This window comes from Sarcophilus harrisii, chromosome 1 (genome assembly GCF_902635505.1).
Source record: "Sarcophilus harrisii chromosome 1, mSarHar1.11, whole genome shotgun sequence".
NCBI classification, from domain to species: Eukaryota; Metazoa; Chordata; class Mammalia; order Dasyuromorphia; family Dasyuridae; genus Sarcophilus; species Sarcophilus harrisii.
In genome coordinates, this window is record NC_045426.1 from 661,952,059 (window position 1) to 662,007,357 (window position 55,299).

The following is a 55,299-nucleotide window of genomic DNA, read 5'->3' on the forward strand; positions in this document are numbered from 1 at the left end:
AAATTTCCATCAAGGGGAGATCCTGGCACCAGTCACCCCAGCCTTTGACAGGTTCTAGGGGCCCTGTCATAAAAACTGGCACTTAACCGTTTCCTGGTTCACAAAAGAGAAATGGTTTGTGTGAATTAGAAAAAAAACCAAATGGCAATTCAGTTTGTCTGGAATATTAATTGGAATTTAGGGAATCTCATAAATTAAAATTAAGTCAATTTTAAAATAATTTTAGAAGTGGTATATATGTTAAAATTGGAAACTTGAGTGTAAATTATGAGATTCCTATTCATTTTTTAAAATATTCTGTTCTATCTGAATTTTGTGAATTATCTTGTATTCTCCCTAAAACAAAAGGGCTTAAGCCCCCCCTAAGCTTGACTCCCTATTTAGGGAAAGGGGGAAGCTTTAACCTTTCTTAACAACTTCCAAAGCTGCAACAGTTTGGGGATAGAATAAACTGAACAACTAAAAGAAGGAAGAAAGTTTACTTAGCCTTGCTAACCCTGTTTTATAATGCGCTGTAAATATAATTTAGGGAATTACGTATTCCCATCTTTGCTAGGAAATTAAGAGGGAATTACAGCTAAGACTGTTTGGCTATTGTTAACTAAATTATTTGGAATTATTGTCATCATGTTAAACCTGAAATTTGTAATTACTGTGTGAGGAACAAGAGGAAGGAGGTAAAAGCCTGACCAGTACACCTTCAAGTACCCTTTAACCCCTTCACAGAGTAGGGGAAGATATCAAACAGCACAGCCCACAGAAGCTGATAGGTGGGGTGAGCAATAGCAACTCAGCCCCTTCTCTGGGGTCTCTGTCAACTCCCTTTAATTTATAAGCTTACTAGTTTTCTTGAAATCGTCAGGGTAAGCAAGGTCATCAGCCCTGAGAAATGAGCTTGTATGGGATGTATAGTTCCCAAACAAGGAATGTGTTTACTAAAAATCTATAAGTTTGTTTAATGATTGGTCTTTGCACCAGGATGAGTTTAAACTTAAGAAGAAGAAAAACATGTTAAACAAAATCTCCTATGTGTGTGTCCTGATAATCTTTTAAAAATAATATATCTAGCTCTAAGCTGTGATTAGTAGAATTTGCTATGTAACTAATCTTTTGCGCTTTGAATTTAGGTATGACTGCCTGATGGATCATTAAGTTAGTAACCCATCATTAGAGAGAAATGCCATAAATTACTCAGAGGGATGCCTTCCTGAACTATCACAGGTGGACATCTTATCTGGGCAAGAGCTGGGAGGGCAGTCTTAACCTCAGCTCAAGGTCAGATCCTTCTGACTCACTTTCCCAGCTTTGTTTCCCACCTGATTATTCCCAAGTCTGGCTATGAGGTGGAATTGTTCCTGCATGATTGGTTGTCAGACAGATCTAAAGATGTTTAATCTTGTCATGTATAATCATGTCTTTCTTTTTCCTCATAGTAAATTTCTGTAATCAGATCAAGTAGTCAGTAGAAACTATGATCACAATACAAATATCTAAGGTCTTGCTGTTTTCAATCTGAAAATATGTAGTTGTTACATCCTAAATAATTAGGTAAATGACTAGATATATACCTGTATGAGATTAGGTCCCTAAATTGATACAGTCTATGGGACTTGTTATTCGATTGATTATTGAAATAAAATCTGAAACATCTTCAGTACGGCTCAGATCTTGTCACTTCTTGAACCTGCCTCAAAGAACCTTGGAGACCAAGCCACTCCACCCTAGGACCTTTGCTCAGAGAGCCAAACCCATTGCTCTCATCAGAGCTTTAGAATTGGGGAAAGGCCCTCCATTCCTTTGTGAAAAATGCTTAAGCCCCCCACCCATCCTGAAGCTCAGGACCTCCACGGAGGGTATGTCTCAAAGGTTTGACATAACTTGGATTTCTGACTAGACCTCCCCAGAAGGTGGGCCTTTGGAGCTACACTGATCTCTACCAGTGCTGTCTTCCTGCTTTGCCTGCCTCAGGGGTGAGTTTTTATCAATTCCTCTATTAACTACACTCAACATTGAAAGCTTCATCAACCCCAATCAGAATCCCCCACACTTTCCTGATGGGGGGCTGGCACAGGATTGAAAGGGAGAACATTGTTGTATAGAATTAATTGACTCTCAGACAAAAACCGGGTAAGGATCTATAGGAGTCCCCCATTCCTGGAAGGGTGAATTGATTTATAGATGTCTCCTCATGGATAATAGACAGGAAAAGAAGGAATGGGTATGCACTTGTTGATGGGAATAGGACCTTTCCTTTACTGGGAAAGCTTCCAAATAATTGGTCTGCACAGACCTGTCTATTACATGCATTAAATCAGGCCTTGAAATTATTAAAGAACCAGGAAAGAAATATCTATACAGAGTCAAGTTTTGCCTGAGGGGTAGCTCGTGTGCTTGGAGAGATATGGGAGGAAAGGGGTATGGTGAATAGTGAAGGAAAAGGGCTGGCTCACTATACCTCCTTACAGCAGGTATTGGAAAATCTGCACTTGCCTAAAGCTATAGTCTGGGTCAACGGACATAAAAGGGGGAACTTCTTTGAGGGTAGGGATAATGTCTGGCTGAGGGAGGTGAAAAGGGCTGGAAAACTTGAGCAAGAGATGATTGAACCAGTATTGGTTCTGGCTGCCATGTTCCCTCCTAACTTGAAGCCCTCCCTTCTGATGGAGAAGGAGGGAAAGAGAGCTTGGGAATTGGGAGGTCAGCAGGATGAGTGAGGGATGTGATTTCTCCCAGAGGGGAGGGAGATCATAAATGAGCCCATTTCGAGGCAGATACTGCAGCAGGTAGCCATTGGGATGTTCAGAATCTGTGTAACATGGGTTTGGCCAAGTATATCTGTCCTTGCCAGCAGGTAACTAACTGATGGCTGTGTTATTTGTCAAACGACAAATGACAATAGTCAGAGGCACCATGCAAAAGGAGGCTGGCCTCCAGGAATTGGACCATTTCAGAGCATACAGTTGGATTTCCAAGGTACCCCTGTAGGGAGACTGAGGTTTCTGTTGGTGATAGTGAACCATTTCATTTCCTAGGTGGAAAGTTTTCCTCTGGCTTAGACCACCACATCCCTGGTAAGCAAGGTTCTGCTGGAACAAATTATCCCTCTATACAGGTTGGTTGAACAGATTGATTCCAGCCAAGGTACTCATTTCACCCCTCGAGTCCTCCAATCCTTAATAAAAGCCTAGAGATTTCTTAGGAGTTACATACTCCTTCCTTGGGCAGAACAGAAAGGATGAATCGGGAGGTTGAGACATTCACAAAACTTGTGATGGAGACATAACTCCCTTGGACTAAGTGTTTACCACTAGCCCTCCTCCACAGCAGAACCAAACCTGTAGGGATATAGATCTATCTCCCTATGAACGCTTGTGTGGTCACTCTTATCCAGCAGGATTGTCCCAGCCTTTCCGGTGGGACATGAGGGAAAAATTCCTTAGAGAGTATGGATAGTCTTTGTCAAGTTATTTTATTTTCTCTATAGAAAAAAGGACTTATTGCCTAAATCCCTTCACTGGGGTTCCCAGTGCATAAATACCAATCTGGTGACTGGGTGCTCATCCCAAGGCAGACAAGCTGTCACCTGCTTGGGAGGGGCCGTTCCAGGTGTACCTTATGATAGACACTGCACTGAGAATCAAGGAGAAAAGTTAGACACCCCCCAAAGGTCAAAGAACCTGCTGACCAACCATTTGAATAGATCGTTGTCTCTGGTGATCCAGAGAATTTCAAGTTAACCATAAGGAAACAAAAGGTATTGATTATAACCCTTGATGAAAGAAAGAACAATTGTGATCTTGATTTCTTTCTTTGTAGGGGTTCTACTTCTCATTACGGCCCCTGGTATCTGACTTTGCTTACTTCCACAAGGATACAATCATTTCTTACTCTGCCAGAGAATCTAAAACAATAGGAATAGGAGCAGAGACCCCATGGCTCCCTAGCTCAAGCTTATTCTCTTCATTATCTCTTGTTTGACCCACTCCTCTTCTTCTAGGAATTCCTGGCAGGAGGAGGACATTAAGTTTGTTAGATTGGTGGAAACAATAGCACATGGCTTTAATTTAACAAAACTATTGGATCTGTAGAGGACCATGACAATCGGGAGGTGGCTTTGGGTGCCGATACCTTTAAGTCCAGCCTGGATCCTCAGGAATCGCTGAGGTACATAATGATATGGGATTCTGGACATAGGAGGAAAAACATCAGTGGCAGTTAAGAGTCAGTGAAGAGCAAATATTTCCTGAATCAAACTGGAGAGGGTACATGGCTGGGGAAAAGTGAGTATGATTGGACATATTTTTGTGAGAAGGATATGTCAAAGGAAGCAGGGGAAGATAACCATATATGGGGTTGGACAGACTCTTCTGGGAATTGGGACTTTTTATAGTTTGGACCCCCCAGAATGAGACAGCGGGCCCTGAAATGGACTGATATGAATGGGAAATAGATAGTGAACTACAGAACTGTACCTACAAAGAATTGTTGTGATACTCTTAGGGGGAACCTTTGAGACTGACTAGAGGACAATCTCTACTATTAAGCAACTATTTCCCCTGAAGAACAATCAGCTTTAAAAAAGACATTTTTGGATATGAGGATTGGCTACCTATACCCATTTACCCAAAAATTGGTCAGGAAGTTATTGTATTAGACTTGCGTGTCGGGAATTTTTCTTCTTGTCAAGGCAAGGAGGCTATTTAGGAGTAAGACTATATGATGATCTGAGTAGAGTCAAAAGGAGCATTGATACTTCCCTAACAAGCATGAAAGATGCAAATGGAGGGAGATACCTGGCCCTCGGAGAAGATAATGCAGATTTATGGCCCAGTCACATGGGCCCAAGATGGCAGTTGGAGCTACAGGACCCTGATTTATATGTTTAACAGGCTGATCAGACTTTAATCTATAGTAGATAGTATCACCAATCAGAACATGAGGGCCCTAGACCTATTAGCTGCTCATGCTACTCAGATCAGGGAAGTGGTGATCCAACACCAACTGGTCTTAGATTACCTCCTGGCAGAAGAAAGAGTGCTGTATGAAAATTGATGATAATGGGCAAGTAATACAAGATATAACTCAGAACATAAGAAAAATCACTCATGAGCCAGTCCAGATATGGAACCTTCCTTTTAACTTCTCCTGTATGTTCTGGTTTAGGGGTTCCTGGTGCAAACAAATACTGTAGTTCCTACTTATTGCTAATAGAGTAGAAATACTCCTTCCTGTATGCTCATCTTGCATGATGCAAATGCTCACCAGAATAGTACAAAGCTCAGTGCAAAAGATATTATATGTGTGTCTGGTAGTGGGGAAATCAAGATTATGATGATGAAAACTCAGAGACGGACTCCTCTAGAGACTGGATAGGACTGAACCTGAAGGTCATAAGGGCACTGGATGAGATGTATTAACAATGGTATGAGGAAACTCCAAAGACATGTTAATAGAATAGGGGGGATTGTGAGAGATGACTGGTGGTGCAGCTTCCTCAGGCCTGTTTCATTTCTAAAATGAAGTGGGATAGTAAGTGTCCATTATTTCTCTAAATCCACATCAGTAGAGGCAGTTCCTATTCACCCTTGTTTCCTGATACTATATGCATTAAGCTTCTAAATATAGGTATACATGTTTCTATTGGGTATTGCCACATTTAGATTCTTTGCCCTAAGTACCGAGTCAACAGGGAAATGGGTAAAAGTGTGGAAGGGGGTATTGGCTAAGGCTATAAAATTCTATTCTCCCACCCAGGGGGGTGCATACCCTGGCTGCCGCTGCTTGAGCAACAAGGGTTTGTGCCCTTTCTCATGAGAAAGAATAAAGACCTTTTCTGATTTCTGATTCAGACTGGATTTTCAATTTCGGTGGTCGCTGTCCCACACAGATGTGAAAGAGCATAAAGTGGTGCCCAGGGAAGCATGGGGAACATGGGGGGAAGTTATTTTTGAGCTCCCTGTTCTGTGTGTCTATTGAATATTCTCTTTTTGTAGAGTTCTGGAGGACAAGAGCTGGGGATCCACTCAAGGGCCCCCAGGCAGAGGCCTTGATAATGTTCCCTGGGTTGATGCATCTCATGATTACTTGAAGCAACTTTGGGTGAATCTGCTCAGAAATCTGGACTGGTATCTAGATTAATTGGATTGGGCATCTACTATGTTAATCATTCTTGATTTGGGTGGATTTGGGCTGAGTTGATCTAGGTAGGACCTGGAGTCCCCTGGACCATGGGCTGGGCTAATCTAGTCTGTTTCTTCTTTCATCTCCTGACCTGTGTTCTACCTTTTGTCAGACAGAAGCTGCTCTTCTTCCCATATCAACCCCTTGACCTTCTTCCATCCCTCCAATCCCTTCTGGAACCCTGGGGTCCAACGTCTGAGACCCCAAAGCGCCCAGCTAGGGAAGTGGACGTGGAAAGATGCCAGGCTAGGAGGCTGGGCTCACATTAGGTATCAATAAACCTTCCATAGCCAGTATTGCACCTGCCACAGCCCCGACATTGCAAAAAGTCTGTGATCTCCCGCTGGGCACCCCAACCCATCAATCTCTGCCCCGAAGTCAATACTCTATGCCAGAGGATTAGGTTCCCCAATCCGGACACCACCAGTCCTCTACACACCCCTCCTTCTTTACCTTCTGTCCCCTCAGGAGACCTCACTCCACCACAAATTCTCTTCCCGGTGGCTAGGATTTGGGGGAGAGGGTCCCTACTTGTCCTCTACCTTATTGCTTAAAAAAAAAGAGTTATTGCTGTGTGGGACTCGAAGACCCTTACCAATAATTCCAGAGCCTCAGAATGACTGTAGTAAAAAGGAAAGATTAGAAAATAAAAAGCTTTTAATTAAAAAAAAAGGAAAGTTTATTAACTTTATCAAGAAAGGACACTCTGAACACCAAAGGTATTGTCAACAGAGAAGCGCGCTTGTGTATGCAGCAAAGCAGATTATATAGACTCTAAGGCAAATAAATTCCTCCCCCGCACTTCTTCAACCCATCTGCAGGATCCTGGGAGATACAATGTATTTGCAGAAATCTACCTCGGCACAAAAACATGCTTCTCACAACGTGCCGCCCCGCCGGCGGCCAGGGGACGAGCCTTCCCTTTTGGTTCGGAGCCTAGAGGGAACGGGGCTTCATGGTCAGGGGGCTCCCGTGGCTATCAAAAACAGTTGATTTAGGGGGCTAGATACGAGGTATTTGGGCCTTGTGGAAAAAGAGGATTTTCCCAGCGAACACGTCACCCTGAGAGGACTCCGCCGTCTCGCTCACTGGCCGCTTGTGGCAGTACCGCCCATCCCCCCTGACCTCGGCGGCCCGAGCTCTGGTCCGAGAAGGTTCGGGAACGAGCATTTATTAAGCGACTACTGTGTGCCGGCACGAGGCTGAGGGCTTTGCACAACGGTCTCCCCCATGTGCCACGTGAGAGAGTATGTGACGCCCACAGCCCGGCCTTCCTCTCCAGAAGAGGGAACAGGATTTGGTCATCTGTTCTCCGGGAGGTCACCACAATTACACAAATTCCCGGATGTGTCCGCGTTCTTCGGGCCCCGCCTCTGCGTCATTTCCTGTTGCCCAGGCAGGTTCCTTTACATTTCTCGGCCTCACCTCCCCTCGCCCCACCCCCGAGTCCTGAAGCACGGAGGACGGCTTCTGCTGAGGCGGGTTCCCCCAACACCCGGGAGGACAGGGTGTGGGCGGAGCGCCCAAGGAGGGGCTCCGAGGCCGTAGACCTCGCACAGAACGCCCTCGTTTCACCAATCACAAAAGGGCACTGTTGAGCCCCGCGCGGGACTTCTGCGAGACGACCAATTAACTTTCAGGGAAGATCGGGCCGTTCTCATTGGTGGTAAAGCACACTCCAACGTGAGTGATGTCCGGTTCTTATCGACTCAATAAGATCTTGCGGTAGGAGGGAGGGACTACTATGGCGTAGACCAATCACAGCTCAGAAAAGGACATTTCTTAGAGATAATAGCCAACCAAGCAACAGAAAGGCCGGTGCCGTCGAGAAAAACCAATAAAGCCTCAAGCGCAGGGGGAGCCTCCTTGATTCTAACCAATGGGGAGCGGGAGGAGGGGCTCTTGCGGGAAGTGGCTGCGGAGTGAGTCGAGGCTTGCGGGAGGAGCCACGGATACGCGTCGACGTCGGGTGGCGTGGCTCCGTAGTCGGGAGGGCGTCCTGGCTCCCTCCCACGCCATGTGGCGGTGCCTGGGAGCCCTAGTGTCCGGGCTGGCCCAGAACGCCCGTCTGCGCACCAGGTGCGTCCCGGTCCAGGGTGGGCGGGGTGGTGGTGCCGGCTCGGCAATCCAGGGGTGAACTACGGGGCGGAGCGTGGGCCAAACCGCGAACCCGGGAGACGTTCTGCAGCCTTGACAGGCTGAGCTCTTGGGTCAGTGCTGCCCCCCTCCGGACTTCAGTGTTGTCACTAAAACGTCAGCCTGCATTTATTAAGCGCCTACTGTAAACTAAGCCCGATTATTCGGCACTACGAAGAGGCAAAGTGTCAATAAGGACGGTCCCTGCCCTCAAGGAGGCGGGACTGAGCCTGTGAGCGCCATACCTAAAAGGCGGCCCGCTGTCCTGGCCCGTTCCGGTTTGGAGGTAGAGGGCCGGCTTCTGCCCACGTGACCCTTGGCTAGGGACTTAACCTCCGGGCCTAAGTCTCCGTGTCTGTGAAATGGGCAAACTGAACCCTCCCCCCTCCTCCGGGACGGGAGCCAAGTGAGAGCTCTTAGAAGAACGCTCTGGAGCGGACAATCAGGGAGGGCTTCCGGGAGGAGCGGGCGCTGGAATCAGGAAGGCCTCAGCTGGAGGAAGTGAATTCCAGGCATGCCCCGGGGCTGGGCGGAGAATTTCCTGGAGGTGGAAGGAATGTCATTAACTGCCTAAACTGGCTGGAATGTGCAGTAGGAAGCGCAGGGGAGTCTGGGAATGAAGTCGGCCCGTGCGGGCGGCGGTGCGGGGGGAAGGACCGGGCTCTGAATTCTCTGCATTCTCCCGCCGGAGGCCTCGGCCCCTGGGGTGTCCCGGACCCCTCCCGCGGTGAAGTCCGTGCACCCCCCTCAGAAGCAGGTTTTTAAATAAATGTGATAACCTGAAGACGAAGGAAAGTCTAAATATATCGTTTTTAAAAGTTCACAGACCCCAAATTAAGAACCTAGACTAGATTGACGTCACTAGATGGAAAAGTCAGTAGAAATCATGTTAGAAAATCATGTTTTTGTGGAGGGGACTGAAATTTATCAGACCTGTGCCCTCAGGGTTTGGACCGATAGCAAGTGTTTAAAAAGCTCTTAGTGTGTGCTAAGGGCAGCGAGGAGATAGAGCGCTGGGCCTCGAGTTAGGGAGACTCGTCTTCCCGAGTTCAGACACTTGCTAACTGTGTGACCCTGGGCAAGCCCCTTCACCCTGTTTGCCTCAGTTATCTTATTTGGAGCTGGAGAAGGAAATGGCAAATCATCCCAGTGTCTAAAATGGATGAGGTTGGACTCCCCTCGATTCCGGGTCAGGGAGCCAAAAATGATGAGGTTCAGCACAAGGGCAGGGAGTTGTGGGAACCCCTTTCTGGCAGCGCAGGTCCTTCATAAATGAATTTATGAACCCGAAAAGTTAAACTGGCAAAAGAAGTTTATTATTAAAGATCTAGCAGAGAAAGTTTCTAACAGAGAAATCTTGAGAGAGGTGAATAAGGTCTTGTTAGGGAAATAGGTGAGAGAGATAAGAGGGAATAACGCTGAAAAGAGAATGTCTTTGGGATTGAGCTGAGGGAGGCTTGTTTTATGGGCAGTTCCGGGTGGGGGCTGGGAGCGGTTTGAGCTGGAATCAGAATAGAGAATCTTGGAATTCAGCGAGTGTCCCTGGACTCAACTCAATAGAATTAGATAGAAATCTCCATCTCCAGCTCAGACTAAGTAGGAGTGGTCCTGGACTCAACTAGTCCCACCCAGAAAACAGAATGAAACCACTTTATCTTGATTCCCTGGGGCAGGTCTCTCAGGGGAGAGCTTCTCTGAGGGAATTCCCAAACATTTCCCCCAAAGTCTGAGAGAGTGACAGTTTCAGGGCTCCCCTCGGCAAAATGGGGTCACAAAGAATTGGCCATGACTGAACAACCTACCAAAAAACCTGTCGAACACAGTAATAAGAACTGAAAATTACAAAGGAAGACAAGGAACTACAATATAGCAACTGTGTAGGAATAAACTAGATACATTGTAACCTCAGAGGGAAGGGACTAGCTCTGGAGGGGACAGAAGGTGGCATTTGAGCTGAGGCTTGAGGAAAGTCAGGAGACAGAAGTCCAGGTGAGGGGAGAGAGCATTCCAGACCCAGGGGTCACCGAAGCCAAAGGCTGAGAGCTGGGAAATGGAGTATTGGGTATAAGAAACAGCAAACACACAGTTTGACTTTTATGGAAATGTTTTGCATAATTTTGATGAGGTTTAGATTTAGGAACCAAAATGAAAATAGGATTTCTGGTGGTCAGGGAGTTAAATGATAAGGTCTAGTGGCATGTTCAGGGTTCAGGGTAGGTTTAGCTCCCCTGCAACCCCTAGGGATTTGGAGCAAGGGTAGGGAGTTTGGGGGACTCCCTTCTGGCAGCGCAGAGGTTCTCTGTAAAGAAATTTACAGACCCCAAAACCTAGATTGATAAGAGAAGTTTATTATAGGAACTGGAAGTAAAGTTAGAAATCCTGACAGAGAGGCATAAAGTCTGGTTAGGGAAATAGGTGAGGATAAGGAGAGGATAACACTGGAAAAGAATATTAGTCCTGTGGACAGATCTATGGAAAATGGAGTTTTGCCCTGAGAATGCAGTTGTCAGTGGACAGAAGGTCCTGGCAGAAAAGGGAGCTGCCAAGGTCCATCTGCAAAGACCTTAGTTGATGGAAGCTCATTATATTGCTTGCCTTGGTGGGGATTGGGAAACTTGAGCAGATCAGAACCAGTAGGGACTGGAAGAGCCCAAGCAAGTCAGAATGGGGACTGGGACAACCGGAGCAGATCAGAATCAGTCGGGGCTGGGACAAGCCCAGATCTCCTATTGGAATTCAAAGGGATGCTATTGACCAGGATTTGTGAATCAAAGATCCTGGCATCCGGGACTGATAATGTGTGAGCTAGGAGGGGCTGAGAATCTGAAAGGAATCACAGATCAATAGGAAATATAGTTTCTTAAAGGGACCACAACCCGCTTCAATTTCACATGTGCCTTCTTGATGGGGGATGAAGGTAGGGAGCAAAGGAGAGAATTTAGAACTCAAGGTTTTAAAAACATGTAGAAAAAAGTTGGTTTACTTGTAACCAAGGAAAATAAAAACATTAAATAAAATTTTAAAATAGGAGGAAAAAAAAGAAAAAGCAAATAAAGCCAGTGGGACAGTAAAGATAAGAAAACTGGAAAAGTAGAAAGGGAGCAGGCTGTGAAGAGCTTTAAAGGTCAAACAGAGCTAAGTGTCTTTGTGTTATTGCTATCTTAATTGAGCCTCCCTTGTACAGCAGGTGCTGTTATCCCTTCTTCGGATGATCCTCAGGCTAAGAAAAGTTATGTTCCTCAGGCTTTCACTGGGAGGAAGAGCTCCTTCTGGAGCCTCTAAGCCTTTACCACACTGCCACCCAGTGGCTTGAGGTAGAATCACAGAATTTGAGAGTTGGAAGGGACTGGAGCAGCCATCTGGGGAATCGGGTCAGCCAGTATTTTTCAACATCTGTTGCGTGTCAGGTGCAACTGGTAGCACAGTGGGTAGTGCGTTGGGCTCAGCATCAGGAAAGCTCATCTTCCTGAATTCAAATCTGGCCTCAGACACTAGCTGTGTGATCCTGGGGGAGTCACTTCCTCCTGTCTACCTCAGTTTCCTTATCTGTAAAATGAAGTGAAGAAGGAAATGGTCAACACTGTAGTACCTCTGCCAAGAAAACCCCAGATGGGGTCGTGAGGAGCCAGACATAGCTGGAAACAATGAACATCATCAGACTTGTGCTTTCGGGAGATCCCTTTGGACTGAATGAAGGATGGACTGGCGTGGGGAGAGCCTTGAGGCAGTGATCCAGACATGGGGCAATAAGGCTCCCAGGGTGTCTGTGTCAGAGGAGGAAGAGGGTGCACTCAGAAGATATTACAGCGAGATGGCTGGGAAACACCTCAGCCCACCACACTCCCAACTGTGACCTAAACTGGGTAGGAATGTAATTGAGAAGTATTTATAAAAATAAGTACAAATAACATAAAACGTAGATGCTGGGGTTTTCTAAGTCAGTACTACGTGGCCTGCAGGGATCTTTCGTTTCTGTTTGGCGAGCCCACCCATCGTCCTCCCGCCGCGCTCCTCCCTGACCCCTCTTCTCTCTTCCCTGCCCAGCTTGTCAAAGCGCTATTTGTGCAGACCTGCCTCTGGCGGCCGAGCCACCATCTTTGCCTTGTCTTCTGGCCAGGGCAAGTGTGGTGTGGCGGTCATCCGCATCAGTGGTCCGGCCAGCGGCCCCGCTCTTCTGGGACTCATGGCCTCGAAGGCCCTTCCACAGCCCCGCGTGGCGACGCTTCGTCTGCTGCAGGACCCTGGCTCTTGTGAGCCCTTGGACAGGGGCCTCATTCTCTGGTTCCCAGGTAAGGGGGGGGGCACCTCCCTGCCAGCCCTTCATCTTCTCTAGCCTTTTGGGACAACACCCTCAGGAGTCACGATTCTCCAAACAAGTTCACAGCTCCAGGACTCTGGCTCCAAGTCTGTCACAGCCGAGGAGCACGTGGTTCTGAGGCCCGAAGGGGGCCGGGCTCCAGGCCAGGGTGTCTGAGCCTGTGGGGGAAGGGGTGGCAGTGCTCAGAGACCCCAAGCTCGGGCTCCAGCAGCTCCTGACTCTGATTCCAGCTTGTCTGCGGCAAAGCTCTTCCTTTCCTTCTCCCCAGCAGCGGGAATTGGTCCTGAGGTATCCTCAGCAGTCCCCCTTCAGGGAAGTGAGGCGAGGGTGCAGCTAAGGCTGGGATACTTGGGGGGGGGCGGTGGAAGGAGGGCTCCCTTCCCCCGTACAGAGTCAGCATGGTGAAGAGGTCGCCCTCATTTCGTCTGTGGTCAGGGCTCTGCTTGGGCAGCATTCCCCTCCCAGCCATGGCTTCCTCGCCTCCTTTCCAGGACCCCACAGCTTTACTGGAGAGGACTGTGCCGAGTTCCATGTCCACGGCGGGCCAGCTGTTGTGAGTGCTGTGCTGGGGGCACTGGGTGAGTTTTCCCCCTTTCCTGGGATGCTCTGGGGGCTTCCAGGTCTCTTGGGGGGAGCCAGGCTCTGAGCAGATGTTCCCTGGCAGGCAGGCAGCATCCCAGACCTGCGGCCAGCTGAGGCCGGAGAGTTCACCAAGCGAGCTTTCCAGAATGGGAAACTGAGCTTGACGGAAGTAGAGGGGCTGGGGGACCTGATCCACGCCGAGACCGAGGCCCAGCGACGCCAGGCCCTCCGGCAGCTCCAGGGGGAGCTGGGACAGCTCTGCCAAGGCTGGGGAGAGACCCTGACCACGGCAAGTGAGACTCCAGGGCCCTTGTCCCCATCCTTCCTTGTTTCTTCCCCTTTGTCTCCTCCTCCCCCCTCCCTCCTTCTTGCTGTCTCTTCTTCCCTTCCCTCTCCCTTCTCCCCCTCGTCTCCTCTAGTGGACACCATGTGGTTCTGAGGCCCTTGGTGTCTAGGGGTCCCCAGTGTGTGTCGAGGGGCCTGGGGTCTCTGCAGCCTGAGCTCTCCTGACCGTTTCCGGTGACCCGGACTGGGTGGCCGTCTCAGCTGGAAGGCGAGGAGTCTCATGTTCCCTCCCCACCTGCGCAGGCCCTGGCCCACCTGGAGGCTTACATTGATTTCAGTGAGGATGACAACATTGAAGAAGGCGCGCTGCAGAGGGGTGAGGCCATGGTTCATTCTCCCCTCCCTGACCCGCCCTGGCCCCACCGGGTACTCCCCGCTCCCTCCTCGTTCCCTCCCCACCCCGCTTGACCCCTGCCCTCCCTGGCCAGCCCCGGCCCCTTTCATTTAGCTGGAGTATTTGTGGCTCTTCTCCCTGTCCCTGCAGTGGACGGTGCTGTGCGGGGCCTCCGGGAAGCCCTCCTGGCCCACCTGCAAGACGCCCGAAGGGGACAGCGGCTCCGCTCGGGGGCCCACGTGGTCATTGCTGGCCCAGCCAATGCAGGCAAGAGCAGCCTCATCAACCTGCTGAGTGAGTGGGTGGCGGGAGGCCTGTGGGGGTCAGGGCGCTGTGGGGGGAGGTTCTGGGGGAGGAGGGAGGAGACTGGGGGAGGAGGGAGGTATGGGGGAGAAGCTCTGGGGGGGATATTCCCAGACCAAGATCCAGCAGGGCCCGACCGTGGCCTGGACGTCCAGGGTCACCGATGGTGCAGAGGTGGACCCCCGGCTTCTGGGAGGGGCTGTTTTCTTCAGGCTGCTCCTAGTCTTATGAGGAGGGGGAGAGCGGGGACCCGCCTGGGGGAGGGAGAGGTTTCAGGAGGATCCGGCTTCTTGAGGGGGCCACCAGGGGGCAGCAGGGCCCAGCCTCGGACCAGGGGGCTCTCTTGTGATGGGACCTTGGGCTCTGGGCTGGGCTGGGCTGGGCCACGAGGCTCTGGAGCTGACGGGCTCCCTTGTTCCCCGAGGTCGGAGGCCTGTCGCCATTGTGTCCCCCGAGCCGGGCACCACTCGGGACGTGGTGGAGTCAGCCGTGGACATCGGGGGCTTCCCAGCCTTGCTGAGTGACACGGCGGGGCTGCGGGACAGCCCTGACCTAGTGGAGCAGGAGGGTGTCCGGCGGGCTCAGGATAGGTGAGGGCCTGGGGAGCTGCAGGCCGGCCGGGCATGGGGGACATGGGAGGTCCTGACTCGGCCATGGGTGGGAGCAGCAGGGCCTTGGAGGAGAGCGTCCATGCTCCTGCCAGGCTGGCCACCCCCAGGTCTCGGGCCTGGGATAGCCTGGGCGAGGGTCGGGGTGGGGAGGGCTCTCCGGCTTCTGCTCCATTCTCTCTCATCTGTGAGAGAGTTCCTTTGCTTCGAGGTTTGTGGGACCAGCAGGTCGCCTTCCCCTGTGCACCCTGGGCATTCCCAGGACTGCACTCTCCATTTTGTAGCCTGGAGGCCAGCGTTCAGAGAGGGAAGGGGTCTGTCCAGCTGATCCGCAGCCGGGTGGGGGGAGCCTGGCGCTCCGGGGCCTCGGTGACTCGGCCGCTCCTGCTTCCCTCCTGTCCCCCAGGCTGGCTCAAGCCGACATCGTGCTGGCCCTCCTCGATGCCACAGACTTGGCCTCAGCCTCCAGCCGCCGCTTCCTGGAGACAGTGGTGACTCCTGGGGGACCCTCCCCCCCCAACCGCCGCATCCTGCTGGTGCTCAACAAGGCTGACCTGCTGCCAGAGGGGATGCAGCTCAGGGGGCCTGACCTGCCCCCCCACCTCCTGCTGTCCTGCAAGACAGAAGCCGGCCTGGAGGCTGTGCTGGCCTCCCTGAAGAGGGAGCTGGCTGCCGTGTGAGGACCACCCTCCTGCCTCTGACCTCTGCCCTCAAATCCCCCATCTAGCTGCTTAACTGCCAGGGTCTGACTCTCCCTCCGGATTGAGTGCCCTTTCCTCTCTACCCTACTTTTTTTTGACCACGTGGCCTCCTAGTGTTTACTCTTGACCTCTGACCTTCCCACCTCTGACTGACTATCTTTGGCCTTTAGTCTCATTTCCTCTCACCTTGGGGGACCGGGGCGGGGGGGGGGGGGGGGGGGGGGGAGGGGGGGGCGGGGGGGGCTGAGGGCTGGGGTTCACCCTTCCCAAGCTATTCCTGGGGGAATTTGGTTGGGAGGTTGGGATCAGAAGCTGGGCGCCCTGGGGGATCAGTTCCTCCATAGTCATGGTCATCCCTTTCAGGTGCGGTGACCCAAGTGTCGGGCCGCCAATCCTGACTCGGGCCCGCCACCGCCACCACCTGCAGAACTGCTGTGAGGCCCTGGGTCGTTATGAGCAAAGCAAGGGCCAGGACCTGGCCCTAGCTGCTGAGGAGTTGAGGGCAGCGCGCAAGCACCTGGGCCACCTCACCGGGCATGTGGGGGCCGATGACATCCTGGATGTCATCTTTCGGGACTTCTGCATTGGCAAGTGAGGACCGGAGGACTACGTTTGGGCCCCAGCGCCGAGGGGGCAAGGTCACAGGCGGGACCACGGAACATCAGGGAGGCTCCTCAGGTTGTTCTCGGGTCTGGAGCTCTCTGTTTGTCGACAGCCGCCCCAGCCACACCAGCCCTGTCCCCCAGTCTGAGGCCTGGGCCCGCCTGGGCCCGCCTTCTCCCTGTTAGGCGCCCATGGTGCCTTGGGAGAGGGAGGAGGAGAGACAGGGGATTTCAGTTGGACACAAGCTCCTTCACGAGACTGAAGGAAGTGGCTTGGGCCTTTGAGGCCCTGCTTGGGCAGGGGAAAGGGCACTGCCTGATAGTAAACAGGTTTTCTAAAAATAAATTGAATTGCTATCTTTTTGTCCTACATCCCCTGTGTTTCACAGTATTTCTGTCTCCTAACTCCCAGAATGCCATCCCTTAGATAGCCCCTGGCATTCCATGCCCATGGCCTTTCCTTGTCTGGGCCAGTCTCCATCAGACAAAGAGCCCTTTGAGAAGGAGGAACATGGAAAGGGAAGGAAAATGAAATCCTGGACCTCAGGGAGCCTCTGGCCTATCCTCGGGCCCGTTCTTTGTTCATCATTAAGGGTTCTTTTCCTGGACTGGGTGAGCTCATCTGGGGCCTGGCTTCCTGCTGGAAACAGGAGGACGCCACCCAACCGAGCACCTTTCCTCCGGCAGGCGTTCATAGCCTTTTTAATTTCTTGGGCCCCTTTGCCAATCTGGGGAAGCCTTTGGACCTCTTCTTAGAATCATGTTAAATGTGTAAAATAGAGGGGGAGAGAGAAGAGAAGGGAATCTACATTTATGTCGCTCCTACTGTGTACCAGTGCCACAAATATCTCATTTGATCTTCACAACAGCCCTGCAAGGTAGATGCTGTTATCCCGTTTTACAGTTGGGGAAACTGAGACAGAGGCTAAATGACTTGCCCAGCATCACACGGCAAGTAAGTATCTGAGGCCAGATTTAAATACATAGATTAATATTTTGAAATGAATGTTGATCAATAACCGTTAAAAAAAAATACATGGGATTACCAAAGAAGCAAATTATATTGAAAGTCATCAAATTATTTTAAGAAGAAAAAAAGATTCAAAGACTCCAGGTTAAGGACCTCTATTTAGAATCAGAGCATCTGGGTTGGAAGGGATAGCAGAAACATTGCACCGGAGCAGAATTCCTGTCCTTACAGCACCAATGAGGGAATGAATGGGAAGCATTAAAGTGCTGACTGTGTGCCCCACAAGCCCTCTGAGAAGCCTGAAGACATCCAAGGAAGTGGAGAAACCCACTGGCCCCTGAAGGAGCCTTTACTACCTTGGATAGTTCTGTTTTAGGAAGTTCCCGGCTCCAGATGCAGCGGCTCTGGGCCAAGCCCCGCTAAGAATCCTTTCCATCTGGGACTCCCTATCTCCTCCAGGATCAAATATAAAATCCTCTGGCACATAGAGTCCTTCGGGACTCCACCCCCACACCTTTCTGGCATTCTGAAAGCTCCCTTCCCTCCCCATACAGTAAGTACTCTGCCACAATGACGCTAGTCTCCTTGCTTTTTCCTAGAGCAGCACACCCCATTTCCCTGGCTGTCCCCAGTGACCAGAACCCTCTTCCTCCTCATCTCCATCTCTGGCTTCCTTTACATCCCAGTTAACATGCCATGCTCTAAAGGAAGCTCTCCCCAAAACCTCTTTAATTCTAATGCCTTTCCTCTGTTGGTTATTTCTTCCTCCTCTTTTTTTCTCCTCTTCTTTCCTTTCTTCTCTTTTTTCTCTTCTCTTCCTCCTCTTCTTCTTTCCCTCCTCTTCTTCCTCCTTTTCCTCTTCCTCTTTCTCCTCCTCACTCTCCTTTCTCCTTTCCCCCCTCCTTCATCCTTTTCCTTCTCCTGAGTATAGATTTGAACTGCTCCCCAGGCCCAGGCTGTACCCACTACACCACCTGGCTGCCCCTCTCATTTATCTTCTTCACCTCCTTTGCACACATTTGTTTGCCTGTTGCCAGTAAAGCTCCCCGAAGGCCGTTTGCCTCTATCCCCAGTGCCCAGGACAGTGCCTGTTACTTCCCAAATGGCAGCCCTTTGGAGAGCTGACTCTTCCCCTCTTCTAAGCCTTCAGTCAGGCTTCCTGCAGCGCGCTCCCCCCATGGCGGCACCCCTTGGGGGCCAAAGCCTGCATATGTCCTGCTTGGCCCGGGAGCAGTGGCTGCCGGTCGTAGGGAGGCAGATGCGGAGAACAGTAAGGGATCATCCCCAGTGTAGGGAGCATGGCGGCTTCCTTCCATGGGATGCCTCCGGCAGGAATTATCTGAAGCCAGCTCGGAGGTTCTGGGAAATGAGAAGTAACTACTGATAATTAGAGAGATCAGAAGGTCTAAGCCCCTCATTCTTACTGAGGAAGAAATTGGGGTCCAGGCCTGGCAGAGATATCAAAAGCAGTATTTCAATCCAGCTTCCCTGACTGGAGCCACACTGTCCCCCAAGAAACGACTGCTTTAAAAAGGGGGGCCATTAAGTACAAGGGCAGGCTTAAAGACCAGCTGGATCCCTGATCAGTGAATTGAGCCTTCCCGGTCAGGGGCAGGGAGCAAATCTTCCCTTTTGTGCTCCCCTAGGAAGAGCAGTCACTGAAGAGTGAATACTCTGTGAGGAATGGGGGGAGGGGACCGGGCGGGGATGAAGGCTGAGCTCATGTTGGCTTCAGGCAGAAGTGGGGGAACCTCAGACAGATTGGGTTCAGCCCAGGAGTCTCCTGTTCCATTTGGGTCACGGGGCTCAGGACCTTCAGAGGAAATGGGTTGATTCTCTGAAAAGTAGGGCCTCCTCAGGAGCCCCCAGCTTCCTTTCCCCTTCAGCATTCCCAAGCCTTTATGGGGAAGGGTGCTGGGGGCTCCTGGGGAGGGCCAGGTCAAAGGAGCTTGGCCAGCTTTCCGTTTTTTCCCAAGAATCCTGAGGCCCCGTCGGAAACTGCCCCTCCTTGTTATTTATAGAGGGGGTAGGAAATCCCCCAGCAGCCTGGTGAGGTCCCTGCTACGGGAGCTGGGCCAGGGCAGAGGGTAGGGGGTGGGAGCTGAGGGCCGAGGAGACCGCAGCAAGAATGTCGTGTGCGCTGTGTGCGTGCAAGCCTGGGCCTGGGGGGAGGGGGCTGGGGGGGGTCGATAAATAATCTTCAGAGCAACTTGCTGTCGTGGGAACAAGAGAAGCCTTTATTCAGAAATGAAGCTGTAACTAGAGATAAACTAAAATGTTAAAGATTTTGACAACATAAAGTTCCCATCTCCCTTCTGTGTTACAGGAGACCCTATTGGGGGGCTAGGGAGGGTGCAGGGCCATTGGACTACGTGGGGGTGCTGTCCAAGGCCAGCAGGGACATTGCAAGGTCAGGCTTTGGGGTGGGAGGGGTACTGAGGGCTCCCCCAAGGTATCCGGAGCTAAGAGGGGCAGTCTATGAAATGGGAACTGCTGAAGAGGACGGGTCTTGGGGGTCTTGAGCAGTCAGGGCAGTAGGAACACTCAAAGTGCCTTATTCATTTTGAGAGAGAAAAGGTCCCTAAATCAGGGCCTTTGTGACGGAAGAAAAGAGTTTCTCTAATAACTGAGACCCCAGACCCCAAGTTCTGGACTCAGACTTCCAGGAATGAAGTGGGCAAATGTCACTGGCAGCTCCAGAATGCTGCACTCCTGGGGAATCATCCCCCAGGGGGAGCTGTGCGGATGCTAAAAACTGGAGCAATTACATCCAACATTAGGTTGTCAAATGTCAGCGGGGAAGGAACTTGGAGTATGAAGTGTGGGTTTTACTATGAACAGTAGTAGGTCTTAAAATTAGAATGACCTTGGATCTAGAATGGAAAAGTTTGGAAGGACCTCAGAACATGGAATATTTGAAAGGGGAAAGCACCTTAGGTCCTGGAATAGAAAGCCAGAACAGTCAGAGAGGGAGGGATCTGAGAAGCTACAATGGGAGAGCTGGAAAGGATTTAAGAACCTGAAAAGAAGGGACCATAGAACCCAGAAGGTCAGATCTGAGGCTGCTAAGATGTTTGAACATTAGGCATCAGAGCTAGGAGGGAGCTTAGAATGTAGGATGGCTGAGCTGGAAGAGATCCTTTCTCTTATAGAAGACCCAGAGGCAGGGAGGGAGGCAAGGGGATTCGTGTAAAGGGTCCCATGTTGAATAAATGATTTAAAGTAGAACCCAGATCTCTTAAGTGCTTCAATAAGTTCTGCCTCCCAGAAATGACTCATTGGTTCCTATCCTAAGACTGTCATCTTCCTGCCCTTTGGTTAGCCCCAGTCCCAACCAGAACACGGGGGGGTAGGGGGGAGAGAGAAGTGGGAAGTGTGCCCCCCCTTATGGATCAGGGATAGTCCCAGACCCTAGGATCCCTTCCAAAACTGGCTCCCAGGTCATGGAAACCTTGTCACTTTGATCATAATTACTACTGGGGACTGTTCGAGGCTCTCCTTGCCTCCCCTAGGGTGAGTAGTCAGAGGGGAAAGCATGGGGTCTCTCCCCTCCTCCCTTTTACTCTGTGCCCCAGCAGGCCCCCAGCCAGGCCCAGTGCATCCTCAAGAGGCAGGCGTCTCTCCGCCAGACTTCCGCCCTCCGGAAATATCCTTGTCTTGAATAAACAGCTTCTTTGTCACCTCACACTCGTACTGGGCCTGAGAACTGCTCCCCTTGGGGTGACTCATGTGGCCCCACTTCCCACCTGGCCCCCAAGTCCTGAGTTCCCTTGCTCCTGGCTCCAGGGACAAGCTTGGGCATAAAACCACAATCTCTAAACTGCAGGGCCAGCCCCCAAACTGCCACCTCCAACCTTTGGAGGTAACACCATCTCGGGGGGGGGGGTTTGGGCAAGGGAGAGCTTTGTGGCTGACGCTCGTCAGTGAGGGACACTGGCTTGGTGGGGGGAGTAGATGCAATAGGAAGGTCCCAGGCTACCCCCAAAACCAGAAACCACGCTAACCCAGAAAGCTGGGTTTTGGGGGTTGATTATCCTTTATTAGGGATTTCCACTTAAAATCAGAGCATCACAGCAGGAGAAAAAGAGAGGTTTCCCAACTCCCGGGCTCAGACCTGACCATTCCCAGACAGTCTGGCTCAGACTGGACCATTCATGACAGTCCAAGAATATTTCCCCCTGGGGATGGGGAGGTGTAGTCAGTATGGATCCTATATTCAGGGCGCTGGGAGAGTCAGGACCTCAAACAGGAGCCCCTGGGGAGTCTTGATCAGCACTGGGGTAAGCTTGGGTGGGGGTAGCGACTCTGGCCCCCAGGGTAGGACTGGGCAGAATCTAATGTGAAAGAGGGAGTATGGACAGTGTCACAGTCACAAGATGAGACCTTCAGTCACCTTTTCTAAGCCCTTCATTTTTCAGACAAGAACCAGAGAGGTCTATGACGGCACTGGAAGAACGTCAGAATCTGAACGCAGGTCTTTGGGGGCCAATCAGCATGCTCCTTCCCTTGCATCCACTCAGGCTTTTGGGCCGGACTAAGGGAACCAGGCAGACGAGATCAGGGCTGGTCCTTGCCCGCCCAATTTCTTGTCATTGATTTCTAAAAACACCATCCCGTCCCCCCTTTTTCCCTCTGCCCTCAAGGGTTTGGGGAAAACTCCAGGGGCTGGGGGAAGGGTAGGCCGTCCCCTGGGAGCCGCAGCTTTTCCTGCTCAGCTTTCCTCAGCTTGGGGCCTAGCAAAGCTATGAAGTGTCAGCTAATGGAGATAACGGATAATAAAGATAAGAGGAGACCGCTGGATACATCAGTCAAGTGATAAATGTGCTGACAGAGCACTGCTGGTGAGACCCAGAGCACGCCCTGGGGGACAGGGAGGAAGGGGGAGGGGCTGCCTGGTTCCCTCTCTTCCCGCCCCCCCCCCTTGGGCTAGCATCCCTGGACACACCAGAATTCCCTTCCCAACATTCCAGGTTCAGGGGCTCCCCTCCCACCCGAGCCCCTGGTGCTGAGCCCAGAGTGGCTCCTGGGGTCCCTGGGAGCCCGTATACAAGGCGTATGTTTCCATGAGGGTGTACACATTGGTGTGTGAGATGCGTGAGTACATCGGGAACGGGGCTGTGGGAGGGGCCGTGGCCAAGACGAGCGGGGTCTAGGGGAGTGCGTGTGCTAGAGTATATATGTGTGTGTGTTGAGGGTCAGGGGTACGGCGCACAGACGCGGGCATCTGGCGGGCATCGAGCACGGCTTCCTCTCGGGAATGGATCTCCAGATCTCGCCGGCCTGGCCATCGCTGCGGCGCCTCCAGGGCCCTCAACCGCTGCAGAGAGAGTGGGATTGGGGAGGGAGAGAACGGAGTGCCAGTGAGCCCCACGCCCACCCACGTCAGCCCCCCGGCTCCTGGGACGGCCTGGCGCAGGCGAAGGCCTTCCGTTTGGACCCCAGGCAGGAAATCTGGTGTTTTTCTAAGTGGCTGCCTCTGCTGTTCTTCTTGCCTTCTCTCCATTGTCAGCCCTTCCTTTGGGGGAGGGAAGAGGCGGGAGACCAGAAGAGGCTGGAAACCTTGCACCTTTGGCCGCTGCCCTGCCCTGATCAGTCTAGGCCATGCCTTCTCTCCCCAAACCATCCGACTCGGCAATCAAAACACCAGGACCCCAACCCAAGTTCTGTCATCATTTCTCTCTGGGCCTCGGCTTCTCCATCTGTAGAATGGTAGCTCCTGGGGTCCATAAACTTATTAAAAATTCTTTTTCGATAATCATATTTCTCTAAAATTGGTTTCCTTTGCACTTTTAGGCATTTAAAAACATTCTGCAAGCAGTTAGGGGTAGAGCACTGGCACGGGAATCAGGAGGACTGAATGACAGCTTTTGGGGTCCATAAATTTGTTAATTTTTTTGGATAACCATATTTCCCTAAAATTGTTTTCCTTTGCAGTTTCATTTCATGCATTTAAAAACATCATTCTGTAGTCAGTTAGATGAGGCAGTGAATAGAGCACTGGCGCTGGAGTCAGGAGGACCTGTTCAAACTCAGCCTCAGACTCTTACACTTACTAGCTGTGTGACCTTGGACAAATCTCTTAACCCTAATTATAATAATTAATTAAATAATTAAAACACCATTTTGACTGTCAAATGAGTCTTTGACACATACAAAAAACCATAGACAGTCTCTGAGGTCCCTTATGGATCTAAATCTCCTGTTTCTCCAACCCATTGCTGACTCTTAATCCCTGATCCTTCAGATCCTGTCCCATTCCTATTTCCCCTGAGCTTCAAAAGTTATGACAAGAATGAAAACAAGAAGTGAGCATAGAGATATTCAGGCTAATCTCCTCTATCTTGCAGAAAAAGCAACTGAGTCACAGAGAGGGGAGGGGGCTTGCTCAGCATCCTGAAACTAAAAAAGGAAAAGATACTGGCTTTGAGCCTAACTATCCTGGGTTCAGATCTACCCCCTTTATCAGCCTCTAGTAATAGCTGGCTTTCCAAGGGTCTTCATCTAAACTTCTGTCCATTTTCCACAAGAAGTCTTGCTGTGGTTTCCCTTCTCCAAAGTTCTGTAGCTTTCATGGTCAGCACCATCCTGCCCCCCATTATCCCTCAGATCCTTTCCCTTCTCCTCCCTGGCCTGTTGAAATCTTCCTGGCCTGGCTCAATTACTATCTTTTCCAAAGTCTTCATCAATCATCCCCCCACATGGCGGGGAGGGGAAGAAATTTGGATCCCAGGATTTGAAGCTAGAAGCCTGACAGCTTCATTTTGTAAATTAAGGAAGTGAGACTTGGAGAGGAGAAAGTACTTGACTGAGGTCACAAAGTTAGTAAGAACAGGTCCAGGATTTGATTGGGTTCTCTGCTTCTAGGACATTATATACAGCTACAGCTCTACAATAAAAGAGTGCTCATGGATGTTCAGAGAAGGGGGGGTCACTCTGGAGTATTTGGGGAAGGCTTTGGAGTAGGTGCAATGTGAACCAGACCCTGAAGGATGCTTCTGAGCTGGGAGGGCCTTTAGAACATAGATATTAGAACTGGGAGGGCCCTTAGAACCCAGGATGTTGGAGTTAGGAAAGCCTTTAGAATAGAAAGTCTTAGAATTGGGAGGGCTCTCAGAACCCAGAATGTCAGAGTTAGGAAAGCCTTTAGAATATAGAATGTCAGAACTGGGAGAGCTCTTAGAATCCAAGATATCAGAGCTGGGAATGCTTTTAGAACATGAGTCTTAGAATTGGTAGAGCCCTTAGAACCCAGAATGTCAGAGCTGGGAGAGCCTTTAGAACATAATAAAATCCAAACTGGGGAGAACTTTTGAGATCATAGGGTCCAACTCCTTATTTTGCATTGGAGGAAAGGCAGAGATGAGGAGGCTAGGGACACCATTATGATAAGAACCCAGGTGTCCAGTTCCCAGTGCAATAAGTTCCTTGGCTGTGATTTGAGAAGAGAGGAGATTTTAAAGAGAGGATCCAAATGGAAGAAAGCGGGATGGAGAGAAGGGGGAGCAGCCGACCTTGCCAAGGTACATGAACCCATGGGTCAGGGAAGAAGAATGGAGGCAGAAGAGGGAGCAGTTTTGGGGAGTCTGAGTTTGAGATACAAGAGATGAGAGACTGTGGAAACATGGGCCATGGAGTCCTAGGAGAAGCAGACCGAGGGTCTTATCTGCAGCAGGTGAGGACTTGGAGCAAAGAACTTAATGGCTCACGTATGGTTGGTCTGTCCCCCAGGAGCTAAATGGGAGAACATTGGGCTCCCTCAGGGCTGAGAGGAGTAGTGGGGTCAGAGTAGGGCTAGACTGAGACTTTCAGGCTAGGACACTCCAAGAGAGCGAGGCGGAGCCCATGGCCACAGCCAGCAGTGGTGCCTTTGTCTAAATGGGGGGGGGGAGCACCTTACTGGTACTTCACTCCTCCTCAAAGCATAGATAGCCGAGGAAGAGGAGGGCCCAGGGAGAGCTGATGTTCAGCCAATTTTCATGACCCTCTTTGGGATTTTCTCTTGGCAAAGATACTGGAGCTTTGCCATTTCCTTCTCCAGCTCATTTTACAGATAAGGAAACTGAGGCAAATAGGGTGAAGTGACTTGCCCAGAGTCTGAGCATCTGAAGCCAGATTTGAGCTCAGGAAGCTGAGCCCTCCCAACTACTTAGCTGCCCAGGGAGAGAATTAGGGGTAGTCTAAAGACTCCAGGTAGGTCGATAATCATGAATGGTTTCTTGGCTCCAAGGCTTGGCGTTCAGCCATGTCCTTGAATCAGCCCTTCCCCTGAAACAAAATGCTTCTTTCCCGTGACAAACTGCCAAGCCCAAGGCCTGACTCTGTAGACAACGGCTCCCTGCTTCACTGCGGTGATTCACTAGGCCACGAATCCCACTTCCCAGTTTGTCTATGGAGCCAGGTTCTGAAATAGGGCCTTTGTGGCCCAGCGCCAGCCTTTGGCTCTGGGCCTCTACTGTCCCTTCCTCTGGTACCGCCCAAGGACCCCTGGGGACTACCATCTTGGAAACGTGCTGCCCCCAGCCTAGTTCTTTTGTCCCTATAAGGCCCTGGGATCTTCAAACCACTGTCTTGAGGAAATAAAAATACATCACTATAGTGGGTGGGGGAATCTCAATACAAATACTACCAACTGGTATTTAAAAAGGACGGTACAAAACAACCCAGCTTTGTCCAGTTCCAGAATCAGAGGATCTGTAAAGGGCACCTCCTCCAGCATAGAGACTTTCCTACGGGGGAGTCCCTGACCAAATATCTCTCTGTCTCTCCTAAGCTTCCATTACCTCCAGTGACGGGACCTCACTATCTTAGGAAGTAGCTCTCCATTCACAGATATCTCCATTTATAGCTGAAAGTGATCTCCCAGTAACTTCCAACAGTCCCAGTTCCAAGTGATTTCCCAGTAACTTCCAACAGTCCCAGTTCTAAGTGATTTCCCAGTAACTTCCAACAGTCCCAGTTCCAAGTGATCTCCCAGTAACTTCCAACAGTCCAGTTCCACTCTTACAGACCATGCAGAATGAACTTGTCTGGTGGAAGGGAGCCAGCTTAAGCAAGAGGCTTTTCCCACTCTCTTTACTTCTAGAATCTCCCCTCTGAGATCATCTTCCATCTGGTCTGCTTCTATCTCCTATACTCCCTGTTTGTACCTGCTTATTTACTTGTTGCCTCTCCCATAAACTCTTGAGGGCAGGGACCAAGTTTTATCACTGTCTGGCACAGAATAAGTGCTTAGTAAATGCTGAATGACTGATGAAGGAGACCAGTAATAGTAAGATCTATTTCCATAGGCCTCAAAGTGTTTTTTTCCCCTTTCCCCCTTCCCATTTTTCAGATCAGGAAACAGGCTCAGAGGCTTTCTCAGAAGTGATGGGTATAGGTTTCCTGATTTGCTGAAAGATCTATTTTCAAAGCCCCATTTTCTCCCCTTTCTATCTCTGTTTGACTTATCTATGTGTGAACAGACTACTCCTGTATTAAAAGGAAAATATCTTTTTGTTGCATAAAAACATAGATCTAGTTTGGTGTCAGGCCCATGGCTTACCATAAGAAGGATAATTTATATTAATGGAATAGCTGTAGATTTGTAATGGATCTGCGAGTGAGATTTCATCATTTTTAAATTTGGCGCTAAAAGGGATCATTGAGTACAGAAGCTTCATTTAAAAAAAAAAAAAAAAGAAAAAAACAGACTTTATGAAGGTTAAAACTTGCTTGGACCACACAGCTGGTAAACTGAGCTGGAAAACTGAGATCTGCAGAAGTATTATCCCCATTTTACAGAAGAGGAAACTGAGTCTCTGAGAGATTGACATAGCTAGCAAACGTGGGATTTGAATTCAAGTCTCATTCCTGTAAGACCAGGACTCATTTCTCTAAGTCCGATCCTCTGTATGACAACATCACTCCCATTGCCGAGAATGTAAAATGGAAAGAACCTTTGTCCTCCCACCCTTATCGAGACTATTCTCTTTAGTCCCGACCTACCGGTGCATACACACTCAGGTGGATGACCCGGATGGCTGAGGAGGAACTCACCTGGCGGGGTTTCCAGAAGGCTGGCTAGCTTTCTGATAAGTGTTCATGAGCCTCCTCTTGAATTCTTCTAGGGCCTCAAGGTCTGAGGAAGAAAAAAGCATCAGGGTCAACCTGGGGGTCCCCATCACCCTATGCTGGGCTTGGGAGGTGACATCTAATCTAAACAGGCTTTCACATAAATGAGGCTTGAACAGTCCCCAACTCAAGTCTTCTCACTCTTTCCCCCATTTACAATTTTCCCAGTATTTCTTCCATCTGTTTCTGAGGGTTCCCAGAATCCTCAGGAGCTACATCAGTCCTTAGAAATTTCCAGGTGTTTTTCTCTTGACTGGAGAGCAGGGATCTGGCATATGGATGCTGGGGTCAATGAGAGAGAGAGTGCCAAGAGACAAATGAAGGACCCTGAGTGTCAAAGCCCAAAGCCCCGAGTCACGGTCTGGCTCACTTACCGAGGGGGGCCGGTTTAGCAGGAACAGGCGGTCGTGGAAGGAGCGTTGAGCCCTGGGCCTGTGAAGGTTGGAAGAACACAGATGTATCCCAGCAAGAGTCCTGGCTCTGGAGCGGGCAGCTCTGACTAAATCTGGTTTCTTCATTTATCAAATGAAAAATGACCCCCAAGGTCCCTCCCAGCTCTTCAAGCTAAGTCCTCCCAGAGCTCTCGTGCCTTAAGGCCCCTTTGCCAACCTCCCAACCAAAGTTCTGACTCTACTTGGGTCTGTCTCTTCTACGCAAAAACAAGAAAATGAGAGGGGTTGTACCCTGGACTGCTCTAGGACATAGGACCTGGAAGTATTATACAGGAAGCTCAGACACATCAAGAGACAAACACATGGGCAAATCACAGAGAACACACACCTAGAAAGATAATTGCATACCTGTGCATGTACAATCATACAGATCTCTCTCTCTCTCTCTCTCTCTCTCTCTCTCTCTCTCTCTCTCTCTTTCTGCTTCTGTCTCTGTCTCTCTGTCTCTCTCTGTGTGTGTATGTCTCTCTGTCTCTGTCTCTCTCTGTTTCTCTCTGTCTGTGTCTCTGTCTCTCTGTGTCTCTGTGTCTCTCTGTATCTCTCTCTGTGTCTGTGTCTCTCTCTCTGTCTCTCTTTCTCTCTCTGTCTCTGTCTCTCTGTGTCTCTCTGTCTCTCTCTTTCTCAAACACACACACAGCCACATCCCATTCAAACTCCAATCCCATCCCCAACCATATGACAATAAGAATATATAAGAACAGAATGATAACGAAGAATAATTAATCCTCCCTTTAACTCATTGAATAAGGGAAATGAACCTGTGATTGGTAGAAGGAACTTCCCCAGTGAAGAATCTTTCTACCAAGCAAATTGCCACCACTCCTACTATAGTTTTCTTAGAAAGCTGCTTGGGGCAGCTGAGGTTAAATGACTTAGCTGAGATCGTTCAGTCTAATAACCATCCTCAACATAACCCCCAGCCCCTCTCTCAGTTCAGTCCCCTAGCCCACCTCCTGACCCCAATCTCATCCTTCTCTCCTCCATATCCATACCCAGTCTCAGCCTCTTGACCATCTCTGACTTTAACCTCCTCTTCCTCCTTGTCCTCTCCATCCCTCTGCCCCCATCCATACCTCTCCTTCCCCCTGCCCTAATGTGCCCAACCCCCCTCCCCAGCCCCAGCTGCCCCCCAGCCCTCACCTTGGTCCTGATGCAAGTTTCCAGGGTGGCCGTGTTGATGTCCAGCTGCCCCTTGGTCAGGGCCAGCTCCTTCTTCTTCTCCTCTAGCTCCTTCTTCAGGGCGTCCTTCTCCTTCTGCAGGGCGACCTTCTCCTCCAGGGCCAGCCGAGCCTGTTTGACACAGTCTTCATGGACCTTCTGCAGCCTCTCCTGGGTCTCTTTGAGGACCTTGTCCTTTTCCTCCTTGCAGGCTGCCAGGCTCTTCTCCCCGGCCTCCTTCTGTCGCTTCAGCTCGGTGTTTTCTCGGGCGACCTGCTCGATTCCCACCTTCAGTTCCCTGGCCAGACTCTCGACCTTGTCGAGCATGACTCTGGGCAGCTCCCGGCAGCGATGCACCACCTTCTCCACCTCCGGGTTGTAGTACAGTAGAGCGATGCTGTCCAAGGACTTGTACAGCAGGGACTCCCTCCACACTTGCTCCATCTTGGAGACCAGCTTCTCCTTGTCCACAGCGGCGCACATGTCTCGGACGCGCTGCAGCTCGCCCACCACCAGCTGGTACTCGCCGAAGTTGCTCATCTTCTCCGCGCTGCAGGCTTTGAACTGGGACTCGACCAGGCCCTTGGCCGCCATCAGGGACTCTTTGTCCTTGTTGCAGGCCATCTTCAGGGTCTCCTGCACTGCCTGGGCTGTCTTGGCCTTCTCCTCAAGGGCCTGGATCTGGGCTGGGGGGTGGAAGCAATGGATGCACTCTGAGACACAGTCTCTTGGACTTGGACTTGCCCTTCAGAGAGATCCATGAACTTGGATTTTAAAATTATTATTATTTTATAAAATATAATGATGATAGAAGTGGTTTCTTTTTTCAGCTTCTGTATTTTATTTTATGCACTTCAGAATATTATTCTAGAAGAGGAGCATAGATTTTGCTAAGGACTCCAGGAAGTAAAAAGATGCCCCATTTTGAGGTCAGTGGTATCCCCAGGGAACAAAGTGTGTCCTGTCAGAGATGGGTGGGCAGAATGGGAGATAGAGCAGCAGAGGGGATGTGGGGGACAAGTCACCTACAGATCACAGATGGAAGGGGCTTAGCCACTATCCAGTCCAACTCCTTTTTAAAGATGAGGAAACTGAGGCTCAAAGAAAACAACTGATTTGTACAAAATCACTAGGTGACAGTTGGGATGTGAGCCCCGTTCCTCTGGCACTCATTCCACTCTAGTACCTTCCCTCCGGGCCTCTTAAGATTGCAGTCTCTTAAGATTGGTTACATCTTAGTTAGGGGGAATGGATCCGAGAAGGGACTTTTCATATCCCATCTATTCAAAGCATATAAATGGATGGACGTGTAGAAGAGTCATTTTGGATGAGCCCACCATTCACTTACCCCAGAAATGGATCCAGGAATTATTACATCAGAGATGGGATTGAAAGGAGAGGGCAGGAAGGAGAAAGCAGGAGGAGGTGAGTTAGACACAGAGATGGGAAGAGAGGAGTCTCCAGTAGGTCTTTTTGGGACAGGTGATCCCTGACCCCTGCTCTCATGAAGTATCTAATCCAATATATACCCGAAGCACGAATCTCTGTCTTCTCCCTTCCTCTCTCCGTTTCCCTCCTTTCCTCCCTTCCTTCTCTTCTTTTCTCTCATCCTCCTTTGTCAATTCCATTAACTCCCAATACATCAATTATCCCCTCTATACAAGTGACTCCCATAGCCCTCCTTTAGCACTAACCTCTGACCTGATATCTTGCCTCTGATAGTCAGCTGGACACTCAACAGCCCCTCAAGCTCACCAAGGCTCTGGCAAATGGTCATTCAGACCTTGATAAAGACCTTTAATTAAGGAAGATCTCCCCTTCCCCTTCTCGTTGTGGGCTGATTCCTAAGAATCCTAGAATCTCAGAGCCAAGGGAGCGTCTAATCTGACCCCGACTTCCATAGGATGCTCTTTTATAAGCCTCTTGACTTCCACAGTTCTAGTGCTCCTCCATCTTTGGCCATTTAGATCTGGAAGAGATCCTAGAGCCTGAGTCTGCAAATGAGGAAACTAAAGCCTCACCAGGAGAACTGACTCTCCTAAGATCAGACGGTTAACAGAACTAGAATTTGAACCCAGAATTTGAATCCTAAACTCTTCCTCCTTTCACCTAAAGTGGGGCCACGGGGCTAGGACTCAGTGTGATGGCATCATGATATCATGGACAGACTCATTCCCCCACACCCTTCATCATCCTATCCCTAGCCCCCTGGTGAAAAATTCCTAGTCCTGGTTTTATTCCATCCTCTACCTGGAGGTGTCCCACAAAATCCTTGTCCTGGACCTCCTCTAGCAGTTTCTTTATCATAAGGGGACTGGACTAGATGACCTTTGAGCTCAAGGATCATCTCATTGACCACTATCCCAAGGGCTTCGATTATCCCCTTTATCTACATCTGTGTCTATAACACAGATCTCCAGCGTTCTGACAATAATTTAGTCTTTCACATTCACCAGATCCCAATCCTGACCTTCTCCCCTCGTCCCATCCCTCTTCCTCCTCCAACCTGTGCAATTCCTCAGATGTTCTGCCAGCTGTTGTCGGCAAGCTTCTTCACTCTTCACGATGGCAACCACAAATTTCATGTTGTTCTCATGCTGATTCTGTGAAAAGGAGACACTGGGCTCAGATCAGGGCGGCCATTCTGAGGCATTCGATCTCCCTCAAATCCTTCAACTGTATCAAAGGCTGGGTATGGGGAGTGAAGATAATAACAGCTAACATTTATACAACGCTTAAAGGTTTGCAAAGCACTTTCCATATATTAGTTAATTCATTTGATTCCCAATCTGTAAAAGTGATGCCATAAATATTTTTAGTCCCATTTGTCAGACAAGGAAACTGAGGCTCAAGTTGGTGAGAGCCAAGATTTAAATGCAGGTCCATTTCATGATACCATGTTATTTCCCTGGTGTATGATCTCAGGACAAATAATATGGAATTGTTGAACTGAAAATTTGAATGAAATAGAAAAACTAAGCTAATGAATAAAAGGATGGTATATGAGAAGAACTTTGAATGTGGAGCAAGAAGACCTGGCTTTATATATTGATGTTGCTATTTATTTATTTAGATTAATTGGAGTTAAGTGACTTGTCCATGGTCACACAGCTAGTAAGTGTAAAGGGTCTGAGGCCAGATTTGAACTTGGCTCTTTCTGACTCCAGGGTCAGTACTCTTTATCCACTACATCATTTAGCTGCCCCTATTCTGTTATTTATTATCTTGAGCAAGTCTTCTCTCTGGATCTCAGTTTCCTCATTTGTAAAATGGGGAGGTGGACCTATGTGATTTGAGTTTCTTTCCAATTCTACACCCCATAATCTTACATTAAATATGAGAGTTATTACAGTTTAAGAAGTGATCTTCTATCTCAGCCCAGTCTTTAAAAGTTTGTTCTCTTCATAAATGACTAGAACTCGTATTATTTCAATACAAACAAATCATATTGATAGGTCCCTCCTACTTCCCACTTTCCTGCTTGTCTCCCTAATATCAATGATAAGATGCCAATTTTCCTTAATCCTGTTATCAGACATTCCCATATACTCTGATGATATTAATGTTACATATATTATTATTAATAATAATAGTGCCTAGAACTTTTATGTCTTTAAGGTTGTAAAGTGCTTCCTATATTATCTCATTTGATCCTATGCTATTAGCTAATAATGCTATTATCATCTATTTTGTTGTTCAGTCACGTTTGACCCCATTTGGCAGAGATAGTGCAGTAGTTAGCCATTTTTTTCTCCAGCTTATTTTATAGGTGAGGCAAATAGGGTAAAGTGACTTGCCCAGGATCACACAGATAGCAACTATTTGAGGATTACATAGATAGTAAGTATAATGCTCTATGCATTATAGTGCTCCTTGTCCAGATGAGGAAACTGAGGCTGGCAGAGACTGAGACTTGTCCGACTCATGCAATTAATAAGTGTCTAAGGAAGGATGAGAACTCTGGGTTCTTTCACTTTGCCACATTTAAAAACAGAAAGGTCAAGAACCTAATTTCCTAAAGATTAATTGTTATTCTCAGTTTCCCTCACCATGTTCTAGTCCTTAAAGCTTTCTAGCCTCTGGGAAGCTTTGCTTTTGTCCTTCTATCATCTTCATCCTTCATCATTTTTTTTTTAAGTCTTTTTTATTGTGTTTTTTTTTTTCAAAAGACATGCAAGGTTAATTTTTCAGCATTGACCCCTGAAAAACCCTGTGTTCCAATTCCCCCCCTTCCCCCCTCCCCACCCCCACCTCTCCTAGACTCTCTCTTAAGACTCATTCAAGGGGCAGCTAAGAGGAGTCAGGAGAATCTGAGTTCAAATACAGCCTTAAACTCTTGACATGTATTATCTCTGTGATTCTGGGCAAGTCACTTAATTTCAATTGCCCAGTCAAACAACAACAATGAAAGTGCTTTCAGGCAGTGTCCTAGTTTTAAATTCTACAGAATTTAAAATTAAAATTCTCCTCTTCCTCAAGCCTCCTTGACTGAGTCCAGTATGGCGCTTGTAGATAAAGACATATACACAATTTGGGGATTAGGAGCAGGAAGTGGCAGAGGGAGGGCTGTGAGCCTGGGTTTCTTCCATTTTCCACATCAAGGACAGCTGGACCTTTGTCTGTGTCACTCCCTACTCAAGAAAGACATTGCTAGGTGGCTGGTATGATTGATGGAAGATTAACCAAAGAAGACCAGTACAATCTAAACTATCTTCTGAGGAACTCCCTAAAATTTGATCTCCTTCAGGTTGGCCTGGAAAGTTACAAGGGTGCCTCAGGAAACCCCCAGTTTGTAGGAGGGACACACCTGCCCTAAAGAGCCCTTAATTTGAGGGGAAGACATGTCTCTCAAAATGGGAGGGCAGACAGAGCCTCCATCCTCAGGGTGCCTGCGGATAGAGGGGCGCATAGGCTTGTCAGAGGGGAGATAATGCTGCCCTTGGGGAGGAGACTTTTCACTCATGGAAACCCCCCAGTCTGAGAGGGAATCAGCCCTGCCCTCAGGGCACTCCCAGGCTGAGGGGGCTATAGCCCAGAGCTCCTGGCACAGAGGGGAGACCACATTGCCCTCCGGAAGCCCCCGGGCAGAGAGGCAGACAGGGCCCCCCCCCCAGTGAGTCCAGATTCTGAGAAAGAAACTTGGCTCCTGTTCTCAGAGAGCCCCCATACCGAGGGGGGACAGGACAGACACACACAGAAGTAGGACATCTGTGTGGCTTCCTGTGCTGAAAAGGAGGTGGGGGGAGGCTGGGATGGGAGGGGATTTGGAGGGGGAGGGGGTGGGGAAGCCATCCTCATTCCAGAAGTGATCCACAGTCTCTGGGGAGGCCAGGCTCTCAGATATCTCTTAGATCCTGCCAGTTTCCTGATGGAGAAACTGAGGCCGGCACAATGGATTTTTCCTAAGTGCTCCCTTCCTCCTCTGAGCTCCACCCAGGGAGACTTCCTGAGCTCTTGGCCCTTCGTCCTGCACCCCCCCCCCACTTCCAAGCTGGGCATGGGCTCCCAGAGATGAGAAAAAGAGCAAAGTGGAGGAGGTCACTCTGGGCGCTTGTTATTACGCTGGTAATCACCAGGTCTTTAATGTAGCTGTAGGGCAGGCAGCCAGTTCATTTTTGTCCCTGGCACACAGACTTTAATAAATGATTGCTGGATTAAGTCAAAACTTCCCCTCATATATTATCATCCTTTTTACAGAGGAGGAAACTAAGGACCGGAGCAAGAAATTAATTTATTCAAGATCAGCTAGTCAGTCAGTGGTAGAGCCAATATTTGAACCCAGTCTTTCAAATCCATAACCCATGCCCCTGCGCCATTTATCCTCCCACAATTATATTGGACCATATAATAATAATAATAATATTCAAGGGGCTCGTGTTTCTCTAGTGCTTTACAATTTGCAAAGCAGAGAGACAATAGGTCGTGGTGGATGAAAGCTGGACTTTGAGGCAAGAAGATCTAGTTCAGAGCTTGGAAAGTTCTAAAAATATGAAGTATAGACTGTCAGAGCTAGAACAAAGAAGACAGAATATCAGAGCTAGAAGGAATCTTAGAAAGAATGTCAAAACTGGAAGGGTTTAGAACATAGAAGATAGAACCTGAGAGCTGGATGAGATCTTAGAACACAGAATGTCCAAACTGGAAGGGCTCTTGGAACATAGAAGATAGAACCTGAGAAATGAAAGAGACCTTAGAACACAGAATGTCAGATTTGGAAGGGTCCTAAGAATATAGAAGAGTTGAAAGAGACCTTAGAATATAGTGTCAGAGCTAGGTGAGCCCTTATAACGTCAGAACTGGAAGGGCCCTTAGAACATGGAACATAGAACATTAGATTTGGAAGGGGTCTTAGGACATGGAAGATAGAATGTCAGAACTGAAAGGGACCTTAGAACACCAAGATAGAACATAGAGCTAGGAGGGACCTTAGAACATAGAATCTCAGAATGGAAGGGACCTTAGAATGCAGACAACACCTTCTAGGACTATGGGAGGTGCAGGTGAGATAACCTTTGCCAGGTGTTTGTGGATCTTAAAGCTCTCCATACCTGTTAGCTGTTAATCCCTCTACCCTGAGAAGGGAAGGAGGCTTATTGGTACCTTTCAGCTCTAAATACACGCTGCTACTATCACAAGCTACAAGGGAAGGCAGGAGGCTGATGGGCACCAGCATCTCTGGGGGAGTGAGCAGGAGGGCCTGGGCTGTGGACTGCAGCCAGTCTGGCCTTTTTGGCTCACGGGCAGTTTATCTCCCCTTTCAGAACACAGACCTGGCCAGGGATGGGCAAACGGGGCCCCCTCCTCATCTCCCCAACCCCGGCCAATCTCACTGAACGCATCTGCTTGAGGGAGGGGGTGCTCCCACCGGGCTGCAGCTTGTGTGGGCGAGATTGGCGAGGGGTGCAGCTGGGCGGGTGATCCAGAGAGGCTGAAAGCGGTGGGAGAGGGTGTGAATGGTGGGGGCAAGACTGTGTTTGTGTAGAGGTAGGGGCTGGATCTGTGATGTCATTTGGCTGAGGAACTTCTAGGTGAAGGAACTCCTTCCCCCAGCGCAGAATGGCACCTTCTCTTCAACTTAGAGAGTTTCCTGGGGGCAGGTCTTACTGACTTACTGTGCTACTGCTCCCTCTCATGACCATGGGAGCTGCAGGGAGGGGAGCGTGTGGCTGGGTCAGTGTCTGTGCCCATGGGAGAGGCAGGGAGGGGACCATGTGGCTGGGTCAGTGTCTGTGCCCATGGGAGAGACAGGGAGGGGAGTAGGCAGCTAGATCAGAGTGTCTGTGCCCATGGGAGAGGCAAGGAGGGGAGTGGGCAGCTAGATCAGAGTGTCTGTGCCCATGGGAGAGGAGGGAGGGGAGTAGGCCGCTAGATCAGAGTGTCTGTGCCCATGGGAGAGGCAGGGAGGGGAGTAGGCAGCTAGATCAGAGTGTCTGTGCCCATGGGAGAGGAGGGAGGGGAGTAGGCAGCTAGATCAGAGTGTCTGTGCCCATGGGAGAGGCAGGGAGGGGATGTGTGCGGCTGGGTCAGTGAGCCTTGCCCACGGGAGAGGCAGGGAGGGGAGTGGGCAGCTGGGTCAGTGTCTTTCCCCACGGGAGAGGTTCTCTGTGTCCGTGGACACAGAATTGGGCCCTGACCTGTGCCTACATGTTGAAGTGGGTAAAGATCCTATGTCCAGGTCACAAAGGGAGCACCTGAATTACCTTGGCTTTACCACATGCTTTGGGACCTCCTGGACCTCTTTCCCCAATGAAAAATGAGGGGTTGGAGTGGAAGCTCCTGTGTGCGATGCCATGTGTAGAAAACTGATCAGAATTCTCTGACCTCATACCCATGAGCTCCCACCTACCCCACGCCCCCCTCATGCCAACCAAGGAGCGGAGCTGACCCACAGATCGCCCTGGGCTGGAGCATTTCCCCCCAGTTCCCTCCCCCCGGGGCCAGCACCAGCCTCTGGCCATCCCAAAGGGTCTCACCACGTCCACTTGGCACTGGCGGTAGCTGGCATTGATGCGGTCCAGGTCGCGCCGGCTGCCCACCAGCAGCTGCATGATGGCTTCCCGCGAGCGGGTGGTGATGTTCAGCTCCTTGGAGAGGTTGGTGTTGAGGGCGCCCAGGTTGAGCAGCCGCCCCGACAGGGTGTCCGCCCGCTTCTCAGTCACCTCCAGGTGGGCCTCGGTGCCAGCGTGGGCATTGCCGTAGACCATGAACAGCACCAGCCCCAGGATGATGAGGAACTGGATGAGAGACACGAACAAGAAGAAGTACTTCAGATAGTACCAGCAGCCCCGATTCTCAGAGCTGCTGATGTGCAGCCCTGTCCGGGAGTAGCTGCTGCTTCTGTCCATGGCTGGGCCACGACTGGCTGCCAGGCCGCCAGGTCCTGGGCTCCGAGGGGAAAGGGTGGGGGTGGGGCCTCCTGCTGTCCACCTCCCCCCCCCCCTCCCAGGAGCCTCTCCTACCCCCTCCTCAGCAGGAGGAGTGTTTATATTGCCCTGCTTAATACTTCCTCCTCCTGGCTCCTTCCTGCCCAGGAGGAAACCAGGTCCTGGGGTTATCATAACAAGCCTGCCCTGGACTTGGGGGAGTGTTGGCTCGAGGGACTCAGCCAGACGGGGGGCCGGACCCCGACTGCCACCCTAAGTCACTGTATGGGGTAGTTGGGGCCGTGGGAGAAATGCCAACCAAGCCTGCTGTCCTGTTTGCTGAGGATGATACTCACACAACAGCGGACTCGGAAAGGATCTTAAACCATAGACTAAGCTAGGAGGCGCTTAGAATGTAGAGCACAGAATATCAGGGAGGGGACAGGGACCTTAGAATTTCAGAAGACAGAATGTCGGCCTTGGAGGGACGTTAGATCACAGAACGGCAGAGGTGAACATAGAATGTTAGACTTGAGGAGACCTTAGAACACAATCTGAACCAGGGGGGTCCTTAGAACACTGAATATTAGGCTGGGGGAACACAGAGTGTGAGATTGGGGGGCAGGGAACCTTAGAACAGAGTGTGTCAGACTTGAAAAGACCTCAGAAGAGAATGTCCGAGCTGAAGGGATCTTAGGGCATGAGATACCAGAGGGACCTTAGAACCCAGACATAAAAGGTCAGAATTGAAAGAGATCTTAGAGTGTAGAATGTAGAATGTCAAAGTTGGAAGGGATCATAGAATACAGAACAGAGCTGGGAGGGCCCTTAGAAACTTAAATGCCAGAATGGGGAGATATCTCAGAACACAGAAGTTCAGAGCTGGGAAGGTTCTTAGAACAGAGGATGTCCAAACCATAGCCATGTTTTCTAAGTTGAGCTGCCAGAGAACTACCTTGTGCTTCCTTGTCTACCTTGTGCTGGAGAAGGGTAACAAGTACTTAACCAGTGTCTGCTTAGAAATCTTTCTTTAACGAGAAGAAACCCACTACCCTTAAGGCACCTCTTTCCATTTTGAGATGGCTTTATTTATTAGCAAGTTTTCCCCTTTCACTTAGCCCAAATCTGCCCCTCTGAAGCATCTGTCCATGGCTCTGCCCTTTGGGACCAAGCAAATCTCTGGTGTTCTATCACACATGACATTCTCCTGCTGTGCACCTTTTATCTCCATTCATACCCTAGGCTCCCTCCCAGGAGAAGGGCAGCCCTCTCAGTCTGACCCCTTCCCTCTCTGTCTTCTCAAGGCTCTGCCAGTGATAGCATTCCATGACGATATGGCCCATCATATGAGGGGCTTTACCACTAGACTGGCCCCTTTGAGACTGGAGTAACATAAGTCACCCATCTTGCCTTCAGTTTCTCTCTCTCCAATTCTTCCTTCACAGAGCTGAAGAATAATCTTCCCCAAACTCATCACATCTCTCCTCTCCCCTGCTCACCCACCATCTATGGCTTCCCATTATCTCCTCAGGATGAAGTCTAATCTCTTAGCCAGAGATTTGAGGTCCTCTCCATTCTCCCTTGTCAGCCCTAGTTTCTCCTGCTCCTCTTCACGCACGCTCCCTTTCAACTCAAACAGAAAACATATGTATTCTTCCTTCTGTTTCCTTGATTTGTCTGAATTCCTGTAGACTGAGACTGAGTCTGACTAGTCAGGAAATCGGGTCAGAGGGCCAGCATTTGGGTCAGGAGGCCCAGAGGGTTAGGGGGAAATCGGGATGGGACAGTTGTTGGGGGAGGAAACAGGGGGCTAACTAGTCAGTCAGTAAACATTTACTAAACATTTGCTGTGGGTCAGGCGCCAAGTGAAATGCCAGGGATACAATGAAAGGAAAAATAGTCTTCCCCAAGCATCTCATGTTCTAACAAGTGAGACAGCCCAGGTGCCTACAAGATTTATACAGAGGAGATGGAAGGCTATCTCAGAGCAGAAGGCACTTTCAACTTGGGGTGGAAAAGAGCTATTTCAGAAGCTGGGGCTTGAGTTGTCTTGAAGAAAGCAAGGGAAAGCCGGGAGGTGACAAGGAAGAATGGAATTCTAGGCATGGGAGAGAGCCAGTGCAAAGTAATGGGATGATCCTTTGGAATTTGTTGAAAGGAGAGATGCTGAATGAGAAGAGAGCAGGTAGCAAGCCCAATGGATAATCCAGATAGGAGGCGAGGAGGGTCTGTGCAAATGGAGAGATTAAAAGATGTGAGATAATTCCAAGAATTAGAGTGGCAAGAGATTGGGTATGTGCTGTGAGTATGGGTGAGGAGTTGGGAAGGAGACAGAGGCTGAGAAGGGCAGGTACCGGAGGATGAGGATGCCATTTACAGGAAGAGAGACAACTCTTTGGGGTCAAAAGAATGAGTTCTGTTTTGGACAAGTCTCAACTTTGAGATGTCTATGGGTTCATTCAGGACAGTATGCCCAAGAGGCAGTCAGTGATGAAAGACTGGAGGTCAAGGCTGGATAAATAGCTTTGAGAATCATATTCCTAGAATTAATCTTTTTTTGTTTTTCTCAATAGTATTCTGTTTTTTTCAATTACATGTAAAGATAGTTTTTAACATTCATTTCTGTAGGATTCTGAGTTCCCAATTTTTTTCCTTCTCTCCCTTCTCTCCTCCCCCAAGACAAGCAAGCAATATCATATAGGCTATACATGTATAATTGTTTTAAACATACTATAAATTTTTCAATTTTTCAATAATATTTTATTTTTCCAAATACATATAAAGATAGTTTTCAACATTCATTTTTATAAGGCTTTGTGTTCCAAGTTTTTTTTCCCTCCCTCAAATCTACCCTCCTCAAGATAACAAGTAATCTGATATAGGTTAAATATAAATATATTTCCATATGAATCATGTTATGAATGAAAAATAAGAACAAAAGGGGAAAAACCATCAGAAAGAAAAAACAAATTTTTAAAAGATGAAAATAATATGCTTTGACACCCAATCAGTCTCCATAGTTCTCTCTCTGGGTATGGGTGGCATTTTACAAGTCTTTTGGAATTGTCTTGGATACCTGTATTGGTGGGAACTAAGTCTAACATAGCTGATCATCACAAAATGTTGCTGTTACTGTATAAAGTTCTCCTGTTCTGTTCACTTCATTCAGCATTAATTCTTGTAAGTCTTTCTGGGTTTTTCTGAAATCATTCTGCTGATCATTTCTTATAAAACAATAATATTCCATTACAGTCATATACCATAACTTATTCAGCCATTCCCCAACTCATGGGCATCCACCCTACAGTTGATCATTGAATCTATGGAGGATGATGAGATCACCAAGTTAGATGGCACAGAAGGAAAATAAAAGAGAGTCCATGACAGACCCACACAATTAGGAAGTATGACCTGGAGCAGGGATCCAGCAAAAAAAGACCGAGGATAGGTTAGCCATGTAGAAGGAGAACAAATAAGAGCAATGTCACAAAAATCCAGCAAGAAGACAAATGTGCACAGGAGATGAGGGTGATAGTAGTCTTAAAGACTACAGAGAGGTCCAGAAAGAGACTATTGAATCTGACAATTAAAAGGTGACTTTTTTTAGGTGTTTCTTTTTTTTATTGAAGTTTTTTATTTTCAAAAGATATGCGAAGGTAATTTTTTCAACACTGACCCTTGAAAAACCTTGTGTTCCAACTTTCTCCCCTTCCCTCCACTCACTCCCCACATGGCATTTAATCCAATATATATTAAACATGGTAAAAATATATGTTAAATAAAAGGTGACTTTTTTGAGTGAGCTGGGAGAGTGATTGAGATGAAGGAATCAAGGAAGAGTCATTCAGAGTTAAGTGGGGGATCGGGGGCTGTGGAGTTTGAAATGGCGGAGTGTGAAGGAATGTGGGATAGAGCTCAGATCATAGATCTGGGCGGGGGGTAAGACAGGGAAGCTTGGACAGCTTAGGAGGCTAGAGTACTACAGTGGAAGTTAGGGTAATGGGGATCAGAGAGATGGGAATTGGGAGTGATGCTGGAGACTGAGGAATTGGGGGGAAATGGATAGTCGAAAATAGGAAATCATACTCAGGAAAGGGGAATGGGTGGAAAGTACAAGGCACAAGGAAGGGAAGGATGAGAACCAGAGAGTTATTGTTGGAAAATTATTCCTCTAAGGAGAGGAAAAAGGAAATAAGTCACTTAATGAAGGTCAATTAGGTTTCTAGTAAAGCCCTATCCCAGAACAGCTAAAGACCTTAGCTGGATGGAAAAGGCCAAGGCTCCCCATTGCATTTGGAGCCATCTCGAGGCATCCTGAACTATATCTGGTCACTGGATCCGGATGGCTCAGGAGGAAAGGGTGAGGCTGGTGACTTGCACAGTCCATTCTCACTTATATCCAATTCACATCAAGACATTGATATCCTCTTCTAGAATGACGAACAAAGCGCATCCGGGGCAGCCTCAAGAGTCAATCAAGAAGACTCTGATTTTGACAATTGGGGCAGCACTGGGGAGGGGGCAGAAACCCTTGCCTTGATTCTGAGAATTCCTAGGGTCCTGGGCGAACATAAAATTTGGCTCCCCGTAGCTGGCTCTGGTCTGCAAAAATGAAGTTGGCCACTCTCCAGGTAACCCCCAAATGTCCCAACTGGCTCCTGTCCTAAGGGACCCCACTACATAGATTCAGTCTTCCTCTCTCTCCCAAGGATGCCTTGTAATACGGCTCAGGCTGGGGGCTCCCTGAGGATAAAGTGTGAATGAAGGTTGGACAGCAGCCCAGGCCAGAGCTGGCCAAGGTGTCTCCAACTGGGGGCCCTCTCCCCGGACCTTGCCAGGTTTATACAATTTCCTATTTTTCTTCCCGGCATTGTTCCCACCGGATTCCCAGCAGCCTCCCAGTTTCCTGAAGGGGAGGGGAGGTCAGGGGAGACCTGGAGTCACAGAGTGGGGACACCAGTCCTCACTCAGGGAAACAACCCACCTACCCAGGGAAGAACAGACAAAAGCAAATGGTTTGTGGGGAAGAATACAAACCAGGGCTGGATTTTGAAGGAATTAATGAAAAAACATTTTTCAAGTTCTAAGTGCTAACCACTCTGTTGGTTTCTGGGAACACCAAAAAAAAAAAAAAAAAAAAAAAAAAAAGGCAGGGACAATCCCTGTCTTCAAAATCCCTCTGAAGAGCAGCTCCCCATTTCCCTCCTCACTCTCTCCATTTAGCAGAGTTGACCAGGGAAGAATATTCTGGCTGGGGAAATCTCGTGGGCCCAAGGGACGCAAGCTTGACATACTTTTTCTGGAAGCAATGGCAGAAGTGGTTTGACTTTGGTTCCTGAAGGGGGAAGAGGTAGGGGATGTGGGCAAGGGGAATGGTAGAGGGGATCCAGGTTGGGGCAGGGTCACTAGTTGACCTAGACATGAGGCAAATCGTGGCTATGGCTGCCTAAATACAATGGCTCATGTTTGGGACTTGCCAACCAGGCCAGCAGGATCCCAAGCAAGAAGTAGTGGAGATGAAACAAATATGGCTTCCCAGGCCTTAGTTCTCATTTGAAAGCATAGAAAGATGGTCAGGGTATGAATTCAAAAGACTTAGGGGTGAATCCGCCCCAAACATTTAATTAACCTTTAATTTAATTAATTAATTTAATTAAAATTAATTTAATTTAATTAACTTTAACTAGTCACTTCAACTGGGCCTCAGTTTATATATATCTGTAAAATGGGGATAATGACAGTACCTACCTCACATAGTTGTAGTGAGAATCAAGTGAAATAATATTTATAGAATGTTTTGAAAACAGAATAAATGGTCTTGAATTACTTTGATTTAATTTAGGATTGTTTCCTTAAGAACTAAGCTAGCATAAATATTTTTAAGTCTAATTACCTCTAGATTTAGTGAATGAATATTTTAACAAGATTTATTAGTGGAATATGAAATTGCTTGCCTTTTCAATGGGTGAGAGAGAGGAGAAGGACAGAATCTAGAACTCACAATTTTTTTAAAGGAATGGCTAAAATTGTTTTTACATGTAATTGAGAGGAAATAAACTATTAACAATTAAAAAAATTAAAAGTTGATAAATTAGAGTAGGAAATATATCTTTATGGAAATAATATAATCATTATATTAAGCTTAGATATCACAAGACTCTTTCCTAAGGTCAGACTGCCCTTTTCACACAACTGGAGGGTTGATAGTTGATTCTTAACTCACCACAAGTTAATGAGCATCACCTACTTACAGCAGAAACTCTTACCCACTGAAGTAGATTCCTCCAACAAATTTGTAGAATGATAGACATGTGCTCTACACCAGTGAAATATTGAATTTAACAGTTAGCCTGCTTTGGAAATTCTTTCTTCCTCCCAATCCCCATGCCAAGCAGCAGAATATTGCAAATCTGCCTACTTCTCTGTAATCCCTTAAATCTGCTTGATGAGTAGAATTCCTTTTTTTTTTTTTTTTTTTTTTTTTTCTGTTATAAAGATAAGCTTTGGAAACCTGTCAAATTGTCACTAATCTCTGAGGGATTAGCTGACCTGATTTAATGATAACCAGCTGGCTTTGCTATTAAATAATTTTCTTTTGGAAGTAATAAGGCTCAGAAATGTTGTTTTCCCCTTCCTCTCTCTCTCTGTGTTTCTGTCTCTGTGTGTTTCTGTCTCTCTCTTTTGACGTAAATTCAACAAATTTTAAAGCACTAGAGAAATGGTAATTATTCTTAAACTATGCAGAGGCAAAAGCAGACCATCCCCTGTAAAAATAAAAAGTTCTGGGTATGGCTCTTTGATCACTATAGCTCTCTGTCTCTCTGAATCTGTTTGCCTGTCTTTCTCTTTGTTTCTCTGCCTCTCCATATACCTACTCCTGCCTCTCTCTGTCTCTGTCGCTCCATATCTTTGCCTCTGCTCTGTGTTTCTCTCTGTGTGTCTGTCTATATCTGTCTCTCTCTCTCTCCATATCTCTGTTTCTCTCTGTCCATAACTCTGTCTTTTTTCTGTCTCTTTACTTGTCTATCTCTCCATATCTCTGTTTCTTTATCTCTATCTGTTTCTCTTTGGCCATAACTCTTTCTTAGTCTCTTTACTTGTCTATCTCTCTATATCTTTGTTTCTATCTCTCCAGATCTCTGCTTCTCTCTCCCTCTCTCCCTTTTCTGTCTCTCCCATTCCCTCTCCTTCTCTCCCTCTCCCTCTCTCTTCCTCTCTTCCTCTTTGCTCCTCTCCCTCTCTCCCTCCTCTCCTTGCCTTTCCTCCTTCCCCTTCCTCTCTCTCTCTGTGTTTCTGTCTCTGTGTGTTTCTGTCTCTCTCTTTTGTTATCTCCTCCCTTCCCCATCTCCTTTTCCCTCCCCCCCCTCCCTTCCCATCCTATTCTCCCCTCCCTTTCTTATTGAGGCAGAGAGAGATTAAGTGACTTTCACCTAGGGTGAAATTCAAACTCAAGCCTTCTTTACTCTAAATCCAGGTTTATTGTCCTCTTCACTATCTAGGATTAGGAGTGAAAATGGGCCTATGAGTGGATCTCAGGGACATGGGATCCTGAGAGTGGTAGTATGGGGAATTTTTTAAAGAAGAGATTCTGGAGAAAAGTGCACTCCCTTCCCCAGATGTCAGCAGTTGAGGCCAGGCTCTATGCCAGGTATAGCTCAAGGTCTAGAATCCTAGAACTCAAAGTAAGGAGAGGATCTCTAGGGAATCTTCTTGTTCACCCCCATTATACAGATGGGAAAACTGAGATTCAGAGACCAGAATGGATTTACTGACAGTCACACTGGTGTAGTAAATATTGGTACCAAGAATTGGAATCTTGTTCTCCTGATTCCTATTCAGATATTCTGTCCCTCTTTTTTTATTTACCCTTCTCACAGGGTCTGAAACAGGGGTTCTTAAATTAGAATGTAAGGTCCAGGACACAAAAGTTTTAAGAACTCCCATTTATGTCTGCTGACCTGGAATTTCTGCTCTGAGAGTCTAGGCTGGAACAATGGACATAACCCTAGATCCTAGAGTCTGGGACCCTGTACCCATCTCTGCCGCCCTTACCAAACATCTCTGGCCTGAAGCCAAGTGATCAATCACTTAGACAGTCTACAAGCATTAATTAGGTGCCAGGTGCTGGTGATAGAAAGAAGAAAATGAGAGTATCTGCCTTCAAGGAGGGAGATCACATGGACACCTATGGATCCATAAAGAGCCTAATGGAACCAACCTAAGGTAATTGAGGTTGGGAGTATGTTATACTAGCAGCCAGGGAGATCAGGAAAAACCCACGCAAATGATGGTGTTGGAATTGAGCTTTGGAGGAAGCTAGAGGGGAGGGAAAGGATTCTGGCACGGAACATAGTTTATACACAGGCTGGGAGATGGGAGATGGGATGTACATGAAGCTTTGTATGGCTGCAATACAGGGAGAGCAGAATAATAAACCTGGAAAGAGGTCAGAGGTAGGTTGTGAAGGGTTTTACATGTGGACAAAGGAGTTTGCATTGGCTTTTGTAGCTAATAAGGAACCCCAGGAGTTAGTGGATCATAAACTCATGAGATCTGGAGATGAAAAGGATCTTGGAGATCCATGGCTCCATCCCTTCCTCATTTTACAGATGGAAAATTGCAGCTCAGAGAGGTGAATTACCTAGACCCAAAGTCACACAGGAAGTGAGAACCAATGCAGAAGATCTGGGTTAGAGACTTGTCTCTGCTGCATTTTATGTGATTGAAATATCATATTGGCACATTATATTATGGCAAATCAGGTGATGTTATATCATATTGTCATACTGGCACATTATATTATGTCATATAACCTCATGTTATATCATTACCATGTTAATATATTATCTTATGTTTTATTATATTATGACAAGTCAAGTCGTTACTCAGTTCTCAGTTTCCCCTTCTACAAAGTATGGAAGTTCGACTAAATGGTTTTCTCTAGATCTTCTCTAGCCCTAAATCCTAGTTAAAATACAAGATTCAAACCCAAATCCTCTGAATCTTCTTCCTACCTAATAATCTTCATTCTCCCCTAGGCCTGGAATGCCTTTTGGGGACTCTTAATGGGGAGCGAGGCTGGGACCTCTGAGCAAGAAGGCTCAGGAGAGAGACACAAAGAGAGAAAAGAGACAGACAGAGAAGAGAGAGACAGAGTGGGACGGCTAATGGGGGTAGGAAGGGGAAGGAGAAGGAAGATGGAGGAAAAAAACCATCCACCTTTCTGAGCCAGAGGAACTTTAGCATTGAGTGCAACTGAACCCACAGGTTGTCTTTCACTGCCCCCTGCTGGGCTAGGTAGCAACTGCTGAACCTCTCTCCAACTGAGTTTCCTTTAGGGTTTCAGAACCCCAGCCCTCCCCTTCCTGGATCCTCACAGCAAAGAAGAAGAAAATCCTCATTGCCTATTTAGGATTCGCTGTAGGGACTTTCTTTTAGACCCAGACAGCCCTCCCTCCTGGGGCTAGACGGTGCTTTTTGTAACATTTTCTTGCTTGGTTATAAAGTGCTTAGCATGATTCCTGGCATATAGTAGGTGCTTAATCAATGCTCTCACATGCTTTGTCTCTATCTCTCTCTGGGTCTCTGTCTGGGTCTCTTCCTCTCATTTGCATATCCATGTATCAGATCCACAGACTTGTGGATGCCAGAGGTGGGAGGGTCCTTAGAACAGAGAATTTTAGAGCTAGGAAGACCTTTCGAATACAGGATGTCAGAGTTGGGAGGGCTGTTAGAAACACAAGCTTTCAGATCTGAGAATACCCTTAGAACAAAGGAAATCAGAATTGGGAGGGTCCTTAAAAGATAGACTAAAGGGGACTTTATGAGTTGGGAACTGATCCAATCGTTCCAGAGAACACTTTGGAACTATACCTAAAGGGCTATCAAACTGTGTGTACCCTTTCATCCATCAGTATCTCTCTTGGGCCTGTATTCCAAAGAGACCATAGCCAGAATGAGACACAATCTTATATCTCACTATCTTTTTTACTAGTCACTCACACTGAAAATTTCCACTCAAGACCAGAATGTCAATGCCCAGGAATCCCTAAGACTATAATGGACTGTCAGAGCTGGAAGGCAGATTATAACAGAACACAAGCTGTGAGAGTTCATGGAGTATAAAATATCATTTGGGAAGGACCTTAGAATACAAAGTGTCCAATACGAAAGACCTCTTAGAACATAGAAAGTTTACACCCACAAAACTGGCAAAGATGACAAAAGACAGGAATAGTCAATAGGGAAGGGATTGGGGGAAAAATACACATTCTTGCATTGTTGGTGAACCTGTGAATCACTACAACCATTTTCAAAAAATCTTTTTTTAAGCAGTTATAAATCCTCTCTCTCTACCCCCTCCCTTACTCATTGAGAAGGCAAAAAAAATACGATACCCTTTTAAAAATTGTTTTTTTCCTGCTTTTATACATATACATTAACTTTTTACATACACATTGCTTTCAGAATCATGTTGGGAAAGAAAAATCAGAACAAATGTGGGAAAAAGTTCTCTGGGTCCCTTGTGGATACCAGGCTTGGGAGCAGCTCAGAGCCACGTACCGATGGGAAGATCCAAGGTTAACTAGGGGAGGCAGCTGAAGGGTGACTACTTAAGGCCCTGCAGGAGCAGGTCTGGAGCTCATGGACTCAAAAAGCTACAAACGTTGTGGATCTGACACAGAATGAACATTGGAAAAGAACAATTGTCTGGTTTTTGCCTCTGTGCTTTTATAGGCATCAGGACTGCTTAGTTTAAGTGACTCCATACTGAAGTCCTATCATTATACTATAGTATTCAACAATAATTCAAACAATATAAGGTTGTTACAGTGCATGGCACTAAGCAGACATTTAGTAAATACTAGCTTGCTGATTGATTGGCTACTGATGTGATGTCGGAAAGATTCCTATCTTTGATTCCCAAACCCCTCTAGTGAATGTAATTACCCTTTGACTCACAAATCCTGGTCCCTTTGAATTCCAATAGAAGATCCAGACCTGTCCCCCCCCAATCTGGCACCAGTTCCCCATCCTCAGCCAAGCCTATGTTAAGGGTCATGATCTTACCACCTGAATCCCAGCTTTGAGCATATTTCTAGCCTGATACGTCCGCCTCTATCTCACTGGATGAGTTTTTGGCTTCCCTGGGAATCTCGGCCTGTTTATATTATACTACATTGTGTGTGTTTGCTTTGTTTATCTGCTTGCTGCATTGCACAACAATGAAGCTTGTGATTGCATCATTTTTCTAAGTACCAACTTACTAGAAATTTTCTAATCCATATTTGCTTTATCCTGACCTTTGAGAAGCTAAAAAAAAAAAAAAAAAAAAAAAAAAAAAAAAAAAAGGCAGACACTGTGCTAAGTTGTGGAGGAAGAAAAAATAAAAGAAATAGATGAAGGAAGGAAATACACTTACCTCTGTCTTCTTGACCTTCTTGAGGAATGTCTGGTAGTCATCTACCTGGGTCAAACAGTATATACAGTTTCATGACTTTTTTTTAGTATAATTCTAAATTTTTTCTATAATAGTGGGACTGATTCACAGTTCCACCAACAATGCATTAGTATGCAACACAGGCCTGATTTTGGGTCCAAGGGGGATAGCTATTTTGTATGAACCTTATGAACCTAGAGATAGAGGGGACAGAGAGGTTACTCTCTTTCCTCAAATATTCTTCTAATTCTCTGACCAATATATTGTTATTGAACTTTATTGATCGAGTCCTTTCTCATCAGCTGAGCTGCCCTCTAAGGCAGTCTCAGAATCTCAGATTTGGAAAGTCCAAACCATCTCTGAACAGGAAGGCTTTCCTTCTACATTGCTTTCAAGTGGTTTACAATCTTTACTTTTAAGCCTTCAGTGACCAGCAGCTCACTACCAAGTGAGGCAGTTCTTTTTACTTTTGTATAGCTCTGAAGGTTAGGAAACTTTTTTAAAAATTTTATTTAAAAGTTAAGTGACTTATTCAGAGTCACACAACCAGTAAGTGTGTAAGAATTTGAACTCGGGTTCTTTAATCACTGGGTCACTTTCATTGGTTGCAAGGACTATCTAACACTTCTCTGTAGCACAGAATCACAGAATTCTGGAATTGAAAGGGCCTTTGACAGCTGCCTATGATGTGAGAAAGATTCCAATCTTTGATTCCCAACTCCCCCTAATTAATGTAAATTACCCTTTGACTCACAAATCCTGGTCCCTTTGAATTCCAATGGAAGATCCGGACCTGTCCCAGCCCTATCCGGATCTGAGCCAACTTTGGGGCTGCACCCAAAAGTCCCTCGAGCTAAGTCTCCTATTATAAAAGGGCCACGCTGGGACCCCCCCTCTTTGCAGAGATTCCAAACATGCCAGCCATGTGAGGACTCTCTGTCCACTGGACCCTCTATCCAGTGCCCTCTTTATCTCTACCTTCACCTATCTCCTTACTTCCAAACCCAATAATAAACCTCTTTTATGAATCTAGCTCTCCCGGCCAATAAATTCCTTTATTGGGGACTCATGCCGCTACTAGACCTCATTTACCTCCATATCCTTGTGCCAAATCCAAGGGGGTTGCAGGGGAGCTCTGTTTGACTCCTGCCACTAAACCTCAACTAAACCCTAATTTCATTTAGGTACCCCAAATCTAGACCTCAACACCTAGACAATTCATACCAAAAAATAATATCCATTGTAACACACATATCTATATGTGTTACATGTTTTAAAGATATAGATTTAGATATATACAGGTATAGATACATATAAATGGATATATGGATATATATATGTATATGTGTATGTTCTATTCTATATGTATTTTATATATTTTAAAGATAGATATATACAGATATAAATACACACATATAGATTTATATATATATATATATATATACATATATTTAGATATATGAGTATATGGATATGAGTTATATGGATTATATATCTTAAAGATATATAGATATATGAAGATATTGATACATATAGAAAGTTATATAGATATGTGTATATATATGTTATATATTATATATTTTAAAGATGGATAGATATATGGATATATATAGGTATAGACACATATAGATAAATAGGTAGGTATTACATATGTATCCATACTTACATATATTTATGTCTACCCGTCCATAAAATAATGTATCTTTTATAACATATATTACAGTGGGGATTATTTTCTGTTATGAAATATATTTTACATATATTTCATATATATATATATATATATACACATGCATACACACATTGCTCTTGATTTTACTCTCTGGGACCAAATAGAGTGACCTTACCTCTCAGCCACATGGCAACCCTTCCAATACAGAAGGTTTTTCTCCAATTTCACCATCCTCTGTTGCTTCATCTGGTCCTCGTCTATTATGATCTGCAGCGTCAGCATCTATGGAAGGCTCTAGCTGCCAAATGATCATGGTTTGGGGGCTTTTCTGCAGTTTGGGATGATCTGTTCCTGCAATAGGTCCATATCATTGAGCAATAGCTGGGGGGAGGTGGGTCCTGTAGGGGCAGCTTGGGGTGACTCAACCTGAAAAAAGGAGCGGTTGGGCTTCTCCTAAACCCAGCCCTGCCCCCTCAGGAAGGGTGAAATAGCAGACCCCCTCTATCATCTCCTTCTCTCCTAAACTCTCTTCCTCTCTGCATCCCCAGAAGCCACAGTTGACTCTTTCATAACCTGTAGGACGGTTGAAGTAGGAACATTGGAGGAAAAGGGGGTGCCTTCTGCACTCTGTCCCTGCCTGAGATTACTTAACAAGAGGGTGAAGACTGGGTGGGTGGTGGGTTGGGGGTTGGGTGGGTGGGCATGAACTACACTTCCCCTGGTTGGATCGGAGATTTAGGAGTTGCAAGTGATCCCAGAAAACAATTAAGTCTAATTCATACCTGACCAAGAATGTCTCTACAACATCATGGACAATCTCTGAAATCTAGCTTTTGCTTGAAGATTTCCAGGGATGGGGAGCTTATCACCTACTGACACAATCCATCTGAATTTTAGATAGCTCTAACTTCTTCCCATGGCTTCCAATTTTAGAATCAAGGGGCGGGGATCTAACCTCTGAATATCCAAGCTGGAAGGGACCTCAGCCACCACCTAGTACAATCCATGGGCCAGAGACTGAAATTGTGATTTTTTTGGCATAAAGAATTCCCATAAGAAGAAATTTCCTCTACTAAAACAGAGTGGCATCTCCTCTGAAATTTATAATCTTAGAAAGTTGTCTAGAACACTGGAGAATAAATGATTTAAGGGTCACATGACAGATATGTGTCAGAAGTAGGTTCTGAATCCTGTTTCTCGTGATCCTGAGAATAGTTCTCCATCCACTGCACCACACTACCTCACTTCAGAGACCAAATCAAACTATCAGTATTTACTAGGTGCTCACTATGGGCCTGGCACTGTGGGTGCTGAGATACAAAACCCTGCCTTCAAGGAGTTTATATTTTGTTGAAATAAGTGTGTGTGTGTGTGTGTGTGTGTGTGTGTGTGTGTGTGTGTGTGTGTTTACTTTTGTATAGCTCTGAAGGTTAGGAAACTTTTTTTAAAATTTTATTTAAAAGTTAAGTGACTTATTCAGAGTCACACAACTAGTAAGGTGTGTGAGAATTTGACACATAACATGCAAAATGATGGAGGGTATGTGATAACAACTGGGGTGAGATCAGAAAAGGTTTCACATTGAAGCTGATTCTTGAAGAAAACGAAGTATTCTCAGAGGCAGAGGGTATTAGGGAGAAAGTAACCCAGGTATGAGGGACAGGCAGGGCAAATGCCTAGAGGTAGGAAATGGCATGTGTGCATGAGGAAGGGTTTAAAAAGACAGATAGACTTGACAGATATTTGAGGAAACTGAAGACCAAGGATAAGAAGGGATTTGCCTAAAATCCTACAAGTACTGAATATAGTAGTCAGGACTTGAATCCAAGTCTAATATCCTTAATTATATCACATTATTTCCAAACTGGCTGATCACTGTGTACCTACACTGTTTCCAGAATCTCCAGTTTTTCCTTCTGAAGATTCTGTCTTTTATCATTCTCCAAAAGTACAAGAGAAAGTGAAGAGAAAGTACCACCATAGAGTCTTGGGATGGACATTATCTCCAGAAATCAATTTATCTTACCTCCAATCAGAGGGTCAGGACTTCTTATGCTCTGTCCCCCCTGTGCCCTGGTCTTCCTGGTCCTGTAGAATCTCTAAACAAGAAGCTGCGCCATACTTCCCTCAAGAGTACAATTCAGATATTTCAGGCTCCTCTTGATGATTATTTCTCATCCCTTACACTCCAGTGCTTAATCTCTCCTGCCCATTTCCATCCATGGGCTCCTAAACTCCAGTGCTCAATGGAGTTTCTCTGTCCAGGGCTCAATGGAGAATAAGCAGCAGCTTGTCCCCATCCATTAGCTAAACATCGATCTGTGTTTCATTGACATCTTCAAAGGAAGAGATGTCCATATCCTTCTCACATCTGGCTATCATAGGCTACTCTCCCAGATGTGATTGCTGAGCCGCTGTCTGTAGTCTCTGCAGGATGGAAGAGAACTGGAACCATCCCACAAGACAGGAGAAGGGCCGATCCAGTCTGGATTTTCGTAAGAGGGATGAGTACAGAACCTGCAAATTATAAAGAAATGAAATGGACTTTTATTGCTGGCAAAATCCCAGAACAGATTCTCAATCTTCTCATCTGTAAAGTGAAGGAGTTAGAGTAGACACCATCAGAGGTACGCTTCCTGCCCCAAGTTCTGTGGTGAAGGAATTGGCTAGTGAATATCTTAGCAAATACGGCTTCATCAAGCACAGGTCATGTTAGATTCACTTCATTTCATTTTTAAACCTAGAGTTATATAGATATGGTTTCCTTAGATTTTAGCAGAGCATCTAATAAAATTTTTCATCCATTCCCTAGTAAAGTGCCTGGCACATAGTAGGTACTTAATAAATGCTGATTGACGGATTGATTGTTGCTCTGTTTATGAAAAGAATGGGAAAATGTAGGCTAGAAAACAGATTAGGTGGATTTGGAATTGTTTGAATGGCCACTCCCAAGGAGTGATCCTTAACGGTTTGGTTATTTAGTTAGTTGTTGTCCTTTATTCTTAAAGAGGACCAAAATGACATGTTGGGGGTCAAAGGCCAGTGTATCCAACTGACTGCTCAGACCAAAATGAGCTCCGAAGACTCTACTATGGGTCAGGCAATAATAGTCTATATAATTAATGATTTAATGCCAATTTGGAAGGGGATCTCCAGTGAAGTACCCAAAGTATTTGTCTATAGTAGCCCTGAGCTATTTAGAGCTTTTGCCAATGGCTTGCATAAAGACATAACTAGTATACCCATTAAATCTGCAAATGATATAAAACTAGGAATGATAACTAACATGCTGTATGATAGATTAAGGATCCCGAGTCCTTGAGAGATAGAGGAATAGGTTTTAAAGTCCCAGGCATTGGTCTAAACAATTTCATGATAATACTAAGACATTTTCAATGTCTTATTTCAATGTCAATTTCAATATTTCCTATATATATATATATAATAACCCTATATATATATATAATAACACTATATATATATATAATAACACTATATATATATATATATATATATATATATATATATATTTGCTGAGGCAATTGGGGTTAAGTGACTTGCCCAGGGTCACACAGCTAGGAAGTGTTAAATAGCTGAGTCCAGATTTGAACTCAGGTGCTCCAGCTTCAGGGCTGGTACACTGTCCATTGCACCACCTAGCTACTCCTAGGTTAAATATTTATAGCTACAACCCACAAAAACAAGAGTTCTTTGGGGGAAGTCCTCTATAATTTGAAAGATTATAAAGAGATCTTGAGACCCAAAATGTTGGAAATAGGAGTCTTAGGACAACTGGCTGAAATGACAGGATTTCTGTCCTCAGAGTCAGTTAGAGAGGGGGGAAAGGAAGCAGATGAAAAGGGGCAGAGCTTCCAGGAAAAAGCCAGTGATAATGGTTCCCTCTTGATTCTGACTCCGTCAGATTGTAGCTGACCTATCATGATCAATTCTAAGTCAAAGACTGGCATTGATAAGCTAAGCATCCAGAGGAGAGCAGATAGGATAGACAAGGGCCTTGAACTCGAACCATACGAGGATTGGTTGAAGGAAAGGAATTTATTTAGGGCAAAAAAGAGGAGACTCAGGGTAGATTGATAGATGCCTTCAAATACACAGTACTATACTATGTTTAGCCCAGAGATTCATTGATCACATCATCAAATGTGACCCTAGATGCTATGTTTGGGGGCAGGATAGTGGGATGGGAACAGGGGAGGTGGAAGACAACAACTGTAGCCTTTCAGGTGGAAGAGGGATTCTGTTTGCCTCCAAAAGACCAAACCAAAGGCCATGGGTAAAAGTTACATAGAGCTTGATTTAGCCTTGATGTCAGGAAAAACTTTCCAATGAGTAGAGCAGAGCAGAGAAACAATTCACAGGGAAGTGAATTGGACCCTCCACAGAGGTGGTAGACATCCTATCATTGTCTTCAGCCAAAGGTTGGATGACTGAAATACAGAAGTGTGAAAATTTCAAATAGTGATTTTATAACAAATGATATGGTGCTGAACTGGAAGCCAGGAAGAGGAGTTCAAATCCCCTAATTACTAGCTGTTTGAAGCTGGGTAGATCACTTAAACTATGTGCCTTCAGTTTCCTGACCTGTAAAATGAGGATAATAATTGCACTCCTTTCGCAGAGTTATTTTAAGTATCAAATAAGATGTAGCAAGTGCCTTGTAAACCTTATTATTATTATTTATTATTAAAATAATTATTTTATTATTTTTATGATTAAAAATAACTAGGAATTAAATTAAGAAAGTCCCATCCCTCCCAGCCACACAATAGTGTCTTTAAACCCAGGCTCCCTCTACTCTTCCCTGGGCAGCAGATTCCAGAACTTGGGCCAGAGGCATCCTGAGGGCTCTCCCCGAGGCCTGATGTTGGGGTGCCCCCAATAATTTATTGCAACACCCATTTATAGAGGGCTTGCAAACTGGCAGATAAGGCTCTGAGGGTAGTCACTTGTCTGGGGGATGGTGCAGGGTATCCCTTTGGGAGGTGGACTGGCTTAGATGGCCTT

General features: G+C 47.2%; 2 protein-coding genes across 3 annotated transcripts; one reads left to right on the forward strand and one right to left on the reverse strand.

Annotated features, from left to right (window-relative positions):
- The first annotated feature begins 7,470 nt into the window (after positions 1 to 7,470).
- GTPBP3 (GTP binding protein 3, mitochondrial) lies at positions 7,471 to 16,481 on the forward strand. The gene is made up of 9 exons (XM_031948004.1): positions 7,471 to 8,259; positions 12,361 to 12,605; positions 13,126 to 13,212; positions 13,303 to 13,505; positions 13,805 to 13,877; positions 14,046 to 14,189; positions 14,623 to 14,788; positions 15,213 to 15,482; positions 15,871 to 16,481. The coding sequence occupies exons 1-9, from the start codon at positions 8,060 to 8,062 to the stop codon at positions 16,100 to 16,102; spliced, it is 1,620 nt and encodes a 539-aa protein (XP_031803864.1). The 5' UTR covers positions 7,471 to 8,059; the 3' UTR covers positions 16,103 to 16,481.
- Positions 16,482 to 21,092: 4,611 nt separating this feature from the next.
- Positions 21,093 to 48,291, reverse strand: PLVAP (plasmalemma vesicle associated protein). 2 transcript variants are annotated; one of them, XM_023496882.2, is made up of 7 exons: positions 48,233 to 48,291; positions 36,773 to 37,033; positions 31,306 to 31,402; positions 28,782 to 29,485; positions 27,564 to 27,621; positions 27,115 to 27,196; positions 21,093 to 22,396 (listed from the first exon to the last, which is right to left on the reverse strand). In XM_023496882.2, exons 1-7 carry the CDS (start codon positions 48,254 to 48,256, stop codon positions 22,390 to 22,392), a joined length of 1,233 nt encoding a protein of 410 aa, XP_023352650.1. In that variant the 5' UTR covers positions 48,257 to 48,291; the 3' UTR covers positions 21,093 to 22,389. The 2 variants fall into 2 exon arrangements, with proteins under 2 accessions (XP_023352650.1, XP_003760899.1); XM_003760851.4 differs by lacking the exon at positions 48,233 to 48,291 and having other exon boundaries at positions 36,773 to 37,252.
- Between the last annotated feature and the right edge of the window lie 7,008 nt (positions 48,292 to 55,299).

Coding starts and splice junctions, on each gene's coding strand:
- GTPBP3 (XM_031948004.1), top strand. CDS start 8,060: ATGGGGAGCGGGAGGAGGGGCTCTTGCGGGAAGTGGCTGCGGAGTGAG. Junction 13,506..13,804: donor GGGGAGAGACCCTGACCACG/GCAAGTGAGACT, acceptor CCACCTGCGCAG/GCCCTGGCCCACCTGGAGGC. Junction 13,878..14,045: donor AGAAGGCGCGCTGCAGAGGG/GTGAGGCCATGG, acceptor CTGTCCCTGCAG/TGGACGGTGCTGTGCGGGGC.
- PLVAP (XM_003760851.4), bottom strand. CDS start 37,144: ATGGACAGAAGCAGCAGCTACTCCCGGACAGGGCTGCACATCAGCAGC. Junction 31,403..36,772: donor GCCAGTGCCAAGTGGACGTG/GTGAGACCCTTT, acceptor TCCTTTTCACAG/AATCAGCATGAGAACAACAT. Junction 27,197..27,563: donor TGCTAAACCGGCCCCCCTCG/GTAAGTGAGCCA, acceptor TTTCTTCCTCAG/ACCTTGAGGCCCTAGAAGAA.